Source organism: Ambystoma mexicanum, chromosome 13 (assembly GCF_040938575.1).
Source record: "Ambystoma mexicanum isolate Mex_15411 chromosome 13, UKY_AmexF1_1, whole genome shotgun sequence".
Taxonomy (NCBI): Eukaryota; Metazoa; Chordata; class Amphibia; order Caudata; family Ambystomatidae; genus Ambystoma; species Ambystoma mexicanum.
The window spans coordinates 400,761,506-400,833,594 of record NC_090938.1 but is presented as its reverse complement, the minus strand read 5'-3'; positions in this window follow the sequence as shown (position 1 = coordinate 400,833,594).

Below are 72,089 nucleotides of genomic sequence, written 5' to 3'. Positions count from 1 at the left end.
AGGATTAAGTTCAAAACCCTCTGCATTGTCCACAAGGCCTTCTGGGGCCTGTGGCCTAAATACCTTCAACTCGTTCTTCCTAAATATCTTCCTTCTCGAGCCCTTCGCTCATCCGCCTCCAACTTCCTCAGGGTCAGTCGCCTCTCCAAGCAACACTGGTGGTAGGTCTCTTTCTTCGGCTAGGGCCTCCCTCTGGAACAGCCTCCCTGCCTCTCTGAAACTTGAGGAGGGCCATCTGCAGTTCCAGAAGCACCTCAAGACCTTCCTCTTTGCTTCTGCTTTCTCTCCTCCTCTCCCCTGCTGAACTCCTGGCTGAATCTGAAATTGCGCAGGTCACCTGGCTACCCTCTGTTCTCTGGCCCAGGTCCCCTCCCCGCCAGTTGCACACCTGCACTGCCCCCGTGGAACCACCCTGCACTCGGGGCCTGTTTCTGTATCCCTACAGCCCCCTACCAGCACCTGACACCTAATGTCTGCGCTTACCCATGCACTTGCCACCACTTGGCTGCACTTCTTATTTATTGTATTAATTGGTTTTTATTTATTTTATTGTTATCCTATGTACTACACTGCTCCCTCCCAATTCCCCCTCACACTTTTCCCCCCTACCCCCTCCCCTGCACTTGCGTGGTCTCAATGTAACCTGGCCTAGTAGGATCATTGTCTCTGTCTTCCCTCTGCTCCCCATCCCTTGCCTCGTCATGCCTTGAAACACTTGTGTATAGGTGCGTTACAAATGCCATATCATGTCATATCATATCACTTTGGGCTGCATTCCCAAGCAATCCCGCTCTGAGAAGACCTGATCCAGGCAAGCTGGAGGCTGCTACCGCCCTAACACAGTCCACGTGGTGAGCCTCGATCAGAGGGACTTGGAACCCCTGAGCGATGCTGGGGGCGTCGTCTTCTGTACGCCACATTTCCCGCGCTCAGCACTGGGCTCTTCCCTCTTCACTCGCCATGACTGAGGGAATCCTGGTTAGTTTCTTTTCCTCCGCTTAGTAATATGCTTAAATTCAGCGGGTCGTCACGTTTGATCTGAGGTCGTAGTCGGGGAGTCGAACGTCAGGGCAGCTCATCTCGGGCCTGAGCTTTGTAAATGGTTGCCCGAGCCCCTCGGCACAGCCAAGTCTGTGCTGTCCCGATCTGCAGCTGAAGCCCACTTGGGGGGAGGTATTAGAATGGATTTCTAAACTCTGGCCTGATGGACAGATGTTGAGAATGCCACCCTTGTTACTGAAACGGGCGACACTTCTAGGAAGATAGCCAGACCAATTCACAGTAGCTTGGAGAGCAGTTAAAGCTAAGTCTCAGGAAGAGTGAGGGTGATCAGAGGTCTCTGATGAGCACACACATTGAAACACATAGAATTACCATTAGACAGAAGTACATGAAAATATACAATTTATTAGTCCCAAGAATAAACACGACGAATGGAGCCTTGTGCTCAATGTTCGATGTGTGTGTAAAAACCCTCAGTCGTGTGTAAAAGTCACAAAGTACCTTTCTAGGAAGCTGGCAAAGTTAGGGACAGATTTCTGAAGGGTGAAAAAAGGTTCCAAAAGTCAGGAGAGGATATGCTGCAATGAACAAAGCTATTCCTAACTTTTGGTGGGCTTTAGGAAGCGGAGGCTACCCAAGCCAAAGAGAGGACCACAAGGAATCCTCGGTGCATAAAATGCTATGGATCAACCAAGGGCTACAGTAAGTGGTTTCCGTACTCACCGCCCTTAGCTCGGTTTTTGTCCAAACTTGGCATGTCTGGAAGGGGTCTTCGAAGGTTCGATTTCCTACCCGCGGCTCAGCTTCAAAATGCACAGACACTGCGTGTGCAGATGCAGATCTGGTTAGCAACAGGAGCTGTATCTCTCGATTTGGTTGATGAACAAAGAAAGCACTGATGCATCTGGTCTCAGGACATAAGAAGGAACGCAGGAAAACCACCTTCAGCTACCGTCATTGTCGCACAGTGACGCAGGGGCACCCAACTCTTGGTATCTGACGAAACCTTCTCTCTCACGGCCCAAAGCAGCTGGGAGAACGAAATTCAGCAAAAAGGTACTTTGCCGTACAATTTAGGATTCCCAAAAGTACTAGGCAAAACTTGATGCGGCAACGCTCCTGCACGGGTGCCAAGGTATGAGCTGGATAGTCCAGTGGATGGCCCAGGAACACTCCCGAACATGCTCTTTTGCAGGGCACCCAGGAGGCATCGAGAGTGATTATTCCCACCCCTCCAAAGGTTCGAAGCACCTTTGTGGGTCTTCTGAGATCGAGCGCAAAGCAGGGCTCTAACGGGACAACAGCGGGCTCAGTGTGCCAACCTTCTTCAGCGCGCCTCTGGACAGTGTTTTGTTCTGCTCGGCTCTTCCGGATATTTGGCTCAGTCCACAGGTCGATTTGGATTTGTTGCTGATCTGCTGGTCTATATTCAGGACCCCTCCTCATACCCACAAGTCTGGCAAGTGCTTGCACCCAGCCGGCCAATGAGAAGATCTCCCCCACTCATGCACGCCAGCAGTGGTCGAATCAGGGACCACTGTGGTGCTCACGCTCTAGTGCACACCAGAAATCCTGGCACCAGTAGTGTGGATTGGGACCAGACTGTCCCAGCCCACGTCCTGGGTACCCACGCACGTGACCTGCAGTAGCCCGCGAAAGAAGCTTCTTTTGCATGCAACTGCATGCCCAAATAAGGAAGTACAGGTTCACAAAGTCCAGGGGGAAGGCCAAAGGACAAGATGGCTAAAGGAATAGACAAAGGTCCTCGTGGCACGGCCATAACAGACATTAGCCAAACACGGTAAGCGTGGTATGGCTCGGTAAAAAGTTTTAAAAATACACCAAAAAGCTTCTGCTGCCACTAGTCTAATCCCAGGCACATTGTATAATCAAGTATAAAACAGTTCAACAAAGTAAAGGCTCAACTAAAGTCTAAAAATTCCCTTTTTTAGAGTTAGAAAGCAATTTGTCTTTTGAGGTCTCGGGGTCTCCTTCCCCAAGTTAGGACTCGGGGTGCCCTTCCCCAAGTTCCAAGTCACATAATTCAAACAGCCTTGAAGTGGAATGTTCCTTATTAGAATTCAATGTTCCCTTCCCCAAGCTCCAAGTGCCATAATTCAAAAAGAAACACAAAATGTCCTTGTTTTCCACAATTAAGTTAAATGGTGTTGTCAAATACACAGTTTGAATAATTTTGTAGCTTTCACACAGGTGGAAAAAATGTCACTAAAAAAGAACAGGCTTCAGTATCCTTTCGATGCTTGTTCCTTTCACATCATATTACATTTCAGCGTACTGTGGTTGGTTTAGAATTATATTCATTTTAGCCCTTCAATGTATGATGGTTTGCATGGTTTTAAACTTCCTCTCCTCTTATTGGCTTTCATCTGGTTAGTTGTAAAGTTGAAATTCAATTTGGTATTCAATAATGAAATATTCATTTTAGGGTTCCCTTTCCCTTAATTTTGTGATTCAATAATTGTTTGTTTCACTTTAATTAAATCATTCGATGTTTGGAGACCATTGAAAATGTGTTTCTTGCCACACGCGATCACGCTGATGCAAAATATTCCCCTTTGTTTAATAGTAGACAAATATAAGTGTTTGTCTCACTTTAATTGGTTTGTTCCACGTTCAGAGACTTTCGAAAACGCGTTTCTTTGCCAGACGCGACCACTCCGATACAAAGTATTTTCTTTGGTTAAATCATTGACAAGTATAATTGTTCGTTTCCCTTTAATTGAGCCATTCAATAATCAGAGACCTTCAAAAAACGTGTATCTCTCCACACGTGATCACTCCGATACAAGGTATTTCAGGAAACGTTCAAGTTCACACATGCGCACCGTGTTTCTCCATTACCAGAAACTCACTGGTCGAATTGGAAGTTGATTCTGCAGCGAGGATGACTCTGCCTTCTTTCTTTAGTGTCGAGGCTCCAGTTCCTACCCCTCAGACAATCCTGGGGTGGTCCTCCACCACAGGGGAAAAAGCACGTTGAATTGAAAGGAAAGGGGCAGCCTTCCTTCACCTTCCCCGCTCTGCTCCAGGAAATCTCCACTCCCACGCCACATTGGAGGGTCCTCTGCTTCCTGCTCCGGTCCTCCTCCTGTCGTTCCCCCTCCCCACTGGGTTGGGCTTCATTTATACAACTGCAGTACTTTAGCAGGCTGCAGGTTTTGATGATTGTTCAGCCTTGCCTGACCACAATTAAAGGGACATGCCTGACCTTCACTACTCTTATCAGGCATCTTCCTCGTCTCATAACTAGAGTGGTAAAAGAGCCCAGTCTTCATTGTTCTTGGTTTCCTCTTCTTCGTCCCAGTACTGTCAAGTGTCAATGGTGGAGAAATGAGGGGAGCTGACTTATAATAGCCCAGAAAGGTTGGGGCAGGGTTGAGTTGGTTGTCGATAGGAAAAGGGGGATACCATGTCTCGCCCAAGGGTACCCCACTCTCATTCCCCAAGGACCCTCTACCCAGGTGATCCTCCCTCACTTCTCTGTCCCTAGGGTCGGAATCCAATAGCAATGGTCTTTCCCTGGCAACCCGCAGAGTCGATCCAAGGAGTTGAGGAGTGAGAATACCCTCAGGTTTCTCACATACCAGTTCCCAATGCAAGTTTGACCAGGGTGTTTCACAGGGAAACCCGATAGGGGAAGTTTACCTCATTTTGCTTTTGATCCTCTCGCGGGTCTACTGTGGAACAACCAGGTTGACAGTCCAAGAAACCCAGTATATCCCTTAGGTTAGATCCTCTTTGTTGGGATATTGAGTCTGTTTCTAACAAATTAACATGTTCCTCCTTACAGGAAAGATTTCATTTATGTGCAATTTTCCCTCCATTTATGGACCCCCCAAACATTTTGCTTTTGTGTGGCTATCCTAACCTGACTTTTTCCAGTGGAGCCCAGCCATCAGCTGAACTCCCCTGGGCTTTAGCTCACTTGTTATGGGGAAACTGACACGTCCTTCAGACTGTCAGTACTGGGAAACATTGTTTCCCTTAGTCTTTGACTATGTTGCCATTTCTTGGTAACTTTCTAACAGTGCACAATATACCTTCCAGTGCCGTGTACTGGTGTCCCTTTTTCTTTTATGGCCCTAGACACCCTCAAAGGATTTTTTGATGATTGTACAAATGTACCTGGGATGAGCTGGTGGCAGCAGTTACTTTTAATAATGTGTTACTTCCTTTTACTGAGTTAAACCACTTTTACCACATTTGGCTCAAGACTGTGGCCATGTCCGAAAATGGCATAGACACAAAGTCTTTTGTTCTGTCCCATGGCCATTTTGTCCCTTGCTTTCACCCAGGTCGAGTAACCCAGGTTTTCCTTATTTAGGCATGCAGCTACCTGTGAAAACCGATCTCTTTCGCAGGCTTCCGCCGGTCATGTATGTGTGCCCAGGAAGAGGGCTGGGACTGTCTAGTCCCAATCCACACTGCTGGTGCCACGATATTTGGAGTGCCTGAATGACTGGGACCACTGTGGCCAGTGATTGGTCCATGTCTGGGATGCCTGCAAGAGAGCAGATCCTCTATTGCAAGTCCCCGATTTTTGTGCAAAGCTTATCTTGGATATGAGAAGGGGCTCTGCAGCCATACCAGGTCAATCACATGTGTACTTACTGAACTACAGAAGGAGCCAAGTCTCCTACACGAAGAAACGGACTTGTGAAACCGCCAGAGATGCTTTGAAGGTTTTGGCACCCTTTGCCCTCTGCTGTCCCGTCGGACCCCTGCTTTCTTCTTCGATCAAGAAGGCCTTCCAAGGGGCTTCTCCCCTTTGGAGTAGTGGGAACATCTACTCTCGGCACCCCCTGCTTACTCACTGAATGAGCACCTTTGGAAGTGTTCCTGGGCCATCCAACAAACTGTTCAGCTCTACCTCAGGTTAGCCTGCAGCACCGCTGCCGTCTCGAGTGCAGACGCAAGACTTGGGACATCGCTTGCTTGTGGTCCCGTGCAATCTCCCACCAAATTTTGCAGGCCCAGCTCCTCTGGGTCTCGAATTAGGAGAGTGCATAACGCTGCCCGCATCCATGATTCCCGCATCACTATCTGTTGGTGACAGTCGCTATAGGTCCCCTGCTGTTCTGCTCTCCTGTGCCCTGAAGCCAGATGCACCGGAATTTCTTCATACCTCCTTCGGAAGCTGAGAAAAGGCAACTGTACCATCACGGACACTCATTCTAAACTGCAGCCGCTGAGAGCCGGAGCAACGAAAAACTGCAGGACTCCAACCTACTAGCGACCTCAACTAAACTGGCAAAGTTTGCCCTGTACTGTGCTGAGAGTCGGTGAGTAGTTGCATAACGTACCTGTGCCCCCCTGGCAGAGCCGAGTGTTTTTACGGTATCCCTTAAAGGTACTTGAACTTGGCTGGGTTAGCCTGCGCTGCCTAGCTATACTCACCATTCAAATACTGCTTTGCCACCAAGGGCAGGGCCAACTCGAATAGTGGGAACTTACTCTTCATTGTCTCAGGCCACTTCCTGACTTGCTACAGCCCTACAAAGAAAACCCGCTTTTTGTTTACCTGCGCGATTGTGCGTTTTTACGCATAACTGTACTGTTGAGCACAAGGCTCCCCTCTTCTAGGGTTAGATTCAAGAGTAAGGGAACAAACTCTGAAGGATTACCTATTGCCATTTGTGTACTAATCTTAACCCTTTCTTTGCAGGTTGTGGTTGTAGCATACAACTAAATTGCACTAGGAAATGTAATGTATATATACTGTATAGTTTAAGGATTTGTGTAATATCTGTTTTTCACATTGCTAAAGTTACTTGTGTCTATTTGGTCCGGCCGACAATAAATCTATAGATATTTTTCATATACACTTGTCTAAGAGTAATTTGTGGTTTGTTGCTGTGTTTGCACATTGTGCGCTTCCAATCACTCTCACTCCAGTTGAGACATAGTATTGACCGCCTGCCAAGCTACCAAGATTGGTCTGGCTTGTCCAGAAGGTTCCCCTGTTTCACTAAACTGAGGGTGGCCTCCCAAACTTCTACCCACCAGGTCAGAGTTTAGAAATCCATCTTAACAAATTGGTGTCAGCGGTGGGATAAGATCGTAGGTACCCAGTGTTGTACACAGGTGTAGGACCCAGGTTACACTTACATGAGAGACACAGTGTCCTTAGATTAGAGTTAACTCTAAGTCACCTGCCTTATTTTATAGTATGGAAGCAATTACATATATTGCTTTAAGTGCCTCTAAGACTGAGACAGTAAGGAAGATGTGTACCAAAAGGGGCCTCTCATCCACTGGTACTAAATCCGAAATGATTCAAAGGATCACAGATTGGCAGGAAATTCTAATTCTGGCTTTGCCTTCTTTTGATAGTACAGAAGGTACTGGGGCTATCCCTGGTACCAGTAATGTGTTTACTAGTGCTACCACGGAGAGAGCCCAGGTTGATGATGTTGAATAAGATATGTCCTCTGTTTCACTGACCAGTTCTGAGGCTGAGGCCATGCTGCAATTCAAGAAGCAAGAGCTGCTGTTTAAGCAGAAATAGCTTGAATTTTGCATGTCTAAGCTGGATTTGGAGAGGTCAGAGAAGCAGAAGAATAGGGACCACCAGTTGGAGCTTGCTAGATTGCAGGGCACCGATGGTTCCAATAGAGGTTCTGGTAATGGGTCTGGCCCCTCCTCTCATCCAAGATTGCCAAAAGATCTGCTTAGTGTGTATGATGACAAGAATGACATCATGGACTGGTTGACTGCATTTGAGTGTATGCATGTCAGGTGCAAGAAGTAGTTAATGCTGATAAGATTGCATCGTTGCTCAGTCGACTAGACCATTCTGTTAGCAGTGGTATTATGGATATGTCAAAGGCTGAGAGAAAAGACTTTGCAAAATTGAAGCAAACTCTGGTTTTAAAGTTTGGGAAGTCTGCCCAATACTTGAAATGTTTCAGAGAATACAAAAAGAAAGAAGGTAGTACTTGGGTTTCTTATGTTGCTGATGCTTTTAAAAACTTGACTGGTTGGGTAGAAGGATACAAGGTCACCACCTTGGAGGGTATGATGTATTTAGTCATGTTTGAAAATATGCTTGCTTCGTGTTCCCCTGAGCTTAAGCAGCATTTGCCTGACTCTAAGCAGATAGATCCTAAGAAGTTAGCCATTGCAGCAAATTTATAGGTGTCACATAGAGTGCCCCATAAGGACAAACCAGCTTCTATTAAGCAGAAGGAGGGACAAAAGAACAAGGATAAGGAGGGTGGGAGATCTGAAAAATCTTCTTCCCAAAAGAGCCAGATAATGTTTTAAAAGAGTAAGTCACCTGAGAACAGTCAGAGTAGTGGGAGTAACCCTCCCAGGTATAGCTCAGGTTACAGTAAGCCTCCCTATGTGCACAAACCCAGTGGATCTTGTGTGGCTTGTGGAGCAAGAGACCATGTGAAGGTGGACCCCAGATATAAGGTAAGAACCTTGGGGTCCACTCTGTGAGTCTGGCCTTCCCCTCCTATGAGGAGGAAGACATTATCACAGGGGTATCCTTCTCAGATTTCTCCCCCAGTGGGGTCGAATCTGAGGTAGTCTTAGTTTCCCTGGGTTCCTGTGAGCCAGGAGATTCAGAAGCAATGCTAGGATACCTGACAACACCAAGCAAAACTTTAAAGACAGTGTGCTGATTAATGGAGTAGACACTCCAGCCCTTAGGGACAGTGGAGCCAGCAGACCTGTGCTGTATGCCACTCTGGTCAACCAGGAGGAGCTTGCCAGAGCTCCCCTGATGCCCACCAAGTTAGCGGATGGCCCCCCTCTCAAGTTCCCAGTAATGCCTGTTAATCTGACTATTAATGATACAGTAGTGAGGATTCCTGTGAGTGTACAGAGGCAAGTCCCTGGAAAGGTTCTACTGGTAAATGACCTCAGAGACATAGGTCTTGTGGGGGATACAGCAGAAAGACCATGCACAAGGTCACAAACAAGAGCTGCCCTGACCAAGTCCAAGGCTGAGCCAAAGTCAAAGGGGAAACCCAAGGCTAAGGACGTCAGAAAACGAAAAAGATGGAAAGAAAATATTCCCCCCAAACTCACCTACCACTGAGGTGGAGGCAGTTGGCCAAGCACCTGAACCTGAAGAGGAAGAGTGCTGCCTGAAATACTCAACCCACATGACCATCCTGACCTCCAAAGTTTATTGGTTGAAGGTGGTCCTGATATGGAAGAGTTTAGTAGGTGCCAACATGAGTGCCCATCTTTTTTTTAATTTTTTTTAATTTGATTTATTCAAACCTTTAAAATAACAATACAATCTCCCAGTCTCTCCTTCCAACTCTTAGTTTCCTTCATCAATCTGAAACATCGTCATTTTAATTTCACACATACAACCCATGTACCTCCTCCATAACAGTTCTCTTAATTACATAAACCCAGTTTCCCATTCTCAGTATCTAAATTACTTTTCAGCAGTCGAAGGAAATTTACTAGAACAAATAGAACTACTCTGTTGTTTCCCTCAAACAGTGCCTTCCACCAATCATCTGATTTCATGAATTGATGCTCATTGATCAATTTACCAAAATGTCTTTCTCTTTGTTGCTTAAAAGCCAAACAAACCATGACTAAATGTTTGATGGATTCATTACTCATTTTACAAAATCTGCACACTGGATCGATGTTAGCATACTTCGTCCATGTAGCCAAACGTTCTTTTGTTAGAAACAAATTCATTCTGAAACGCATGTACAGAGCTCTTGAGTATTGATCTGGTAAGCAGGTTAAATATGTATGTCTCTGACCATAAGCTTTTGCTTCTCCCGGTACCTCACACATTAGAATTGAATTTGCTCTTGAGTCGCAGGTCGATATCCAATCAGATCTCCAGATTTTCATTTTAGCCATGTCTGGGTTCTCTATTAGCAGTGAGAGACTGATGTTGTACTCCTCTAATAGAGCCTGACAGAGTACATTCCAGTCGAACAATGTAGTATCGACTCTGTCATTATCAGACTTATGTAATAATTCAAATTGCAGCACCGGAGTTTTAACCATTGTTTTTCTATATATACTTAGTAGGTTCCACGTGACTCTTGCATGTTGTTGATGTACCCTTTGGAAGCTGCAAGACACGGGACCAAAAAATGTTTTCTAGGGAATTCCACAAGACCTCTGCACAACCAAAAGCATTTTCTCCGCCATATATTAGTGCAGGTACCGCTTTTTGCTCAAAAAATAAAATGACAGGTTTTAGCGCTTGACACGCCAGCTGCCGGCACTTGCTTTTTGCAACAGTAGACCACGGCTCATCTCTTCTACTGGCGCTGATTTTCATGCCCAAGTAGGTTGAGCTCTTTACGATTTGTAGGCACTCATTTGCAAGTCGCCAGCAAAACTTTCCTTTTTTGCCTTTATTTCCCTGTAGCTTTTCAAAAATCAGAATTTCACTTTTTTCTTTGTTGATTTTGAGGCCGTTTTCTGTTGTGTAATGCTCAAGACAATTGAGTTTTCGCTGGAGCCCAATAGGCGTCAAGTCCACCAAAATGAGGTCATCAGCATAGACCAGGTATTCTATTGAGGATCCATAAAGTTTTGGAGGAAAGGTAGCTACACCATTGAAGGCTTGCTTTATGTCTGAGATGAAGAGATTGAAAACAATTGCTGCCAACGGGCAGCCTTGTTTCACGCCCTTATATGTGGCAATGTCAGCAGACAACGTACCTTTTTCATCCAAACGAAACTTAATAGAAGTGTCAGTGTGTAACTCGCGGATTGCATCCACTAGACTCGAGGGACAGTTCCACCTTGTGAGTTTTTCCCACAACAGCTCCCTATTTATGCTGTCAAACGCCTGTGACAAGTCTATCAGTGCCGTGTAGATCTTTGTGTTTGACTTCAGTGCATCCATTTTTAGCAGATTTAGCAGTAATAGGTTCAACTCACATCCTACTCCTTTTACAAAACCCGCTTGTCTGGGATCTACGTGGTTAGCAGCTGTAGCCCATTTTAGGAGTTTTTGTTGTAGGAGGCTGGCATAGATCTTCCCCAAGACGTCAAGTAGCGCTATAGGTCTATAATTTCGAGGATTAGTTCGGTCCCCTTTTTTAAAAATAGGTACTACCACCGCGCTTTTCCAAGATTTTGGGGTCGAGCAGTTCTTAATGACTCTTTCAAACAACGTTACACAAAAGTCTGTCCATAATTCTGGATTTTTCTTGAGCGTAAAGTTGGTTAAGCCATCTGGCCCGGGCGCTCTAGAGTCGTGCACATTTTTAATTACATTGAGTATATCAAGACGCTCAAACACCAAGTCCCATTTCTTTAGCGCCGTATATACCCATACTGTGGAAGATGGATCTTTAGCATATAGATTCAAGTAAAATTCGGCCCACTTTTCTTCCGAGACTGCATTAGCTTGTAATGCATGTTGAGGAGCCAAGCTGTTATTTATCAATCTCCAGTACTCAGCCGATTTTTTACCAGACATTTTCTGTAGCATAAGCTCGGAGTCATTTTGCATCAGAATTGCGGCATGTGATTTATGCCAGTTCCGGTATCTTTGTTTGATCATTCGTTTGCACTCCTTCCTGGATATGCTGCTTATATTTTTTAGGGCCCTTAATTCTTGTCGCATGGCTCTTTTTCGTTGCATGACAGCCATATCAAATTTGTGTTTTGCTCGAAACCCCTTATGATTTGTGTTATGTTTTCGTTCTTTGTAGTCGCACAAAAGGTCTTGATATTCAAGTGCTTTTGAGCCGTGTTGGAAATTATGTGTAATAGCAGTAACTTCTGTGTCCAACAAGTTTAGACGAATCCTACTGGAACCAGTAGTCACAGCAAAGCGCCAACCTTCCTTAACGCACGAAGTAGAATGTTCAAATATAAATTGAACCATATCGTTGATACTATGCTTCATTCTGACAACTTCCATTTTTTTTGTCCGTTTGTGGATGTTTTCAGAAACAAATATATAGTCGAGTACTGAGGCCTGATCAAATCTTCTCCATGTAGGACATGCAGGAATGTCTCCAACAGTATGGCCGTTGAGCATTGTTAGACCACGAAGCTCCATTTCTAGGCACCACTGAGCTGCTACTTCTTCGTGTTTATGAGCCTTCTTATCCTTTAGCCCAATTCTGTCTCCCTTTGGGGCACAAACAATGTTTAGATCCCCACACACAATTAGGTCCAATGGCAGCTCCTTAGTTAAGAGATCATCGATCAATGCTGTAATTTGATCAATAAAAAGCGTGTCATCCTTGGCCAGGTGATTCCAATATACATTAATGATATACAGGCATGGTGCCTTACAACCATTTTGGTGGGTAGTGATGGTGACAACCTGGATAAAAGAAGATGGATTGAATTAATTCAAAATCCGAAGGCCGGACGCTTTTTTTATAGCCACAAGCAGGCCAGCCATCGGTCTACCTTTTGCCTGCTTTATGGCTGGATTAAATGCCACTTCAAAGAACTTCCAACAACGGAGTTTGCAAGAGCCAAGTTTCTTGTAAGTATAATATGTCCAATCCACAGGCCCACGATGATTCAAAGAGGTGCGAAAAACCACGTGTATTCCATGAACCCATGGTGCACCCTTTAGGGCCCTCTGGTTCCTGGCATTACTTCTCCAATTGATTGTTTATGGTTGCAGCCAACCATGTCCAATCATCATCTCTGTTGCCTGAAGATTCTTGAGTCTTTGGGTCAACCCCTGTGCGCAAAGGGTTCATCGTTCCATTAATCGTTATTCTTATCGGATCCCTTGTGTGGGGTGCCTCGGTGGAGAGTAAAGCTTGATGCAGACCCAACGCCGACTCGCCAGTTTTGATTTTGCCCTGATTTGTTTCTATTTCTTCAATTGGAGCGTAACTTGTGGCAGCAACTATTGGTAGGTCTGTCTTCTCTTCAAGCAAGCCAAATTGTCGGCCTTCTTCAATTTTTGCTATGTCAAACCCCAGTGATATCAGCACGGGGCCAGCATCCAACAGGGCTTCCACAATGAGTTTAGACTGTAAATGTAAAATCACAGCATCATTTTTCTTCTCATTGAAGAATTCTACGATTTTTAGATCCGCGGATTCAATTGCTCTTAAACTTGGAATTAGATGGCACAACCATAACACATTATGTCAGTTTAGAATTAGTTCATCAGAGGTTTCAATTCGTTCCAAGAGGAGTCAATGTAGCACTTGTGTTGAATGTGCTTGTAACTTCCTCCCTTTCTTGTTGACTTTTGGAGTATGCACGTTTTTGTAACTCTGCCTCACTGTTTGCGTCTTTGGGTCAATTCCTGTATTAAGGCTTGAAGTTTGTCTATTTCTATTTGGTATCGGATGACCATTATTCACAGAGAGGGGCTCCATCTTTTGAGCTTGCGCGTTGTCAGTATCAAGCAACACCTCCTGGTCAACTTGCGGGCTTGACAACAGGCCTTTGATTTGCGACTTGGCAGCAATCATTCTTCGTTTGGCCTCTAATGTCGTAAATATAGGTTCCAAACGATCCTTCGCATTTTGTAGCGAGGGTAACGGTTGGATTAGTTGGCACTTTCTGGATGGAAAAGTCGAGGACGTCGCTGCAGTTAGATCCTGTGTTACAGCCTGTGTCACCGTGTCACATGCATTTATGTCTGCCTGGACCGCCGGCACAATGAGTCCTTCTAGAACAATTACGGGTTGCACCATATTAGGTGCTTCAGGCAAACTCATAGGGTGGACCACGGCTGGCTCCTTCTCTGCAAGTTCTTCATCATTATATGTTGAAAGGTTTATTAGTAGATCAGTGCCATCGCTGCTGCTGATTAAAGATTCCTCTAAAACGATTGGGCCAGCTGGTACTGCATGTAAACCTTCCTTTCTTCCAGCGTTTTCCGCTCCATGGAAGGGTCCGTTAACCGTTACATTGACTGTTTTAAGATGACGCAGGAATTTTCTTGAGTCAGCACTGCTTTTAGCTTTCCTGTGCGGCTGATTTTTACTTTTTTTGATCAAGCCGTTCCTTGGCTGTGCACTACTTGCAGTGGTCTTTTGGGTGTCCAATGGGCCTTTAAAGATGTTGTATAGTTCGGGCGTCGCATCAACCACTCCCTTGGGGGGCGTAGCTGGCGTTTGGGCGCTTGTTACTTCCCTGTTAGCTGGTATTGTTGAAGTCGACGGCACTTGTGGATTTAAAAGAGCCAAATTCGAGGCCACTTGGGACTCCTTAATAATGCTGGCGAATGCACTGCTGACCTTGTTTAGTTCTTTTAGAGGAACGTTCACAGGTTGGCAGTCAACTGCAAGTGTGCTCTTCGCAGCAACCACAGGCAGTGATACACCGCCAGGATTCTTCAGCGTTTGTAGTGAAAACGCCTCATTGCCGACAGGGCTCTGAAGGTTCAATACAGTTTTCATTTGCACGGGTGAGCTTAAAGTAGCATATTGTGCTGGGCTACTAGCGTGCTTTTGAACATTCCGTGTAACATTGGCACATTCTTGCTCAGTGAACCATTCCACATTTGCTGGTTTCGCTGTTTTAGGTGACAGGCAGGTTGCTGGACAAGGGGTCACATCCATTTGTTGGTCGTGCTTCTTTTTCTGTTGTTGAAAAATCCCCAGTGCCTCTTTTGCAACTTCAGCCAACAGTCTTTTGTCCAAATTTGCATTTTTGGCATGGTCAACAAGGGTTTCTAGGGCCCAATCGGTCTTTCGATGTATTTCATGAAGCACTTCTTTACAGAGGAAGTTTTTGTTTTCCATGCTAAGCAACTTGTTTATTGTAGCAACTACTGATGAAAGCTCTTTTACGTTCTCATTAAAATTTTCATACATTTTGATGAATGGAGCGATTGATAGTGTCATGGATGAGATTACGGTTGCTTGTAAATCTTTGGCATGGTAAACAGTGTCCCGCTCTTCTAACACGTTACTGATAGCACGTGGATGTACCCTATCACGATTCACAGGTCTTCTAATCTTCGGGTAGGGGCGTTCCATTATGGATGAATCAGTGGAATCTTCATCTGTTGAAGAAACAGTAGTGGCGGCTAGGAGTTTGGTGGGTTCTAACCGAAGTGTGTTCAGTGTTGAAAGCCGTGACGAAAGTTCCAGTGGAATAGTTGACATTTTCAGTTTTTTATTCTGTGAACAACTAACACTAGGCGACATGCTCCCAATTAGCCTCCTACGTTTCAATAGGGAGCCTGCCTCTCGTGTTTGAATTATAGGCTGTGGTAACGTTGGGGCTTCATCAACACACAGAGCAATATTTTCGCACTCCGACATGGACACTCCACAATTCACAAACATTTTTGTGGCTCTTTCCGCATTAAGGCATGTGAGGGCATTTAAAAGTTTGTTAGCTACCTCCAAAGAGTTCCTTCTTTCCGATCCAAGTCTCAGGTCGTTAAAGGGGGGCAGGGCAATCTTGGATAGGTGGCTCATTATTTTGGTCTTTGCCAGCCACCCTTCCCACCCACAGTGGTGTCACACTCTTCATTAACACAACATCTTCCCCACTTGACTCTGAGCCATTCTTACCCATGGATACCTCTTCGCTGGCATCATCTGCCACATGGTTGGTGTTGCCAATAAAGGCTGCTGTGTCTACAACACTGTAAAACCTAGGCCGTGGGGACATCAGATTTCCATTGGAATTGGGCGATTGATTAGTAGACAAATTCAAGTACAAAGTCACTACATCCATAGATCTCTGATGCTCGTCCTTGCCACCAGCAAGCACACTGTGTTTGCATGGCAGTTCACATGGCAGTTTGCCAACATCATCCATCAGGGCAACTAATGTTGACACCATATTTACTTCAACAGGGGATCCAATCTCCTCCACAAGCCTTACACGGGGCCCTCCGCCCACCACTTCCACGGCGGTAGGCCCCGCTACCCCGGCAACACAATACCCAGGGTCGAATCCCTCTCCATTTACATCCCCAACAAGGGTAACCCCACCACTGCCGCTCATATTATTCATTAAATGCCGCTCCTCAGACAATTGAATTTCCTGTTCCTGTACGTCCACTGATAACTCGGTAGAGGGCAGTGTCAGTGGGCAATTCTCCCAATCTATGACTCGTGCAGGGCAATTAGGTGGTTTCAGCATCGCACTGTGCAAATTCCCACTTCTTTGTTCACTTGGAAATGATCCTCTAGATAATGTAGGTGGTGGAACTATAGTGTTTTGTGCTGGTACGTCAGATGGGTGAATAACAGTGATTATTGACTCTGCAAGCCGCTCCGTGTGTAAGCCTGCTGCACTAGCAGCCTTCTGCTGTTCATTTATATACTGCGCCGGCTCCATGATTGGCGTAGATTCTAGTTTACGCTGGGCTCGAGTTTCTCGCATTGTGCGAGCCCGCTTAAGCTTTCACTGTAATGTTCCTTGGAGGTGAATGTTAACAGTTGCAAGAATAATTTAAAAATTGTCAGTAGAGAATTAGACCACATCCACGACAAAGTCACACACACCGGCTCCCGCTTCCACTTACCAGCATATATATAGAAATGTGTAACCGTGCTGTCCGGGTCCAGGGAGAGCGTGGAGCGTTGCAGCTTATCAGCGCAAACAGCAGGAAGCAGCGAGTCTTCTCAGCCCTTTTCTCCTCTCAGGGTATCAATAGTCACGCAAAGATGAGAAAGCTTACTGGCATCCGGCAGCCGCACACGCCGAACAGCCAAAGAGCACCAGCCCTTCTGCCACCAGGGCTTACGCCGCGAGTGTGGTGAAGAGGTGCCTTTGAAGTGATGCTGGTATCACGTGACACGGTCACGTGTTCCTCTGTAGCTCCACCTCCCTCTAGGCAACAAGAGCCCAGCGCTCGCAGTGCTGCTGGAGGAGGGAGCAGGCAGGCAAATGCGGGCACAATTTTAGAAAGAAGGCAGCACTCCTCATACTGCGTCTGGATTCGCACCAACGTTCTGCATACAAAGATGAGTGCCCATCTTTAGAAGGCCTTAGGAAGATAAGGCCTGCTCACAGCATGAGGGTGAACTTCTTGGGAAGCGTAGGATTTATTGGGAAGGTAGGCTCCTGTACAGTGAGCCCACAGAGTCTACTGAAGGAGACCATAGGAGGTTGGTGGTTCCCCTTCAAGTAAGACCCTTCCTCTTGCAACTGGAACATTAAGCCCCACTTGCTGGTCACCTTGGGATCAAGAGAACCAAGCAAAGTTTATCCATGCAATTCTTCTGGCCCAATATGCAAGTAGAAAGTCATTGCAGGAGTTGTGCCACATGCCAGATTTCTGGAAAAAGTGGCTCAATAATCCAGGCTCCATTGGTGCCACTCCCTGTTATGGGAGTGCCATTTTAGAGGGTAGGGATTGTCATTGTCGGTCCCCTTGACCCTCAGACATCCTCTGGCAATAGGTTTATCTTGGTGCTGGCTGACTATGCTACCAGATATCCTGAAGCCATCCCAATGAAGACAGTGACTGCCAAGTCAGTTGCTAAAGTTTTATTTGGCATATTTACTAGGGTTGGCTTCCCTAAAGAAGTTGTGTTTGACAGACGCAGCAACTTAATGTCCAAGTATATGCAAGCCATGTGGAAGGCGTGTGGGGTCACTTATAAGTTTTCATCAGCTTATTATCCACAAACAATTGGCTTAGTTGAGAAGTTTAATAGAACTCTCAAAAGCATGATTGGGGCTCTGGAAAAACCTCAAAGGAGGAAGTGGTTTCTCCTGTTGCCATGTTTACTCTTTGCCTACAGAGAGGTACCTCAAGAGGGGGTTGGCTTTAGCCCCTTTGAGCTTCTTTTTGGTCATCCTGTAAGGGCACTACTGGCCATAGTAAAGGAAGGATGGGAGCTCCCCACTCCTCCTGTCCCTACCAATGTAAGTGGCAGATTGGTCAAGGTTCAGTGGTCTACCTTGGGCATGAAGTAGGTGGAGGGAGGATTCGGCCTCTACCCAGCAAAGTACAAGCAGTACAAGACTGGCCTACCCCCACTACACAAACCCAAGTGAGAGCCTTCTTAGGACTTGCTGGGTACTACCGAAATTGTATGGCAGGCTATGGCACCATAGCTGCCCCCCTGACTGCACTCAGTACTCCAAAGAAGCTTAAGAAGGTCTCTTGGTCTGAGGAGTGTGAGAAGGCCTTCACCGGCTTAAAAGACTCCCTGTGCCAGGCCTCTGTCCTCAGGGCCCCTGACTACAAACGTGCTTTTATTGTGCAGACAGATGCCTCTGACACTGAGATAGGTGCTGTACTATCTCACTATCCTTCGCTTCCCCGCCCCCAGAGTTGGGATCCAATAGCAATGGCATTTTCCTGGCCACCTGCGTAGAGCATCCAAGGGATTGAGGAGTGAGAATACCCTGGGGTTTCTCACAGAACCCAAAAGGATATCACAGATAAGAGGGTTCTGTTGATGCTCTTTGACTGTGGAGTTCAGGCGAGATCTAGCACTACCTGAAACCAAAGAGACAGAAGAACTGCCTCTGTGTGGTGGTTTCAGAACAGAAGTAACAACACTATTTTCAGTTCCCATATAGGCAGATAATGTACGTTGTACCTGGAGTTCCTTATACAAATGGGAGTCCTTGTCCCTAAGGGGGCAGTCACTCCAAGTGAGGTCCCACTTGCTCAGACCCCTAGGGAGGGTCTTACTTAGTGGCTCACCTCCTCAGCCTCAAAGGGAGTGGCTCCTCTCTGGGAAGAAGGGACGAATTATCCAGATTCATCACAGTGGTCACTCTTATCTTTGCCCCGCCATCTCCCCACCTGCAGACACACAAATACAAATATGTTAAAACAATCAATATGCACATAAAAAGCGAGCTAACGCCTTTAAGGGTAGTCTGGGTATGGAAGGCTCCGGTTAACAAAAGATCCTTTTTATTATGGCTTAGGCAGGATTATTGAAAGCACCCCCAGCATGTAACAGAAAAAATAGGTTTAGTTCAGCACAGGCAGCTTTAGTGCATGGGCAATAGAAGTGAAAGCTTCTCTTGTAGAGAATAGGGACAGAAATTGCAAGCTACAACTACATCTTTCCGTTCTCGCCCTCTCTTTCCCTCTATTCCCGCTGACCTCACTCACCTCACCCCTTATTATAATTATAATATTTTACAACTTTTTTTCCATGCAGCTAGCACCCCCTAGTAGCCCACCTACACCCAAGACTAAGCCTCCAACATGTTTATGTTTAAATTATGCCAGAGTCATTATTTCTTCCAACGTAGACTTTAGATTTGGAGAGGCAGGTTGTAGTTTCCATAGGTTTTTGGGGAACCTGAGCCCGATATTCCCTGTAAGTTAGTCAAGTCCAAAGTTTGAAAGATGCCTTTTTACTTGGGAACCAGTTTAGGGATTGCAGTGCAGGGGTAGCCTGAACAGATGTTTCCAACGAAGGCTGTCTGGCTGCCTTATTTCAGACTAATTAAGCATTTGTCTCTGACATCCGAATGCAATGTGAAGTCAGACGTTTGAATTCTGGCATGTCAACTTGGCCCTCCATCCTTCAGAAGATAATAAACTGAATAGCTTCAAGATCCTCCTCCTCTTTCATACTACCCAATCTATGGAACTCAATGCCCAGGTGACTTCACACAGAGGATGATCACCTAAATTCCAGAACATCTCTCAAAATCTGGCTTTTCCCTAGATTGCAAAATATAAACTAGCACAGCACCCTTTAAAGACTAGACCAAGGAGCAATTAAAACCTCTAGCCACCCGAGGCTGGGACTGCAAGATTTACCAGAACCACTCTGATGAACCAACAGGCTCCTCCAACTGCCAAGGGACGGACTACTCGGATTGTAAAAGCATGATGCCTATCTCAAACCTGGACACAAAATCTAATCAGAGCAACACCCTCACATACATGAAAAATAAAGACTGACCTATTCTGGCCAGCCTCAATGATATGTGCCATACACCTTAGCCCAACACTTAAATCAAGAACACTTTGGAGATCGGAACCCAGTCAGTTCAGTCTCCCCAACCTTTGCTCCCCATCACACATAAGACACTGATGTCACCCCACAATAATTAGAAAATGGAACCCAGAACAGTAACAACAGCTCATTAAGACGGATAACACACAACTTGAATTCTACCATTTAAGTATAACCCAAAAAGTCTAAATCACCTCCCATTACCCCACCTTTACAATATACTAAAATCTTTAAACTGCACATGACTATGTGAGGAGTCAGAAATGAGAGGTGGACACAAAGTGGTCATACTCTCAACATAAGCCACTTTTTTATTTACCAGAAAGGGTTTTGGGTGAAGGCCTAACTTTCCCTATCCCAAGGAGAATGTCTCTTCCTATGAAACTAAAACGGACTGACTGTGTGACCAAACTATATCTGCCCCTAACACTAACATACACAATCAAAAGACGCATGGTAAATGTTTCTAATTTCAATTCAACCAAAATGTGCAAAAGCCTAAACATATAACTCCAACAAAATAATCCTTGTGTCCAGTGGTTGGCTCCCTTCCCCTGAATTGTTTCAGAAAACATTGTTCAGAATGTTCTGTTGCAGCAATAGTCTATTCAAGGCAAGAAAAATGTCTCTTTCTCCTAATACGTTCCCCAGGATGGCAAAACAAATGTTTCTTAAATAACACTGGTTGGAATTTAGCAACAGAAAGTCTTTCCTAGTTTTTCAGGATGGCAAAACAGAATGTCTTTTCCACAACACTGGTTGGAATATGGCAAAGGAAAGTCTTTCCTAATTTCCAGGATGGTTAAACAAATATCTTTTCTCCAATATTGGTTGAGGCATGACAAAAGTCTCTTGTTGAAAAAATAAATGTTCAATTTAAACAACAACTTGATCTGACAAAGTTTCTCTTTAACCCACCAGTTGCAACAATGGTGTTCCTGCTATACTCTCCGGCCAGGAAACCTCTCAATGGAATCTTTAGATATCCTGGTTTACTTCCCTGACAGGAATATCTCCCTTTTGGCTCATGCAGATCCGCTCGTGTACTCTCCTGCAAGGTATCTCTTCCCAAAAAGGTTCACTACCTGATGTGTATCTCTTATCAGGTCTTTCTGTAACATTCACATTCCTTTTAGCTGTAACACAGTTGCACTTCTTCAATGATACAACTTTGTTGACTTCAGGTATTGTTCCAACTTCTCCCATACTGACATCCCTTATATGAGGGTTTGCTCAAGCCCTGTCTGTTAACATTTCTTTCAATATCTCTTGGCAATGCTTGTTCCAGGTTTCCCCAAATTGACATCTCATATTAGGAGAATTGTACAACGTTTGCCCTTTCGTTTCTTCTGTAATGTCTTTTGGCAATGCTGGTTCCAGATTTCCCCAAATTGCGATCTCATATTCTTTCGCCGATGGAACCATTGCCGCTCTACAGGACCGCGTCTCCTCTGGTCTTGCTGCACACGGTTCACCCTCAGCGGTCCCTCTAGGGCATCTGCTGCAACTCCACCAGAGTTCCTCTCCTCTGGTCCTAAATGCCTCCAGACTTTTACCAGGCAAAGGTTTCCCGCTCCCCCCACGGATTGTCTCTGTGAGTCTGTCTCTGCAGGCCTTGCTAATTATAAAAAATGTCACCATACCTACAGGGCTAGTTACTTACTCAACCTCCTCGCCCCAAAAAATGATACTCGCCGATCTTAAAATGTTGGAAAAAAATCCACTTTTTTTGTTAAATGGTGCATTTCACCATTGATAAATATCATAATTGGCACAATGCTGCCACCCATTGGCCAACCACACACTGGCCAACCACACACTGTCACAGTTTATTTGCTATTTACTGCAAAGTACTTTGCTTTGCAGTAAATAGCATATTAAACATTTCTACATCCCTGTACATCCCTGTACTCGTCATGAAAGGCGAGGACAATGTAAATTGTCTTCACCCTTCATAAAATTGTCTATGCGAGTGGGCAAGGAGATTTTGCAAGCCCTGCTTTGGGTTCACTTCCCGCTCTGTGCCCTCTGCAGCGTCTCTCCTCCCCCTTCTGCGATCTGATACTTGCAGGTGATTTCCACATTTAAATGTCCTGCACAGCTGAAACTAATCCCGACAACTAGACTGCATGTTGTTCTTGGTGTCACATTCATCTCGACAGCGACTCCTTGCTTCTCTTCCTCGTCTCAGCACTTGAGACTTTATGGGACTTGGAGTCCAATCAATTTTTAGCAATGAATGGCTGTTGGCGATTAAGTTAGATTTGGGTTTGGGTCAGCAGCCAGTATTACTGGTGAATCTCTATTGAAATCCTGTGAGGGTTACGTTTGAGACAATACAGGAGTGTTTGATTGAGATATCCCAATCTTGGTATATGATGGGATTTGGAAATAGAATAATCTTGGGAGGCGATTTCAATTCCTACTGTCGCTAAGGGCGCTTTATGGAATGATGTAACGGCTACCCCTACTCACTTACAATATAACATCTTTCAGGGCATGCGTTGGGACCTCTTTCTTCTGAAATGGGACATGTGCCTGTTGGACTGCTGCCCATCTGTCCATCTTCCTCGGTATACATGGAAAAGAGGCAATAGAACATCTAGGAACGACCATTTTTACATTTCTAATGGTTTAAGGGCCAACTGTGCCTATTTGAATCACATTAATATCGGCTTGGGTGATCACTTACCTCTATCCTTCTCCCTGACCCGTCCTTTCCCCATTTTTGATGTTAGACCTGATCTGGTCGGGCTTTTGTGACTAAGAAGGGGACTGTATTAAAATGGAATAGAAAGTTGGTTGCGGTATCCAGTTATATTTTCGAATGTAATATTTTTGAAAGTTAATATGTCGAAAATATTATTTCCAAAGAACTTTATGTCGAATAATAAGTTAAAAAAAATTGAAATAATTCGAAGTACAAGGTAAGTGTATGTTAATAGTAATTAAATAATTTATTAAACAGTAATTTAAACAGTAAAGTAAAACATGTTTTAATTTGAACTGCTATCTTTTTTCACCACTAGATGGAACAATTGTATAACAAAATATCTCATAATGTATTTACATAATATTATTAGTTCATTGTGTAACTTTACGTATGCGTTACGTCGACATAAGCGCCATTTTGGAAGTCCGCTCGTTCCGGTCGGGTGTATTCGCTGCTGCTCTCTGGATTTTTCTTTTTATTAGGTTTTTTTTTGGTTTTCATCGCAGTTTTGGGATTGCATCATGGGATTCCTGGAATGGATTATGGTTTTTTCCTTGGATTGTTTTTTTTTTTCACATCCGGATTTCATTTTTTTGCATCGTGGGATTCCTGGAATGGATTATGGTTTTTCTTGGATTGTTTTTTTTTCACATCCGGATTTCACTTTTTAACCATGGAATCGATTATGGATTACTACTTTTTTTGACTGGATTGCACTATGGATTCTTTTTGTGGGATGGTTTTACTGGATTTTTCTGTTTTTTGGATGCTTAGTGGATTACATTTACTTAATATTGGAACTGTTTGGCATCGTTTTTATAGATTTTTGGTTATTTCGGATGTTTCATGGATGAACGTGGATTTTCAAAATGGTGAGTACATTAACATTATAGATTATATGCGATTGCTTCCAAATAGTTGTATGTATTTTGTGTTTCAAATTGGTTTACTATATTGCTAATCCGTTGTTCACAGTCTCTATATTTTTTCTTTTTTAAGTGGGCATTTGTCGTGATACACAAAATGCAAATTTGCCAATCAGGGCTTTAAATGACAGCATTAGCCGCTGAAAGCCAATAGTTTATTCAAAGTATGTGCTAAATGCTGACAGTAATCTGTTGTAGCACCTCCATTATGCAGTAGTGAGCTACAAGGAATATGCAGGCCTAGTAGGGGTGGTAGGTCACATTATGCATTGTAGATAGACAGGCAGGGCGAAGGCCCCAGTTCTGTAGCTAATAGAGACATTATTGGAGTGTTTGGAGCATTATGGCACCTATATAGCGCTTAGATGGCCTATCTTAAGTGCTATGGACACTAAACTATGAGTGCAGGCCTGGTATAGCTTGCTTACATGGGGTTAATTCATCTCGGCTTCTCTTAGAATATTCTGCCTTTCTGTAGCTCTGCATGGCTATGTAAACTAATCCTCTTTCTCTGGGAAGGCACTGATAAGACATTCCTGAGCTTTCGCGCAGATGGGCTCCAAGCAGGGAGGGGCACAGAAAGGAGCACAGTGGAAATTCACAGAGTTGGGTTTTTCCATGAGCAAGCCTATATTTTTTGCACAGGGAAAGTTCTGGAACTGTGCGTCATGGACTGACAGCACGAGATTACAAAAATGCATGCCCACATGACTCAGGTGGGAGATCGATCCGTGGACTTGGTTCGAGCAAGATCGAGTGTCCGGAACCTGATGCTCTGTCGGCACCCTGCAGCGCTGTCCTCTGAGCGGGGCTGGCAACAGCTAGCTTATGAGGGCCAGGGTCTCCCAGTGCTGATTGAAGGGGCGTAAGACTGTGTTTCTCTATGTTTCTCTAAGTTCTATGTTTCTCTATATTTTGTATTTCGCTAAGTTTTGTGTTTTGTAATCTTCTCTAACTTGAATCCCAAGATGCTGCTAAAATTCACTGTTTCTAATAAATGCTAAACATTTTGAAGGTGTCATTTGTCACTAGCATGAGTTCACTGCTCGGCACAATAGAACCTGTATTTTGGGCTGAATTGGGTAATTTTTGCTCTCAAGGGCTGGTCCCGAGGAAGATTTTCCCCATTTCAAGACATTTGGTGGCCGCTTGGGGATTTGTGCAGAGCAGTGCCTTGCTGTGAAATGACAAATTGTGTGAGAGAACACAGTGCAGAGTGAGGAGCAGGCTGTCACATTTCCTTGGTGGTCTCACTGCAGCTCTGAGACATCAAATGGACAGTATTTTTGGTATCGGCTTGCCGCGGCCGATAGCTTGTGTAGTTAAGACTTTCCCCATCAGTAAATCAGTCTTGGCTGACTTACTGCTTGGGAACGGAGCCAGGGAGCACAAGGCGATAAACAAGCGGGAAAATGGCTGTGTTTAAAGCGCTCCGATGAATGGTGAAGAAAGATTTATGTTCAATTAGGAAAGAATTTTATCATGCGATTTCCCCAGTTAAAGTTGCAATTTGAAATGCAAAGTGAGACGGAGTTCTCACTCTATTCTGTCATGAGGGCAGGGAAATAGTTGCGAGGATTTGACATGCAAATTGTGAATAGTGATTTAAACATTGAGATCCAGCCCCAGTGTGCTAGCGAGTGGGGGGCTGTAATGTAAGGAGGCGAAGGTTCGCTTTTTAAATGTATGCTTTTGAAGTGTTGACATTCCTGAAGATAACGTGGGAATGAGCGGGGTTTAGGAGAAAGAGTAACATCTGTGTTGAGAGCCTAAAGGGTTTGTTTTTTGGCAACTGTAAATTCCATGTGCTGGTGGTACATTCTGTTTAAGGAAACACACTAAAATGGCTACATTGCATTTTAGCTGTGCCATGCTTACAATGGGCGAGAGACTCACTTAAAAAAGAAAGTGAGGGAATGGTATTTGGATTTTCGATTTTTGTGTATTGATTTGGAATTGCAGAATCAGTTTGCAATGGTTTGGGGGGGGGGGGAAGACAATTTATATTTTCTAAATTGCCCCTAGAGTATGTGACTGTTCCTACGCTATGCCATGGATTAAAGTACTGTTGCTATTAAGTGATGTATGTTTTGGAAATAGTGACCTGTTGACTGTGATACATGGTGAAAAATGTTGTTGACACATTAACAGCCCACAAGCAATATAGAGTGTGGGTTGCTCTTGCAGAAAACATGCAGGGAGCTGCACTACACATAACATGTTTTAAATGCACTGAAATAATTGGTTTTAATCTGGCAATGGTACAACAGATTGAAAAATCTGTGTGTGATAAGACAGCACAAAGATTTAGTGGGTTGCGGGTTCTTTTTAAAGATGACACAGTGCATTGGATTGAGTTTGTGAAGCCAAACTACAAGGTTACGAGGAAAAAGAAAAATGTATGCCTTTACATGGGACATTGATCAGTTTAAAAAAGGCTAAAAGACGATTTGCAAAATTACATGGAGTTGAATCTGATGACAACAAATAGTGCCTCTTTTGAAAATAAGAGTCTTGCTGTGCAGAGCTTGTGCCTTGAAGATAACTTGCACTGTCTTGGGTGAGGGGCGCGAAAAAAAAAAAAACTGTTGGAGGAAGGCAGGAAAGCAGAATGCCGCGCTCCTGTTCAGTAAAATGGTGTTTACAGAAGCTGGCAGATATGGGAGCTTTTATGAGTGCAGAAAACAGTTAATCTGGGTGAACTGTCTGAAACGAGTGCCTTCCATTGAAGCCGCCCCAGCTTAAGAGTTATAGGCCTAAGAGCAAAGAGACAAGCTTGCTGCGTGTGTATGGCGCTGCCATGTGCACAGGAAAGATAAACAATGACATTCCTGCATTCCATCCCCTATGAGAGATACCATCAGTGTGAGCAAAGAGTGAGTAGGCGGACGCAAAGACAGAATGCTGAAACAAAACTAATCAATAATTGCCATGAGTGAGAAGATGAAAAAGAGCGCAATCTACCTTACACATGCTGACGTACGCATGCTTTCTGACACTGGCATGCAATAACACAGCTGATCAGAAGTAAAGAATTTGCCCAATATCAACACTGGAAGGAAAATAAATGCTGCATGCAGAATGGCAGACTGGGCGCATTGCGCATCTGAACATTTGGGGAAACTGTGCATCTGTGAATGGGCTAAGAAAAGACAGCTGCCCATTTCAAGAGACATTGCCGTGCAAGCTGCATCCCCATGTGCCATGTGATGTGAAGTGAAGAGACATTGCCGTGCAAGCTGCATCCCAGTACTCCATGTGATGTGAACTGAAGTAAAGCGCTGTGCACTGGAGAAGAAACCTCTAGGCGCTTTGAGAAGTGAAAATACACAGCTGGCAAAAATGCAAGCTACCTTGCCAGGGCTGGAGTAACTGACAAAGACATTATGGCGTTCCAGATGGAAGCAAAACTGACAAAGGTAGCCGTTTTGCAAGAAACAACATGCAGAACTGAGTATAACATGAACACTGCACATTAGCCATGATCCAGAAGCCTCACGGATTAGTGCAAGAATGAATGATTTGTTGAAGCAACAAAAGAAACGGACTTAGACTATCGCGCTCAAAGGGGTGGCCCAAGAAATCAGTAAAAACACCCTTTGGGAAAATTACAAGTGGAAATCCAGAGGCTTGAAAGACACTAGCTGTATGGAGAAAAATAAACAAAGCTGCTTGTGCAACTGCAGGCGGTATTGGACTGAAGGACTTTACCTTTGAAAAATAGAGTGATGCCAGCAGGGCAACCTAAATCAAGATCATGAAACACTGGAAGCAAGTTGGCGCCTGGCATTCGTGATCGCTCTGGTGACAAAGAAAAGCATTGATCCATTGAGAAGTGCGACCTGGGTACTTATTATATGGCTTTTGTAAAATCACAGATCAGTCTGAAGTACCATTGACCAACTATGATCGCATTGCACAAATGAGTTTGTGATTAGGCAGTTACACCCCGTATGGTTGAGTGTAAATAATCCGCGAGTAACACAAAGAAGGGTGACCAATAATTGTGGTAGCAATGATAAAGTGTGTACTTACCTGATGAGACTTCTGAAGGTGGGGGTGGTGTTAAGGGAAGGGGTGGATAACGCTGATATTGTAGTTTTGATGACATCCTAACGTGAATAACAATGACATTGTACTTTTGATGAAATCCTAACATTTCTGTTTGTATTTTGCATAGGCAAAAAACCAAGACAGTTGCGTGCCATGATTGGGGTAGATGTGTGCAATTTGCGGGTGACACTGATCAGTCAAGCAGACGCATTCTCAGAGAAAGCGGGTCACTGCGAGATGATATGTGAACTTTGAACCTGTCCTGCACCGCACTCAATGCTGCTAACATGCATGACGTATGAGGACATTTGTTCTGCAACCTGCGAGAAGTGTCCAACAGAGCAATAACTTTTGCTGAACTGGCACGGTGCAGACCTGGCTAGTTATCAAACATTTGATGCTGCACATTCAAATGATTCATTTGCTGGCAATAACCTGGTTGATATGTTTTGCCTTTCTTCTTTAAAGGACTGTGGACAATGGGTTGTGGACTGTGACATCATGCACCACAAACAGCTGTGTGACACAGCACTTGAATGCAAACACATTGAAAAAATTGTTTTTTAAAATGCCCTTTTTGAGATGAATCTGAAAAAACGAAAGGTTTTGCTCTTCCAACTTAATTGCTTTAACCAGAGATGTTTTGCCTTTTCTAAAACTACTACGTTGCACGTAGCCAGGAAAATGATTTATGAATTGTTGGGGCAGCAGGATTATGCAAGCAGGAGCGTAATATATTTTGAGATAAAATAAGTGCGCACACCAAAGTTAGCTGTGCGTAGGTTAAGGTTCTTAATTGGAAGTAATGCTGCCAAGCGTGTGAGCTCTAATTTGAGATGGTAACCTTTGAAACACTGGATACTTTTACAGCCAGCCTTAAGGCGGGTAAAGGAAACCAAGATACGCCATACTTGATTTTATGACACAGTGTGTGACACGGTTTTTGTTAAACCAACAAGTTTCATGTTTCTGTGGGGACGGCTGTCTCTTGCACACTGATGCAAAGAGTCACCTTTTGATTGTAGACATTTAGAATAATTCATTAGAAAAGCGCTACAAATGAGTATCCACATGGAACTGCTAACGTACTGGCCTGGCACATTGTTGGGCATCTTTTGTCACTGACTCATATGACTGGTGCTTATGAAATCCTAGGCCCAAATGTTTCAGTGAATGGATCCAACAATTTGTTTAATATTTTATGTTTTTTCTGACCAAGAACTGCAGCTAGTGTTCTCACCAAGATTTTATGGACTATAATTTGACTAAATGCATTTCACACAATGGTATGATGAAACAGCCACTGCCGGATGGTAGTATGGTGTTTGTAGCTAAAACTAATATTGTATATGGTAGGCATCCCACTTGGAGAAGGGTATTCTCCAAGTCACATAAGGTAGAAACTGTGAACATGCTAGATTTTCCAGTAGTAAGGCAACATTTAAATTGTAGGCTGGTAATGCACACCTCTAGTATTACAGTGATACACTTAGACATAGATTTATCACGAGGCAATGTTTCTTTAGTACTACCAAGCTGCTACAAATGGAGTCAATTTCTATGGCCCCTCACCAGAGTGCGCGTAGCTAGGGAGCTAGATTCATTAATTGCGGGAGCAACGGGGGGTAACAGGAGCTTTAAACGATTTTGACATAGAAACTGTGCACAATAAACTAGCCACTATGGGTTCTGATGCCAGCTCTGCTATAAAACTTCTGGCCTGGTGGGGCCCATTGATAAGCCCAACACTGCTACAAGTATTGGCCACCACTTCAGATGGCAAAACTTTAGCTATGAAGACGTTTTTTCTGCCATAGGGCAGGTCAACAAGACTGCTAAATACACACGATGCATTTTATGGCAAACATTGTTAAATCAGCAGGTGTTGACTTTTCGCTCTGAGTGGGGGCGACCATCCTCAACCCACTGGCACACAGAGCTACAGTTACCAGCAAACATATGGATTAAACCGCTTGCTTTTGATTGCATGAATAACACATGCCATGCTTTGATGCAAATTAGTAGAATTGTTTTTATTTAGATAACCTGGTGCCCATGGGTTCACCTTGCTCATGAAATTAGATGGTTTTTGGTTGGGTTCCACATACATGGGGGAAGTGTCTAATCACACAGCCCATAGTCACGTTTGAATGCCCTGGGATCAAGGGGAGAGGAGGCCCTTAGAGTGAAAGGCTGCCAGGTTTAGAATTGGTAGCCATACATAAATGCAATAGTGCATTGTAGATTACACTACACCGGATTGCCTTGATATTCTAACTGCATGCTGCTTTTTAACTGACAATCAGTTATATGATAACTATTTAGGTATTTTTGTGTAGGCCAGGTTTTGACAAGGGTATATGTCACTGTTCACTTTGTGTACATTTTTTGTTTAGGTAGTGTTTTTATTAACCTTGCAGGCCACGCTGACTAACCGCTAGAAGATAGTTTGCTTAAACCTCGTGCAAAGCCCCAAGGTCTTTCACCACCTCATTTATCACTGCACTACATACTATGTTGATGGGTATTAGCCAGCATTGTCGCCCACACTTTGAATAGGGGTCGAATGTCGTGATACACAAAATGCAAATTTGCCAATCAGGGCTTTAGATGACAGCATTAGCCGCTGAAAGCCAATAGTTTATTCAAAGTATGTGCTAAATGCTGACAGTAATCTGTTGTAGCACCTCCATTATGCAGTAGTGAGCTACAAGGAATATGCAGGCCTAGTAGGGGTGGTAGGTCACATTATGCATTGTAGATAGACAGGCCGGGTGAAGGCCCCAGTTCTGTAGCTAATAGAGACATTATTGGAGTGTTTGGAGCATTATGGCACCTATATAGCGCTTAGATAGCCTATCTTAAGCGCTATGGACACTAAAATATGAGTGCAGGCCTGGTATAGCTTGCTTACATGGGGTTAATTCATCTCGGCTTCTCTTAGAATATTCTGCCTTTCTGTAGCTCTGCATGGCTATGTAAACTAATCCTCTTTCTCTGGGAAGGCACTGATAAGACATTCCTGAGCTTTCGCGCAGATGGGCTCCAAGCAGGGAGGGGCACAGAAAGGAGCACAGTGGAAATTCACAGAGTTGGGTTTTTCCATGAGCAAGCCTATATTTTTTGCACAGGGAAAGTTCTGGAACTGTGCATCATGGACTGACAGCACGAGATTACAAAAATGCATGCCCACATGACTCAGGTGGGAGATCGATCCGTGGACTTGGTTCGAGCAAGATCGAGTATCCGGAACCTGATGCTCTGTCGACACCCTGCAGCGCTGTCCTCTGAGCGGGGCTGGCAAAAGCTAGCTTATGAGGGCCAGGGTCTCCCAGTGCTGATTTAAGGGGCTTAAGACTGTGTTTCTCTATGTTTCTATAAGTTCTATGTTTCTCTATATTTTGTATTTCTCTAAGTTTTGTGTTTTGTAATCTTCTCTAACTTGAATCCCAAGATGCTGCTAAAATTCACTGTTTCTAATAAATGCTAAACATTTTGAAGGTGTCATTTGTCACTAGCATGAGTTCACTGCTCGGCACAATAGAACCTGTATTTTGGGCTGAATTGGGTAATTTTTGCTCTCAAGGGCTGGTCCCGAGGAAGATTTTCCCCATTTCAAGACAGCATTTTCAAGGGAAATTGTTTGGGATAATTTAAATTCTTGTGCTGATTGTTCTCCTATTAAGTCTCAGAAGAAATGCCATAATGTCGGGTTGTTGATAATTTAAGTTTCTGTTTACTCTGTTGTGCCATCCTTCTAGCATATTGTTGGTTTCAGCTCTTCCTTCAATTACTGCATTATAACAGTTCCACCATGATATTTGATATTTCGGTCTCCTTCTTGTTCCATTCCTCCTTAATTGCCCCAACCATGTGCTTTCCATGTAATCCATTAAATCTGTTGTGTGCTCCTCATTGTTTTTGTAGTATTCTGTGTCTATTAAATGTTCATAAAATGTAATTACTTTATCTTCTTTCACAAACGCTAAAGCGAACAGTTTTTTTTATATTATGCTGAAAATCGCTATCTTCTATGTACTTTGTGTGTAGGCCTGGTTTTTGAAGTTTTCTCCCTATTGCTTGGGTAAAGTGGAAAAAACATCCTTGTATACCGGTTTCCTTGTATATTCCATTGAATGCCTTTATCTGTGCTAGTTTGTAGTCCATTACGATGGTGGTAGGCATTTTTTCAGGTACGGCCTCTTTAATTTTTTCAAATACTATTTTGTACATTTCCTCTGTTTTTTGGCATTAAAATGAAGATAGTGGAATAAGGTCGTTGTTAATTGACCCATGTACACTGTAAAATTGTTGGAATGGTTGTGGACAAGATATGAATGTGACGTCGCTTTGCCAAATGTCAAATTTACCAAGCTGTCTTAAATGAGTGTTTGTTGTGAAAATGAAATTTTTTTCCTCTTTTGTTTGTGTTGTCATGTAGTGAAAATCTTCACCTTTGTCTGTTTTTTTAAATATTTCCGGAATGCATATTTCTTTGTATCCTCTTGGTGCTATCGGTAGATTTTCCTTTTGTTGTTTTTTTCTGTTTAATGAACGCTGTATATGTTTTTCAGCTGGCATTTGTGCTGCTACGTGCAATGGTATTTTGGTGCAGGTGCGAGCTATCACAGACCCGCTGGCCTCACTCGGGTTTTCCATAGCCTTTCTTTTCAGTTCATTCATTGTTTTTTTTACCAGTATGGTGATTCTGTCCGGTAACTGGTTGTGTTCACCCTTTCTTTTTATCACTGTATTTTCTGTTATCACTCTCCCTGCACACTTTGTTTTTGGATATTCTGTGCACTTCCAATACATTTTGTTGTTTCTTATTAATTCTCTGTTGTATACGTAGCCCTCATGAATGAACTGTTCTCCTCCTCTGTGTGACTTCACATATTCGACTTTGTCACTCATTTTATAGCTACAATAACGAAAAGAACGTTTCACTTTTTTTGCTATGTACTTCTTACAGATCAATCCTATTACACATTTCAATCATGTCTATATTTTTATTAATTTTTATTTTTTTTATTTTATTTTGGTTGCTTAAAATAAATTAACCTTTCAAAACAAATTTTTTACATAAATGATTCATTAAAATACATAGTTTCCATTCTCAATCATCATTAATTAAAATATGCACATAAAAATTTCAATATTTTCGAAATTCTCAGAAGGAAGAGACAAAATTACATAAATGCAAATCACATTATTTACATAACTCAAGGAAAGAACCCGAGTTACATTCATCAATGATTACCTTCATAGAAATAGTGATTAACTAACTCAGACTTCAAAAACCACACACCAAAAAAATCAGTTTTGAATAACACTAATCTCACTATTACGATGAATCAACATAAAAGACTGATTGAAGAGTTACCTGTGTGCAATATTGATTTTAGAAACTGCATAGAAGCTATTCTTATTGAAATTTTAGGTGTGCCAAACAATTCATACCATAATTCGTTATCAGAGCGAGATATGTAATGTAATTGAGTTTGTTTGTGGAGAGTTGTTTCTCTTTGCATTTTTAGAGCAACACATACAATCAGTATGTGTTTAAGAGTCTCTTCCATTCCAGCAAGTTTACAAAATCGACATTGTGCGACTTCTGCTTTGATTAAACCTCTTCTCAATAAAATTTGATTTGTTGGCCATAAATTCAAGCGGAATCTTAGAATTTGATTTCTCAATGTGGCTGAAGGACATTTCAATAAATAATCAGCTGTCTGTCGGATTTTTTTATGACCAAACAGTGCTCTATCAAAATCTTTTAGTTCTTTAGTACCTTATTAAATATTACCTGTATATACGTCACTTAGCTGCAGTGTACTTTTGTTCGTTTGCTCTGACCTCAGATTCTGTCAGGTAATGACAGGTTCCCGCAACCGTCATCTGTTCATCAGCGGTCATTTAAGGTTCTTTACTCTTTTATTCACTCGTTTAACTCTTTGTAATCATAATTTATGTGCTTTTCGTCATTCACAATGCCTATTATTTGAGTGATTGTCGCGGAGGGTGTGAGGGTTCCGTGTGTAGTAGGGGACCCCCCCATGACAACAGTATTTTTCTGGACAAGTTAATACTGATATTTTGCCATTGGGTTATCGAATATTTTTTCAAATTTTTTTTCCGAATAAATGACCATGGCCATTATAAGTATGTAATGTCGACATATATACATTCGACATATTTTTTTCGGTAAGATGTTTTTGACAATATCACTATAAACCGTTGGTTGCCAAAGTGAACCATCTCTTGGCTGTTTCCTTGGCCAATCTGAGCTCTTCTCCCTTTTATCATAGTATGAGTGGAGGTTATTCTAACTCTTACTACAACACTATCTTGGCTTGTGTCTACAAAGTCACTCGAGAATGTCCCTCTGTTAACCGTGAGACAACTAGCTATCTGGGTGATGATAGAATCTTGAATTCGAAGATTCTTAAATGTAGGAAATTGGCTGTTCTAAAAAAGCAGTCCCTTGATGCTTCTGACTATCTGGCTGCTAATTCTAAAATCTGCCAATCCCATAAGAACTTGGTAAAATCGCTGAGGATGAAATCTTACCTACGGACCCATTAGACTACGCTGGAATACTTATTTAAGGTCAAGGATGCAAAATTTTGGTCTATCATCAATCGAACTTTGTGTTTAAAAGATAGGGGCACGGACTGCCCGATACAGGCACAAACCTGGGTTGAATACTATGTTAAGAAATATTTTCTGCCTGACAACTTTAGCGAAACTGGTGGTGCCGAGTTGGGGCCTGTTGTTGAGGGTACTTGCCCCTGGGACACAGAAGACCTCTCCTAGTCCATTAGTAAACTTAAGCCATCTCGTGCCCCGCGACCAGACGGCATTCTGCCTTTTGTTCTGAAAGAGGTGCCGCAAATATGGTCTGAACTATTGAAACCTATGTTTGACCAAATTTTCTTGACACGTGTAATTCCTGCTTCCTATGCTCAATTTATTATCATACCCTTCCTTAAAAAGGGGGACGTACTTTATCCTAACAACTATAGGCTGATCATCCTGATAGACCCTAGTAGCAACGTTTTTGCTATTCTTCCTTTGAGGGATCTAAACCGAGTAGTCCAAAAATATAACCTTTTGAGTCAACTCCAGGTTGGGTTTAGGCAGGATTTGGGAACCTCCCTCAATGCTACCATCATGGCCCTTTTAAGATATCACGTGCAACACACGTTAGGGAGGTATTTATAGCATCCCTAGATATGTCAAGTGCATTCGATGGAGTGATTCGATCTAGGCTCTGGCACAAACTACTCGGAATGAATGTTCCAAGAAAGTTGGTCCAGCTCCTCGCGCCTCCTCACACGAATACCACCATACATCTACGCTTGACTAAGGAAGGGTCATTGTTGTGAGACATAAGCTCACTTGTAGGGGTGAAACAAAGATATACTCTGGCCCCTATACTTTTCAACTTGTATGTGTGCGGCGTGGAGGGACTGTGGCAGGATCCATCTATTGCGCCAGCTAGGCTGGGAAACACAAAGCTTGAATGGATGGCCTTCACTGACAATTTTATATTGTTCGATTTAACCCCCAGAGGCCTGATATGTAAAATGAATGTATTCTTTCACTATGCCTTGGTTAATAATCTCCTTCCGATTGCCTCTAAAGCTAAGGTTTGCATGTTTTCTAGGGAGACTAAAGTAAAAAATAAGATCCTGGGCCTTGGGACTTGAAAGAGTAGAGCAATTCCTGGCGGTGACATACCTGGGCTATAATCTCACTAACAAGGCCACTATGGGATCATGGAGAATCAGCCTTCATGTGCACATTTTCTATGCTACCTCTACAGCATTACTATCTAGCCAAGTTTGAACCTGTGATCTTATAGGGCCTTGATTTGTCCCTTCACAACTTGGGCAACTTGCTTGATTCCATTCAAGGGTAGTTGTGGAAGGAGGTCCTAGGACTATCCTTGGAAATCCCCAACACTGTCATCAGACATGAACTCTGCCTCATTTAATTGAAGGCTCAGCACACGTGGAAACAGCTTTCTACCTTCAGGAAAATCCTTGGTCCTCCAGTAAACTCATTAAATGAGGTTCTAAATACAGCTATGTATACCGAATCTGTTTCGTCCATTAAATTGTATAAGTTGAGGATGCAAGGTGTACTGGATTCTATTGGGGCTTCTGAGTTGGATCAATGCGGCGTCCGGGAGTTGTCAAGATGTGTCTATTCAGGGCCGATTGGGTTGAGACAACAGACAGCATTGCATCATATGCTATTTATGTTGACTACCCACATTTCATACACTCAAGAGAATGCATCCCTCTGTACTTACAACGTTTTCCCTGTAAAATAATAGGCGTGACCTACATGCGCTTCAGGCTAAATCAGCTCCATACCAGTGAGAGGACCAATCATTGGAAAGATCATTCATTGTACCCACAACCCACTTCTATCTGTAGATTTTGTAGTATAGTGGACACAACTGAAACCTTAAGACATCTGGTTATTATGTGTCCATACTTTGCTAATACCCAGTTTTATGAATTAAGGATATAAGTGGTAATAGCACTGAGGTGTCAATGAACCTGTTATGGTGTCGGCTTATGTGGGGTACTAAAGTTTCTCTTATTTTAGCATTGAATATTTTTTTTTACTTTCTTAAAACTGAACTGGATAAAAAAAACAAATCAAGGTATGATTTTTAGTAATTATGAAGGGTATCAGAAGGTTTTGCAGTTTCTGTGTTTCTTGTCTGTATGGTCTTATACCTTCATTGTGATTTCTGTTAATGTCTACATTTTAAATGTGATTTTGCGTTTATGTTGTGTAAGGGTTCTTGTAAACCATGAATGCAACAATATAAAATAAAAAAGTACAAGGAAATTTCAGATTGATTTAAGTTACATTGCTGGACAGTTTCATTTAAACAACAATCATCATAAACATTAGATGTTAAATGACAACATGGCATCAAGACCAAGGAATTAGGGTTTCTTCCTCAGAGAAAAGGGAGAACACCATGTATCTTCCATCTGTGTCATCACTCCCCCCCCCCCAGTATTCATCTCCTCCCCCACGATCCTCCCTTCTGACACCACCCCCACGGTCCGCATCAGGTAGCGGTCGCCTTGAGAGGTCCAACCAGACCGAAACACGTGTCTGAGGTTTCTGTTGGTACTCTTGTTCAGAGGAGAATTGCCTAGCATTTCGGTGCTGGACTGCCCCAGGGCACAACAAAGACTGATATGTTTTGGATATTTCTCCTCTGTGAAAGATAGTGAGCTAAAGAATCTGGGTAAGGCTTTCATAACCGGGACTTATGCCTGGCAGAGGTACTCCCAGGACCCCCCTTGTTTTTTACATACCACATAGAACTATACCAGCACTCAGGAGTCTGGTAATTCTGGCCCACACTCATCAACACCACAGGTTTAGTCCCTGCCTCCACCTTATAACACCCCGCACCCCATCTTTTTTGGGCAAAACCACATGCCACAAAGCCACCAGAAATTTCATAGATGCACTACAAAGGACCACTATACTTTATATTACATACATTACCATTAATTTGGGCAATAATAAAACTAAACTTATTACAGCACTAGGATGAGGGAGGTAACCGACATGAATCATTAGCTAAACGTGATATTATTCTTGCTAAACTGCAAATAATGGACTAGGGTGAGATGAGCATTGTTAAAGACTAGCAGTGAGGGGGCACTTTAAGGAAGGCAGTTGAACTGTCATGTTAGAGTTGTAGTATGTACGTTTGTTTGGGGTTACTTACAGGGTGCTTTTGGTTAGACATTGAATGTACCTGATGAAAGGGAACAGTGGAGTGATTTCAGACAGTTATTTTCTTTTGTTATGTAATATTTCATTAATTATTTTAAAGCTAGCGCAACCAATGATGATAAAATGTGTTCAATGAAAAACACACAGTAAAAAACGCTTAGGGCTAAATGCCTTTGGCATTTTATTGAGGGCCTTTTTGCAACGGCTAAACATGAGTTCACTTTTTAGGATCAATATTAATTGATTCAAAACCTCTTTCTCAAAACTACTTTGAACTTATTTATTTAGTTCATTGTTTTTTTATAATGCTCCTAAGGGGCCCGGGATTCAAAACTCTGTTGCTTTGCATGGTCTTGCTTCCAAGACCAGCGCATTGCCCATATCCCAATATGTCACCTTTTTAAACAGCATGGTGAAATATATGTTTACTTAAGCCAGTTTGGCCTATTGGCCCTTATTTGTTTGTGCCTTGAAGAGATGAGGTATCCAGCAGAATACTCTAAACTGTGCAGTACGATGACTAATCCCCCACACTAACGTGAGATGGGGGTTTAGATTCTATTAAAGACAAGGAGGCGATTATTATGCATTAGAATCTTTACTCTGAAACCACAGAAGCAAAGAAAAAACTTTTACAAACAAAAAAGTTGTAAAGAACAGAACTAAATAGAGTTCAATGGCAATGTATGGGAGCTCCCCAATCCATCATGGAGGACAGGTCATGCCCTGCAGGCGACCAATGAGCAGGGACCCTTCCCCATATAAGTCCATTACTCCAATCCCAACCCCTCTTTCTGTAGCTGTCTTGAACCAGACGTCCACTGCACAGATCAGACGATAAACGATGAAGGCCAATCCAGTGAAGCTCTCGTACCACGCACTCCATAACTTGTAACTGCGAGCCACACTCCTGATCAGGACCTTAAACCATAGCTGTAAAAAAACAACAAGCAAGAAGGGTGGGTGGTTGGGCACAAAAACAAACCAAAGAATGTTTTCACTTGAACCACCTATGTACATGCATATCACAATTGACATCATATCATATCCAGGGTGGGAGGGTGGGATAATAATCGCCTCCTTGTCTTTAATAGAATCTAAACCCCCATCTCACGTTAGTGTGGGGGATTAGTCATTCTATGACAAGACAGGAGGCTCATATTATGCAAGTTCAAAGCCCTTGCATCTCATTAGTACAACATGATCCATAATAGAGCCAATATAATGAATAATAAAATAATAGGAAAGGAAACCTTAAATGTGTTCATTAAATAATCAGCTGACCGCAAGAGAATTGCCCAAGACTAGGATGCCCGAAAAACTGTCTTATAAGGCATAGACAAATCCACTGCAAGAAAACAAGAAAATATGTCAATTCCTGTGTTCCTTACCAGCCACCAAAACCAACTGGTTAAAAGAGGGGAAAACATTGAACAAAGTTCTCCTATACTAATAGGTTAGGACAAAACTCATCTGAAATAAACACCTCTGTTGTCCAATCAAACATTTAAAACACTTAAATTCATACCCTTTTTGGGAACCTAGAAAGCAAACCAAAGAAAATAAGCACCTAGCTCTCCTGGAGATAAAGAAAAGAAAAGTACCCCATAGGGGTGAAAGTCTTGTAGGCTCCATCCCATGCATTAAAGGAAGATATTGCATTAGAAATAGGGCATGTCGCAGAACTACACTGGGAACCAAGAGGGAAAGACAAATCTTCAAAAGGTAAAATGGGAGTACATTTTGTAATAGGACAACCCATCCTGAGCCGAGCGGAAAAGCAATAGAATTAACCCACAATTGTCTTCAGACATATATGTATACTAAGGAGGGATGTCTTCTGGAGGCAGAAACAGAATGGAAGAGAGGAGCCCCACCTGAGAAGCTAAACCCATCAAACCGCCAACACGGAGACCTTCAGACCTCCCTAACTCTTGCAGAAGGACTCTACTACATGACAAAAGGCAGATATTAAAAAACCTGATCCTTAAGAGGGCAAACTTGTCAAGGAGAAAAAATGTATCTGACATCCAATCGCCACCATTATAGTCATATGTAAACCCCCTTGTAGATATGCTCGGTGTTTGAACCTTGATCCCTCCTCCCTGGAGATAAACCCCCTAGAGGATCAAAACTAACCGAAGGAGGACACCAAAATTCCAAAGTCTTACTCTAAACTGCAAAGAACGAATCACTAAACAGTTAAACTGAAGTTGCACACCAGAATAGGTCCAGCAAATATTTGAGCCAACTTGCAGATTCTTGAAGCTCACAGCACCTTGAGCTGGCACCTTACTGTAAAAACGAACTCTTGTGAAAGAACCCAAAGGACCACCTGCCATGCAGGCGACTATGAGAACCACGTCAGTAACTAAATATAAATATCCCAGCCCTCTGGGAATCGTAGCGGCAGACACCTTCTGATAGTGCATGTATAGACGCTAGAACACACCAATAGAGGGTCATGAGAACGTGGATGGGGAATTAGTATCACTCCCAGACCTCTCTATCCCACCAAAGGATATTGAGTCCTCCCAAAAGAGGAGAAACCTCCCCCACTTATCCAAGGGAAACCTTGCAACCCAGAAGAAAGCTACCCTGAGGACCCCATTAAAGCACCGCTTTACACCCTTAAGAGAAATAAATACACTATAGCACCTCTAACCAACCCCTGACCGTGGACAGGATCAGCTTAACTTCTTGAAATACCAGATATTAGCAGAAAGGAAAGTAACTGACGGGAGGGAAATGCTCAGTGCGAGTCTGCACTGGTCACGCGTCAGAACTCCTGTAAAAAAGGAAAACGGAAAACCATCGGGTGTTACCCCCAGAGGTGTAATAATATGATGCAATCTCCCCCAAGGATGGCGGGAAGGGAAAGGACTCTGGATAATTATCAATGCCCCGTAAATGTAAGGTTGAGAAAGAAACTGGGACCACTGTCCCCTCAAACCCTGAGGACTGAATCACTGTATTCATGTGAGGCTGACTGGCCACTAAAGGAATCGGGGAATGAAAAACTAAGCACATTGTCCATAGCAAACCAGTACTTATACAGTACGACGAACCCTCAGGTATACGAGAGGTGCTTACTTATCGATCTCAGCAGGATAAAAGACAGATTTAGACCTTTCCAAATGTAGGAACCTGCATCAGTAGGGTCAGCACAGATATGAAAACAGCACTCTATTTGGTGCACTATAGAAAAATATATATGTATAAAGAGGTTAAGCAACGCTCATGAGGGTACAGAAGCCTACTTGTACTCCTCGAGCAGAGGAGAAGTTGCAATATACTATTAGAACAGCAAGCTGAACCATAGGCCAAGCTTTGGGAGGAAAACCATCGGGCAGGCGCCATAAAGTTATTACTTGGCAACTCATCTATCAGATACCATCAAGTGTTTCCATCAAGTGTTTCCAAACATTCCATCCAAGTAAAACATGGTTGCTCAACTTGTCATGCAACAAAAACTGAACAGTTACCCTCGAGCTGACCCTGTCTCCACCAAAATCCAATAGAATAATGAATGTCCAATGGAACAAAAGTAGGGGAGAAAAACATGTCCCCACTAAAGAGCCTTAAGCCCTGCAGACCTCACTAGAGACACTCTTTTTTTCTCCTCATGTTGAGAGAAAATACTGTAGCTTAATCAGCACGGGTATTGGGTGGAGCAACTGAGGTCGGGGAAGCAAACCTAAGGAAAGGACTGAGTTGTCCTGAACTAACTAAGGTAAAGGGCGACAGAATTTTTAACTAAAAGACGAAGGATAATACCTGTCATGATGCCTACCCCCGGAGCACCAGGCCAGGCCCAGCACCCCCGGAAGCAGGCATCATGCCCTCGGGTAAAAGCCCAGCGGCCCCTTATAGGGGCTCTTTGGACTCAGTCCTGGCGCCTTTGGCGCCAGGCTCATGTTGGACATCAGTCCTGGCGCCATAGACACCAGGCTCATAAAGGGAGGTGTTTTGTGCACTTACCTGATGCAGACCATGCTGCACGCTTCAGGCCTCCCTGAGACCTGAAAGGGACTATTTTTTCATAGGGACTATTTTTTCACTCGGGCGTGGCCAGGGAAGGATACATACCTAGTTGGGGAAGGATACATACCTGGGACTTCTTTGGAGGCTATTTAAGCCACGCCCAGACAGCAGCTCATGCTTCGCGTTGTTCTGCTTCCTGCAGCTTAACGCTCACCGTGTCTGCTCCTGCTCCTGGACTCCAGCCACGCCCGCCTCGAACCTGGAAGACCTGCAAGGAAGGAAGAGAAGGGAAAGGTGAAAACCAAGGACTATTTCAAACTTCTTACCTGCAACCGGAATCTTCTCGCCAGCATCCCTGAAGAAAGACTTCCATTTAAAAGCATTGCGTTGCTCACTGCAGCGCCACGCTTCACTCACCTGTCCTCGAGACATCTCCCGGCTCCATCGCGGCTGTCAGCATCGGACGCCACATCTCTGCACCTAGGGGAGAGAGGAAGAAACAAAAGGTGAGCAGAAGGAACACAGAAGGAAAGCCTGATTAACAGCCATAATACTTACCGGCTTTTCTTCCACATTTCGGGTCGGCGCCGCCCCGTTGGCAGGTACCGTACCCCGGCCCCTATGGGGAAAGGACAAGAGACATTTCTGGGGAATGATAAGGACATTTAGAGGGATCGCCCTCATCACTACTCACCTCGGCAGTTTAACCCCTCGACGCATCGCCTTCATTCTGCACCTGAAATAAAGGACAGATCACAGGTTAGAAAGACAACATAAAGGGGGCCTCACTTGAACTTTGAACTTTCATACTTACGGCGCATCGCTCAGGAAAGTCAAGTGGATTTTGCCAGCGCCATTCTGAAAACCAGTGAAGTAACTGGACGAACACGCGCCCCTGCACCAGAAGCAGGATGGAGAGTTCATCCTTCCAAACCATAAGGTGAGCTTAAACCGGGGTTTGGAGGGAGTTAGAGAGGAACAAAGGGGGAAGGGGGAAAGGGGGGAGCTAGCACACTATTCTGCAGACTGTTAATCCCCTTTCTCATCTGCAGAAGGATATTCCTACGGGCCAGGCAAGCACGATTTGGAGGTCCTGTCCAATCGGTGTTCCGGGTCCTGCGCATCACGCTAGAAGAGGCCACAGCAATCCAAACTAGACCAGTGCCCCCGTGGGAACCAGGTGAGCGTTACAGAACGCGAAGCCTTCCTACAAATTCCCACCCAGGCGCTATGGAAACTTCCGAAACTGACCAGTTGGCCCAATTACTGGGGGAATTACGGGCCGAAGTACACGCCGCTCATCAAGAGACTAGTGCCCTCAGGAGGGAAGTGATTGTAATAAAGGATAGAGCTGATGACCTGGCTAGACAGCTTTTGCAAGGTCAAGCTGGACAAACTCCTTTACCCGGTTCCGGGGGGAACCCCGCTCCTGTGGTTTCCAGTAACCCGGTGCAGATTAATCTACCTGGAAACATGCCGCCTGCCCCACCTGAACGCTTTGCTGGGGACCCCAAACGATTCGCCGTATTCATGAATCAGTGTCGTTTGCACTTCCTATGCAGACCCGGGGCCTTCCCTAATGATCAGACCAAGGTAGCCTTTGTGTTGTCATATCTCAGAGGCTGTGCTGCCGATTGGTCAGTCCCACTGGTAACTCAAGATGACCCGATTCTTCGTGATTTTCAAGGATTTCAAACAAGCATGGAAAGGTTATTTGCTCAACACTCCCAGGGACAGGCTCTGGATGACGAACTTCTATCTCTGCGACAGGGCAATCAAAACCTTCTATCCTACATTGCAACCTTCAATAGACTAATTGTGGAAACTGGTTGGCCAGAGGATAAAAGAATCACGTTATTCTATCGAGGTCTATGCGGAGAACTTAAAGATGTCCTGGCACAAGTTGTAAATCCGCCCCAAGAATGCACTGAATATATAGACTTAGTGGTCCAATTGGATCACAGGCTGCAAAACAGAAAAGCAGATCGGTCCAAGTTTGAAACCCGGGTGTTGGCCAAGACCCACGCTAACCCCAAGGGGGCTGATGCCTCGGAGCCTATGCAAATCGGAGATGTTAAAGGACACCTAACTCAAAAAGAACGGGAAAGAAGACGACAGATGCAATTATGCCTTTATTGTGGGTCCTCTGGACACTTTCTACGAGATTGCCCGGTTAAGCCGCCCAAGAAGGTGGTAGGAGCCGCTGATAAAATCCATGGAAACTCTGTATCGGGAAACGACCACGCCCGGCAAGCGTAGGGGTCAGCTTGCCGAGCTTGAAAACTAACTCTCAGACCTCGCATTTCATTGTGCCAATGGTCCTCGTAGATCCGGAACAGCCTAAATGGTTGCATGCTATAAAGGCATACATCGATAGCGGGGCTATAGGAAACTATGTGGATCGAGAATTGGTCTCTAGGATAAACCTCCCTCTGCGTCCTAAAACCAACAAAGATGTCATCACCACAGTAGATGGAACCGAAATTGCCTCTGGACTGGTAACACATTCCACAGCTGAGGTGACACTTGTAGGTCCGGATGGCCATCGGGAGGCAGTTGTGTTTGATGTAATCAAGGCTCCACAGTTTCAGCTTATTCTCGGAATCCCTTGGTTAGAGACACATAATCCTCGAATTGATTGGCGAGCGAAGAGAATAACCTTCCCGGATTGTGCACAAACCTGCTACCCAGAAAATACAAAGATTAATCTAGTATCAGTAACCTCTGTCCCCGTGCAACTACCTCCAGAGTACCAAGACTTTCAGGACGTCTTCCAAAAGGAACAGGCCAACACGTTACCTCCCCACAGATCGTACGATTGCCAAATCGATCTGGTGCCCGGTGCACAACCCCCTTGTAGCAGGATTTACGCCCTTACTGAACCAGAGAATCTGCATTTGAGACAATATTTAGATCAATACCTCGCCAATGGTTTCATTCGCCCGTCAAAGTCCCCGGCATCCTCAGCTTTGTTCTTCGTTCCTAAAAAAGAAGGCGACCTTAGAACTTTTATCGATTACTGCGCATTGAACCAGATAACTGTTAAAAATCGTTACCCTCCTCTGCCTCTGATCCCTGAACTCCTTGACCAGGTGAAGGACGCTTGCGTATACACCAAGTTAGATCTCCGGGGGGCTTATCATCTGGTACGAGTAAAAGAAGGCGACGAATGGAAAACGGCCTTCCGTACAAAATATGGACTATTCGAATACCAGGTGATGCCTTTCGGGTTGTGCAACGCGCTTGCAGCCTTCCAATTCTTCATGAACGATGTCCTTCGGGAACTCATCGATGTCTGTGTTGTCGTGTATATCGATGACATTCTTGTGTACTCCTCTTCGGAATCTGATCACAGAAAGCATGTCAGGGCCGTCCTAGAGAAACTGCGCCAGCACAAACTGTTTGCCAAGCTGGAAAAATGTGTTTTCCATACCACCGAGGTTGAGTTTCTTGGATTCATCCTGACACCTAAAGGGGTCCGAATGGATTCACGGAAAGTGGATGCCATCCTCAAATGGCCATCACCTAGTTTGGTGAAAGGTGTCCAAAGCATGCTTGGTTTTGCCAACTTTTATCGCAGGTTTATCCCAGAGTTTTCACGTGTGGTGCAACCCATCACTGCACTCTTGCGAAAAAATAAACGTTTTGAATGGACCGAGGAAGCCAAACAGGCCTTTCAGGAGTTGAAAGCTAAGTTCACGTCCGCACCTATTTTGAAGCACCCGTGTCCCGATCTCCCATATATAGTCGAAACCGACGCGTCCAGCTTAGCCATGGGAGCTGTCCTGTCTCAGAGAGACCCTGAAACCAACCAACTGCACCCCGTAGCATTTTGGTCCAGAAAGTTCTCGCCGCCGGAGATAAATTATGCGATCACCGATAAGGAACTATTAGCCATTAAGTCCGCCTTTAAGGCTTGGCGGCATTATCTCCTCGGCGCCCGGCATACCATCACCGTGATCACTGATCACCGAAATTTACAATATTTAAAAACTGCCAAGGCTCAATCGTCTCGACAGCTCCGATGGGCTTTGTTCTTTGCTGAGTTCGATTTTGTAATCACCTACCGCCCCGGCTATAAAAATGGTAAGGCGGACGCTCTATCCCGAATTGGAATGGAAGAAATAGACACAAACTCAGAACCTGTGCCGATAATTCCCGAACAAAGAATTTTGGGGATAACCACTTTACAAACCCTTGAAGACATTCAAGCATGAGTGAAACAATTCCTGGACTCTTCAGCCTTGCAGGATTGGATCAAAAGGGGGTCTAACTTTTCAGTCAAGGATGGCATACCTTACTTCCAAGGACGCTTATTTTTGCCAGAAAAGGAATTGCAAGAACTGGTTATTTCCCGTCATCATGATACCCTGATGGAAGGACATCCTGGCATTGCCAAAACAGAGGAAAAGGTTAAACGACAATTCTGGTGGCCTTCCTGGCGAAAGGATATTAAATCTTTCGTGATGTCCTGTGGAGTTTGTGCCCAAAACAAAGGTCAAAAGACAAGACCCGCCGGTCTTCTTCAGCCCTTAGACATTCCACCAGCACCTTGGCACACCCTGCCACTAGATTTTATCACGGACCTGCCCTCTTGTAATGGTTACAATACTATTCTGGTCGTGGTGGATTTATTTACCAAAATGGCCCACTTTATTCCGTTGAAAGGATTACCTTCAGCCTTTGTTCTTGCCAAAGAATTCCTCGAAAATATCATCCGTTTGCATGGATTCCCGTCCATACTAGTCTCCGATCGGGGAAGCCAGTTTATTTCTCATTTTTGGAAAAAGTGTTGTCAACTGGCACAAGTCGACGTAAGACTCTCGACCAGCCACCACCCACAGACCGATGGTCAGACGGAGAGAACGAACCAGACCCTTGAACAATATCTACGATGTATGTTGCACCAATCGGAGGGTAATTGGAAGGACATTTTATGGGTGGCAGAATATGCATACAATAACTCGATACACTCTGGAACTGGTCAGAGCCCCTTTTATACCCTATATGGACATCACCCTTGTACTTCAGACTTGGACTCACCTCTGAGCCTTGAAATGCCCGCAGTGGACCAATTGCATTCTACGATTACTCAAGCCTTCAAGGATGCAACTGCACATTTGCAACATGCGAAAGGGAAATACAAAAAGAATGCGGATCTGCATCGAAGAGAGGCGCCTCCATACCAAATAGGGGATCAAGTATGGTTGGCTACCAAACACCTATCACTCAAGGGGCCTCGAACTTTTAATCCAAGGTATTTAGGACCTTACTCGATCAAAGCTATAATCAACCCAGTGGCAGTCAAGCTCGATCTACCAGCTAACATGCGGATTCACCCCATTTTTCATGTGTCACTTTTGAAATCAGTGCACCCAGGAACCAGATTAACAAAGCCACCAGAACCGATTCAGATAGATGGGGAGCCTGAATTCGAGGTGAAGAACATTTTGGATTCTAAGATCTCAAAATCAAAACTGTTCTATCTAATTGATTGGAAAGGGTACGGGCCTCAGGAAAGGTCTTGGGAACCCAGTGATCACGTACATGCACCTCGGCTGGTAAAAAGGTTCCATCGGAATTTCCCAAACAAACCGAAACCTCCAGAAGGAACGACCTTGGGAGGGACCTTGGGGGGGGGAGTGCTGTCATGATGCCTACCCCCGGAGCACCAGGCCAGGCCCAGCACCCCCGGAAGCAGGCATCATGCCCTCGGGTAAAAGCCCAGCGGCCCCTTATAGGGGCTCTTTGGACTCAGTCCTGGCGCCTTTGGCGCCAGGCTCATGTTGGACATCAGTCCTGGCGCCATAGGCACCAGGCTCATAAAGGGAGGTGTTTTGTGCACTTACCTGATGCAGACCATGCTGCACGCTTCAGGCCTCCCTGAGACCTGAAAGGGACTATTTTTTCATAGGGACTATTTTTTCACTCGGGCGTGGCCAGGGAAGGATACATACCTAGTTGGGGAAGGATACATATCTGGGACTTCTTTGGAGGCTATTTAAGCCACGCCCAGACAGCAGCTCATGCTTCGCGTTGTTCTGCTTCCTGCAGCTTAACGCTCACCGTGTCTGCTCCTGCTCCTGGACTCCAGCCATGCCCGCCTCGAACCTGGAAGACCTGCAAGGAAGGAAGAGAAGGGAAAGGTGAAAACCAAGGACTATTTCAAACTTCTTACCTGCAACCGGAATCTTCTCGCCAGCATCCCTGAAGAAAGACTTCCATTTAAAAGCATTGCGTTGCTCGCTGCAGCGCCACGCTTCACTCACCTGTCCTCGAGACATCTCCCGGCTCCATCGCAGCTGTCAGCATCGGACGCCACATCTCTGCACCTAGGGGAGAGAGGAAGAAACAAAAGGTGAGCAGAAGGAACACAGAAGGAAAGCCTGATTAACAGCCATAATACTTACCGGCTTTTCTTCCACATTTCGGGTCGGCGCCGCCCCGTTGGCAGGTACCGTACCCCGGCCCCTATGGGGAAAGGACAAGAGACATTTCTGGGGAATGATAAGGACATTTAGAGGGATCGCCCTCATCACTACTCACCTCAGCAGTTTAACCCCTCAACGCATCGCCTTCATTCTGCACCTGAAATAAAGGACAGATCACAGGTTAGAAAGACAACATAAAGGGGGCCTCACTTGAACTTTGAACTTTCATACTTACGGCGCATCGCTCAGGAAAGTCAAGTGGATTTTGCCAGCGCCATTCTGAAAACCAGTGAAGTAACTGGACGAACACGCGCCCCTGCACCAGAAGCAGGATGGAGAGTTCATCCTTCCAAACCATAATGTGAGCTTAAACCAGGGTTTGGAGGAAGTTAGAGAGGAACAAAGGGGGAAGGGGGAAAGGGGGGTGCTAGCACACTATTCTGCAGACTGTTAATCCCCTTTCTCATCTGCAGAAGGATATTCCTACGGGCCAGGCAAGCACGATTTGGAGGTCCTATCCAATCAGTGATCCGGGTCCGGCGCATCACGCTAGAAGAGGCCACAGCAATCCAGACTAGACCAGCGCCCCCGTGGGAACCAGGTGAGCGTTAAAATACCAGAGAGATGGTTAGAGAGGAAGGTACAACCCCTCCATATGGGTCTGTTTACAACCACTTCCACACTCTCTTTTCTTCAAAGTACTTAATAAATAAATAATATATAATATATAAAATATATAATATATCCAACGAAGAGGGGCTACACCCTCACAGGGGTCCGAACCCCAGGCCCTTATATAAGCTGATACTCACTGAGCTATCCGGGCCACTGACAATTCTGAAAAACGAAAATGTGCTCCAGTCAACACTTAAACATATTGTTTATCAAAAGCGTACACTGAGCAAGTGCACCTCAACTGCTCACCCCAGGAGGGTGTGGCAACTAATAGTACACGAGGGAGCACCTCGCAGTATAAACCAGGCAAAGCCTGAAACCGACGGTTACTGCACGCCTACCAGAACAAACAATGGCGTCAGCCATATGCAGCACTTAAACAAAGCTGCCGACCTTAAGGGAGTAATACACTGAGCAAGTGCATCTCCAACTGCTCGCCCGAGCAGGGCGTGATAATCAGCAGTATACGAGGGGGTAACCTCATATTAGAACTCAGGCAGAGCCTGAAACCGAGCAGGTCATGGTGCATGCCAGTTAAGGTAATTACCCAAGTTGCCGACTTTAAGGGAGGAAACACTGAGCAAGTGTACCTCAAACTGCTCACCCTAGCAGGGCGTGGACCCAGCAGTATACGAGGGGACCCCTCGCAGAAAACACAGGCAACCTTGCCACCGAGCAGGTGACTGCCCCTTTCCAGGGAAGATAATGACATCTGCCACCAGCAGCCCCCAAACAAAAGAAAACTGTCAAGTTTAAGGTAGGAAACACTGAGCAAGTGCACCTCCAACTGCTCGCCCGAGCAGGGCGTGATAATCTGCAGTACACAAGGGGGTAACCTCGCAATAGAATTCAGGCTGAACCTGAAACCAAACAGATGGCACCTCAGTGAAGGCAAATCACCTAACTTAAGAAATAAGTAAATAAATAAACAATAAAATAAAAACTGCAGAATTGGCAGTGTATGAGGCTCTGCAGTAGGCGAACCAGTGTTAATATAAGTTGAAACATCAATATAAACACAAAATAAAATATCAATTTTTAAATATATATATATATACATAAACATTCATATTCAAAAGTAATTAAAATTACATATAATCTTGTTAAAGTGGAAAAATGCGGACTGGGCTCTCTCAAGTGGTCTTGCATAACTAGGGTGAACAGGCAACCCGGATTTCATTTGAGAAACCCCTCTGGGATTTGCATGGTTGGGCGGCATGGAAAATAAAATTGTAATTATTTACCCCAACACGTTCCGAATTTAAAAGTTGGAGGATTGGTTCGAACCTGGAACCTTCCAGGTACCAGTGACAACGCCTACTGCCTGCGCTACAGAGACTGGTTTCAAAATAATAGAAAAGAAGGAAACATAGGAAATATATAGGACCAAGCACGCCCGCAGCACCTGGCAGTCCCAGGTGTAATTCAAAGAAAAAAAGAAGCGCAAATGAACCATACATACATTTTTTAAAATATCCATGATGTTCCGGACATTGTATTAGAACCCTGGCACCCAGTCTCCCAACACCAAGCACTTAGCTGTTGAGCCACTGGAGGCTATGTTATCCAAAGGAACACTGCAGCCCACCAAAGGGCTTTGTACACAGGTGGCCAGCAGTGCAGGCCCTGAATAAGGTAATGTAACAAACACAGAGGGCTTAAACAAACAAAAGAGAGGCTTGCGTGCGCTGGCCTTGAAGCTTATCAGCTTCAGTCCGGCCGTAAACCATAAATAAACACAAGAATGCTCGCGCACGCACACCTGCACAAAGCATTAGCTTCTGTTAGCCAATAAATCTTTACATAAAGAAAGCTTCCATTCAGACCAGTGCGCACGGGATAAAGAAAACAGTACACACTTAAACATAATGCCCAGAGGCAAACCAGCGCAGCGAGCGTTGGAAAGTTAAACAAACAGTACTTTAAAATATAAAGGACTAATATATATCTTAAATGTATCACAAAGAAATGCTACAAGCATACAATATTTTTCCCATAATATAACCAATTAAGGTTTAACTTCTACTGACAACATGTAAGACACAAACTGAAAGGAGTGTACTTAACTGTGGTGTCAGCAGCAAAGAAAGAGGGGTTGGGATTGGAGTAATGGACTTATATGGGGAAGGGTCCCTGCTCATTGGTCGCCTGCAGGGCATGACCTGTCTTCCATGATGGATTGGGGAGCTCCCATACATTGCCATTGAACTCTATTTAGTTCTGTTCTTTACAACTCTTTTGTTTGTAAAAGTGTTTTCTTTGCTGCTGTGGTTTCAGAGTAAAGATTGTAATGCATAATATGAGCCTCCTGTCTTGTCGTAGAATTAGAGCTGGGGATTCCAAGTATAGAAACTCAAGTAAAATGGAGGTTTGCTTCCTATTTACTGAAGATTTATTTAGGTCACACAGAAAAAAACAATATGACTACGTTTTGGTGGAAACAATAGGGTCACCTAAAACAACTAATATGTTTGGTATAGGGAAGGGAGCAACCTTTTAGCAAGTTGGAATTTTGTAAATTAAGATAGGCTCAATCACTTTTTGTATAGCAGTTTGAATGGCACCTTTAAGCACGAGGCACAGTATGCACCCTCTCCACCTTGAAATTGTATGCCGATTTTCGCATGAACTCGCCTGAACATGCTCCTGTTAAACGATTGTAAGACATTAGTTAAGAGCTGCATGGAAAAGAGATGTTTCTGTACAATAAGAGTCCTTAAAGAGTTCGGCCATTGCAACTATTATTCTGATTCACGTAACAAATATCTAAAGCCCTACTTTTTGTTACAAAATATTAGGCTTTATTCGGATGCAATGTTTTCTTTATAATGAACGGTAATGAAATAAGTTGAATTACCTCTATGTCCACTCTTCCTCCTCCCAGAACTTATCAATGAGGTGTCCCACCTCCATACAGGAACCCTCTTTCTATTTCTAAAATCTTCAGCCCCCCACCTCCCCACCTCCCCACCTCTCGCCTACAGGCATAACAGTGCGCCTTCCCCAAGACCCAACAGTGCGTTTTTTCCTGCCTGTGGGCAGGGACTCTGTTTTCTTCTGACCCCCCACTCCTCGGCATTGCCACGGGGGAGGATTCGTTGGTGTTTTCCCGCCACGTCGAGGGTCCTTTGCAGGGCAGGGACCGGCTCGAGTTGGCGGATATCTCTCCGGGGTGGGGGAGTCCCTGCAGAGCAGGGCCCCATGTTGAGTGCGGGCAGGGTCCCCGGTCCCTCCTACTGCCTCCGGCATAGCCGGCGGTGGTGGTCGAGTCGAGGTTGCCCGCCCCTGTAGGGGGGGGGCGGGGCTTCATGAAGCGGCTCGCCCTCCGGAGCTGCTTAGCCCAGGGTGTTTTTCACCCGGGCAGAGGTAAGCAGGAGCGGGGTGAGGCGTGCTCTGTGATTGTATGCACCTGGCCTCCTGGGCTGGGTTGCGTTGGATAGCCACCAGGATTTTAAGTGTGCAGGGGGCCCCCGAGGAGGTTTTCTCTGTTTTCTCCTCCGTGGATGCTCCTATCTGCTGGTGGCCTAAGCTTCTGTGTTTTTGTACTGGCACATGGGGAAGCGCTCCTCTAAATCTTGCCACATAGAGCCCTGCTCTCCTTCACCTTCATATTCTTCTTCTTACTGCTCCCCTCCCCCTCCTAAGAGGCATGGGGATTGTAGGGTTCCTGAGGAATGGCTCCTGCATGTTTTACGGCAAGCCCTGCAGGATGAAGATATTCAGCCTCATCGTTGAAGGGGGGTGTCCCCATCCTCCTCCTCATGTTCGGATGGCTCTTCCTACAGCCTGGGGGATTCCCTGAGGTCAGCGGAATTCAAGGGCAAGTACCTAGACAAGGAAGCCACGGCGGATGTTCTGCTTCAGGTGTCCCATTATATGGGGTTTCCGGACTCTAAGCCCCGTCTGCTCTGTCTGTGGGGTTCGGCCCCCAGCGCCTCAGTTTAAACACACTCTCAAGAAGGGTCTTCCGCTTCGATCTGAAATGAATACTGAGATTTTAAGGAAGTGGGTTGATCCGGACAAGTCAGCGGTTCCCAGGTTCCTTGCCAAGCTGTATCCCTTGCAGGGGGAGGAGGTGGCCCTGCCACAGGTGGTTTTGGTGGATGACATCATTCCCAGTCTGGTGGGGAGGTCATCCTTGGCCTCGGATGATTCTCTGCGGGACCCCATGGATCGTAAAGTGGATGTCTCCTTGAAGAAGGCTTATGGTGGGGCTCATCTGGCTTTAAGGGCTGCCACGTATGCCTCGTACACGGCGAAGCCTGTCTTGGGAGTTTGAAATCCGCCCTGAAAGCGGATAGTGAGGGCTCGGATCCTGCGCCCCTTCTGAAGGCCGTCAAGTCTCAGGTGGAGTTTAGTCAGACTTGGCGTATGATGGTGTGAAGGCGGCCGCCATGTCTATGGGTTCCAGTGTGGGGGGCGTCGACACGTTCTTATCAGGGATTGGAAGACAGACGCCAGCCAGAAGTCTACTGCCATGATGTTAGGCAGAAACCTTTGCAGTTCCCTCTGGGACCACTGCAAAAGATTTAGGACTACAGGTGTTTGGCAGTAAACCCACTTGGTAGCAGTCTGTACCACACAGATTCACTTGGTAGCTGTGGCTGAGCAGTCAGACTTCCCTCAAGAAGAGTTAGGCAGTATACAGAGTATTCACAATAGGTCAAGAGAACACAGTAGAACAAGTAAACACTGATCAGGGCTTGGTGTAAAAGAGATATAATTATTTATTTAAAACCACATCTAGAAAAACACACAGGCACTAATAGTAAGCAATTCAAAAACACGGTCACTAAAAGATATACACTCCCTTAAAATAATATTAGACAAGTCTTAAGTAAAGCCCCACTTATTTTCAGACAGCGGTGAGCGCTTAACGTAGATGGCACTCTAATAATTCGTTTTAAAAAGGGAGAGAAGAGCAGAGAACAAGTTGAAACAGATCCCAACACTTTTACCAGAACATAACAAGAGAGGAAGGCAGAGTAAAACCGTAAAGTGAGAGTTCAAGAGGTCGGATCCACCTTCAGAGGATCCAAACAAAATGTGTCCAAGATCACACGGTTGCAGTGCACAAGTCTTGTAAAGGTTCAAAAAGGAGTTGGACCAAAGAAAGGGACCAGTTAGAGGGTCAAGGCGGCCAGCCCAGTCCAGAAGGTTAAGGAGTTATTATTACCTTGTTGCAATTTTTAGAAAGGGAGGCCTGGTGGACACGGTACCTTAAAGTGGTGAGAACGCTCCAGCGGGGGAAGTTGTTCCTGGCAGCGGATGCAAGTTGGTGCTTCGTCCGGGGGAAGAGAGGATCTCGTCGTGGAGGAAGACAGGAGTCCGTTGCACTGCCAGGGAAGAAACCAGCCGCGGAGTTTCTCAGGTACAAGGAGCGGTCCGGTGATTCGCGGTTCAGTGGTGAGTGGCTATCCGGCTGCCGGGGTGCTTGGCACGGGCAGTTCGACCACAAACCGGGCTGGGGTGCGAAGAAAGAAAGGAAAACTGGTTGTGCCCACCAGTCAGGGGAAGAAGCCTCTCCAGCCGGGAGATCTTCTCTGTCGTCGGAACTGGTGAGTCGGTTCTGCAGGGCTCCACCGGTGGTGTCGTCGTGGTAGGTCAGCTCAGCTTTTCCCTCGTCCGATTCTCAGGTCCTGTGGCGACTTCTGAAGTTCCAGTCCCCAAAGCCCTGCTTTTATGCAGCATACCGGCTCACCACTTGGGCCAATCACACAAGAGTGCAGCTTGAGTTACCAAGGTAACTCAGTCCAGGGTGCCTAAACCCCCTCCCACAACCCCTATGGTACCCAGACAGAGTGGCACCACTTTTGGAGGCTTCTGTGGAGAAGCCCGCCAAAAAATGGAACAAAGGGATCGACTTGGGTTGGAGTCACAGAAGAGAACACAAACGCCATTTTAGAATCGAGTCTTGGCAAAAAATACCAACCGGAGAATTAATATTAATTAAATAAACCGGCGGTATGTTCGAGGCTATGAGAATTAAATAATTAAAGTTGGTAGCCTCGAACAATGGGAAAATCCCATAGGAAAATATTTGCGGTCGAATATAAAAAGTACTTTCCACTGCCACCAGCCAAAACTCGATCAGGGGGGACGGAGACGTGCCCCCTCGACTAACAGACCCTGGGGCAATTGAATTGCCCCAACCAGTACGTCCACAATATGATGGTTTGTACTGGTTTCTGTTAATAATTTGGGACTAGTAAAGCCAATGGTGACTTTACATGCCCTGGGAGACAGTAGTCAGTCCCAGGGTATGGAGTCTATGGTGGGGTGTCACTATGACACCCCTGTGTTACTGCACGGAGGGTGCTGTGTAACACACATATGAAAAAACACATGAGACCCTATGGAGTAAAGGACCCCATAGCCCATAAAACACATTACCAATCACAGGAATACCATGAATCATGTCCAAGAGTGCGAGAAAAAGAGTCACACTCTTGGCAGGAGGAAAAAAACAAACTCCAGAAATCCAGCAAAGCTGCTGGGGGACTTACTAGGTTAGGAAATTAAGCCTAAAGAGAGAATTCTCCCTAATACTCGTCCCCCCCCCCCCAGACTAAGGGACAGGAGGATTTAATCCACTCCTGGATGAACCTCTTACCTCCAGTCGATGACATACATCCTAGAGAGTCCATCAGCATTTTGATGGTGACACCCTGACTTGTGCTCAATGGTGAAATCAAACCCTTGAAGGCAGATTGACCATCTCAATAGTTTTGGATTTTCCCCTTTCATTTGCCTTAACCATCTCAAGGGTTGGTGGTCAGCCTGAATGACAAAAGTAGATCCATAAAAGTATGGTCTAAACTTCTTCAGTGCCCAAGCAATAGCAAAGCATTCTCTTTCAATTGTTGCCCACCTTGTCTCAGGATCCTTCAGCTTTCTGCTGATGAAGCAAATGGGGTGCTCCCTACCTTTCCCATCCAGTTGACTGAGGACTGCACCTATTCCTACATTTGAAGCATCTGTTTGCACAATGAAAGTTTGGTGATAGTCAGGAGCTCTGAGTACTGGGGCTTGGCAAAAAGCCTTTTTCAGAGTTTCAAAGACCTGATTGCATTCCTCATTCCATCTAACCCTTTTAGGGAATTTAGGAGAGGAGATGACATTCAGTGGAGAAGCTATGGACCCATAGTTCTCAATAAAATTCCTGTAATACCCAGTGAGACCTAAGAAGGCTCTCACCTGGGTCTGAGTAGTAGGTGTTGTCCAATTTTGCACAGCTTCAATCTTACTGGGCAAATGCCTTATTTCTCCACCTCCTACCTCATGTCCAAGGTAGACCACTTTACTCTGTCCAATCTGGCATTTACTTGCCTTGATGGTCAGATTGGCCTTTCCAAGAGCCTGCAAAACATATCTCAGGTGGTCCACATGTTCCTCCCAGGAATCGCTGAACACTGCTATATCATCCAAGTATGCCATGCAGAAGTCCTCCATCCCATTCAGAACCTGGTTTACCATCCTTTGAAACGTAGCAGGTGCATTTTTCAATCCGAAAGGCATAACCTTAAACTGGTATAAGCCAACTGGGGTAGAAAATGCAGTTTTCTCCTTGGCATGGTCTGTCAGGGCTATTTGCCAATAGCCTGACGTCAAGTCAAATGTGCTGAGGAACTTGGCTGCACCAAGTCTATCCACCAACTCATTTGTCCTTGGCAAAGGGTGGGCATCAGTTTTAGTGACTGCATTAAGAGCTCTGTAATCCACACAGAATCTAAGTTCTTTAGATCCTGCCTTTGGTACTAACACAACTGGGCTAGACCATGGACTAGTAGAGGGCTCTATTACCCCGAGATCAAGCATCTTGTTGACCTCACCTTTGATGTGGGTTCTTACATTTTCTGACATTCGATATTCTCTGCTTTTGACTGGCAGACAGTCACCAGTGAGTATGTCATGCTGTCCCCAAGGGGTCAAGCATGGTGAAAGTGAGAACGAGAACAGGGATGTGAACTGATTCAACATAGATTTGCACTCTTCCTGTTGCTCAGGTGTCAGATTCGAAGAGAGATTTACTCCTTCAATCTTTTCGTCTAAAGGTAAGCCTCTGAGGAGATCAGGAAGAGCTTCACTCTCTTCTTCTTCTTCTTCCTCCGATGATGCTAGAAGCAAAGCTCCTACATCAGGTCGGGAGACATACGCTTTTAGTCTGTTGGTGTGGAAGACTGTTGGAGCCTCCTTGGGGTTGCCCAAGTCCACCAGATAGTTGACCTCTCCAAGTTTACCCACAACTTTGAAGGGTCCCATCCATTTGTCTTGCAAGGCCCTCTGCCTTGTGGGAATCGTAACGAGAACTAGCTGGTCTTGAGTAAACTCAACCATGTTAGCCTTTTGGTCATGCCAGTGCTTGACCAATGCTTGTCCAGCTTTCAAGTTATCACTTGCTTCTGTCATCGTTTGTGACATTCTCCTTCGGAGACCTATCACATAGTCAGTCACTCTGACTGGCTTGGGGGAAGGAGCACTCTCCAACCCCTCCTTGATCAGGGCCAATGGACCTCTGACCGGATGACCATAAAGAAGTTCAAAGGGAGAATAACCTACTCCCTCCTGAGGGACTTCTCTATAAGCAAAGAGAAGGCATGGCAGTAGAAGGTCCCACTTTCTTTTAAGGAGATCTTCTAAAGCACCTATCATGCTCTTCATGGTTCTGTTGAACCTTTCAACCAGTCCATTTGTTTGAGGGTGGTATGCGGTTGAGAACTTGTAAGTAACTCCGCAGGTTTTCCACATGGCTTTCATGTAGTGGGACATAAAGTTTGACCCCCTGTCAGAGATTACTTCCTTAGGAAACCCAACCCTGGTAAAAATACCAAGGAGGGCCTTAGCCACAGCCGGAGCTGTAACAGTCCTCATAGGAATTGCCTCAGGGTACCTAGTAGCATGGTCTACTACAACAAGTATAAACCTGTTGCCTGAGGAAGTTGGAGGATCAAGGGGACCAACAATGTCAATCCCTACTCTCTCAAATGGAACTCCCACAACTGGGAGGGGCACTAAAGGTGCCACAATTTGGAGCCAACCTTACCAGAAGTTTGGCAGGTGTGGCAGCTCCTGCAGTATTTATCTACTTCGGCCCCCATTTTTGGCCAATAGAGGTAGAGTGAGAGCCTTTCCTTAGTCTTCTTGAAACTCAAGTGACCAGCCAAAGGAATCTCATGGGCTAACTGCAAGAACTGTGGTCTGTTCTCTTGGGGTACTACAAGTCGTTTGTTGTCCCCAGGTGCAGACTCGGTTGGTTCACTGTAGAAGAGGCCATCTTCCCAGTGTAACCTATATTTCCCAGGCTCTTGCCCTTCAGCCTGAGCCTCTGCCTGGTGGCAAAGACCTTTCTTTCAGAGTTGGACATTCTCTCTGTCCCTTACTGAAGTCTGCCCTATTGGGTCCACCTTCTGCCAGTAAAGACTGCAGCTCAGGATGGTCAACAGGATCCAGATCTCCAATGAGTTCCTGGCCTTCCACTAGCTCTTCTTCAGAGTCTAGTTCAACCACACAGGGTTGTACCTCCCTCTCAGCCTCAGCTGGAGGGGGAGTTACGGGTGTAACTTTGGACAACCTAGGGGAAGTCCTTGTTGGCTGCACTGGAGTGCTCACTGCTGGTTTCTGGTTAGAAGTCTTAGGTTTCCCCTTTGCTTCTGGTTTCTTAGAGACAGCAGCTGACATCTCTAGTGGAGCAGGAGTGATCTCTTTCTTCATCATCTCCTTGGGAATACCTCTCATGGTTCTCTCCCTTGCAGGTCTGGTGAGCTCCTGTAACCTTTTACTAGGAGGTCTGGGGGTATGTGACACTACTCCAAGAGTTTTCAAGTCATTACCCAGCAGAACCCTTCCTGGCACCTCACTTTGTATGCTGACAGGTATCTTCACAGTCATGTCATTACACTGGATGAGAACTGGTAATTGGAGAAGCATCTGCACAGGCCCTCCAGCTAACTTGGTGAGGCGTTTGGGTGCCTTAGCAACATTCTCAGCCTGAAAAAACGATTTGTCCACCACAGTTATGCTGGCCCCAGTGTCCCTAATGGCAGGAGTCTCCTGACCATTAACCTGGACACTGTCCTTATAATACTCTTTAGTATTATCTGGTATAGAATTATAGACATCTAAGTTCTGTTGTTCCCACAGACCCAGAGACACTAAAGAAACACTAGCTGAGACCAGGGGCGTCGCTAGGGGGGGGCTAAAGGGGCTATAGCCCCGGATCCTTTGCTTGTAGCCCCGGATGAAGATCACGGGGCTACAAGCAAAGGCTAGCCCCGAACATTATGATGCAGGCTAGGAGGCAGCAGCAACGTTCGCGATTAGCTAGAATAAAAGCACACTGTGACACGAACATTGCTGCCTCCTGGGCTGCTACTCGTGCTGCTGCTGCTGCTGCTAACTGTCGTGGCTGCGCAGTCTGCACTTGAGCATAGGGAGCAGGGCCCAAACGCACGTGCCCTAGGTCTGCATGCGCACTTGCGAAGTAGGCAGTAGGTGTGAGAGACGCTTGTAGACACTGGTGCTTTCTGCGAGGAACTCGAGTTGCCATGCCACCACCTGCTGGTGTGACCCCCCAGCTGTCACCTACCCATCCCGGTCACCGGTGACCCCCGCCCCCTTGAAGAATTTACTAGCTGCCGGCCTGGGCGCCTTGCCATGTGCACCCATCCTAGGTAGGTAATGTATGCACACGCTATAGGCCTACGATTGGAATTGGAAGCGAATCGACATTATTTTAGACAGTTGAGTGAACTGTCTAAAATAACATCGGTTCGGAGTTGAGTTGTACGCACTGACCTCCTGCCCCCAATCAAAAAGAGCCCCCACAAGCTGTGACACATCTTCAGCCTGCCCCTGTTTGTGCTCTGTGGCGTGCTGTTTCTGTTCAGGGTTTCACAGCTGTGCCTGTGTTCTTTGTGTGCGTGGGTCGGATCTGTGACAGGATTCAGTGTAGGTTTCCCTTGGCATTTCTTTTTCAGGACTTCAGTGATGGACCTCAGTGTGACTTCATATATGTTTTCCTTAAATATACTGGCGGGGCACACCATGCCCGCACTGGTTTTAGGAAGAAGCCCTCCCCTGCATGGGCTGTGGATTTCTGCCCGCCACACACACCCACAGAAGTGGGACTTCGGGACTCCCAGGATGCTGCCCCATCTTTGCTTATTTTGCTGTATTGGTTTCTGAATGGATTTTCCTGGAAGGTGCTGCGCTGTTTCCTCAGGTGGAGATAATTTCTAGTTTGGGCCCTGGTGAGTATAATATATCTCCTCTCAAAAGTTTGGTCTTTTCCCAATTTTTGGTTTTCAATGGAATAGTGCCTCGTGGCCGGGAGTGGGTGTGTACAATAGTTCAACGTGGATGGGCACACCAGAGAATGTTGAATCTTAAAATGCAGTCAGGGCTGGGAAAGGGAGTCGTATCAGGCGGTGCAACTGACTTGCCCTATACCTGCCAGCCGTGCAGTGTGCAGCGTTTTCACGTTTTGTCGTTTCCCCCCTCTGTCTATAGGGCTATAGGGATTTTTTGCTTGGCGCGAGGCTCTTGGATTCGTGTACGTTGATTTGCTTACCATGTGTGCACTAGTGTGCTCCCGCAGCGAGCACAGTCCACTCCTGGCCGTTTCAAAATGTTCTCGCTGGAAGTGGAGTGTGATATGCTTCTGTTATTTGATGACTTCAAAGGCCCTTATTCGTGGCCCCTGTTCCTTGTACTGTATTTCTGCCGCAACCAAGCACTGGCAAAGCCAACAGTTCTGGCTCTTGTATAGGCATTTACCAGGAACTGCAATACTATTTATTTGTATAGCGCATAACGCAAGCCCAGAGGCATAGTGGCGCTTATACAGGACAAACAACAGGCAACAAAACATGTCGAATCAACACGAAGGTAAGAATGCCCAGGTATTACCATTTGCCAACTGTTGCTATCCTCTGGCCAGATAAAACCCGGAAAATGCCAATCCATGTGCCCACAAACAAGCCAAAACGTTGCTGTGCTTTTTGGTTTTTCATGTGACATACTGTATCAAGGTATACATATATTTTTTGGGTTGTGTGGAATGCGGTTCTCTGATTCGAATGACTGCAATATATTATAAGGCACACAGGTATTGAGGGCTTTTTTTAGCCGAATGTTGAGTGAGGGGGGCTTTACTGGGATTGGTTAATCTTTATATGAGATAAGCAAATCGGGTACTCTACGCTATGCTAACTTAGCTTGAGGCTCCTAAATAAGGAATATTTTCGTTTGTTTTGCCTCACTTGTTTGTGCCACCACCGTTTACCAGATGTTGACCGGTCCACCGTAGAGGGTTATGCATTCTACTGCACAAAGCACTGTGTCCTAACCGTTCCATGCTGTGTGCATCCTGTCCCATCAAAAGTAGTCCTTAGCAATGCCTGGAGTATCCTCTTGCAGAGTGTGCAGATGTGGGGTACAGGGTATGCTCTTTTAGCATAAATGTGCATGCACTGCAGATAAACAAACTGATTTTTTCATTACTCAGTTTACGTGGTTAGTCTCCTTCAGAACATTCCCCACCTTGATACTGGCAGAGAAAGTTGGGTGTTACTCTGCTTACAAGGGGAAGAGGTTTGTAGGGCTGGATTGAATGCAATTGTCCTACCTCCCTCATTGTACACTTGTTGATTTAGATCTAGCAATTCCACCATTTTCCCATGCATGCCTCTACATAGATGCCAAGTTGCCCTTTGTCATGCGTGACACCTCAATCCAGTCCATGTTTTTCCCATTCTATGCTGCGACTTGTAGACCTTTAACCTCAATGGTAAAAACAAAACCACAAATCCCAGCATGCAGTTTGCCCTTATTTGTTCTATGCCCTGCCAGGCTTCCTATTGGCTGTGCTTAGTACCATTGGGGATTGTTTATTTAGTGCTGTGCGGGTCAGTGTGGCAGCAAGATGTGGGTTCATGTTATGGCCTGCACACACCCGCCCCCCTCAATCCTACTGAAATAGCTACAAAGAGGAGCATTTATTTACGAAATTCTAGCATGTGTGTTTAAAGTACAGGTGTGAAAGGGCACAATGGGGAATGTAGCACATGAAAGCAAAGGTTCTGACTGTGGCTACCACCTGCTGGAACTCTGCCGGTGGTTTTCTTGCGCACATGGAAACCCACAGTGGTAAACGTAATAAACGGTTAGCAGCACTAGATCTGAGTAAATTAGTTTTAACACTGGTAGCTTCTGAAAACCGTATTTAGTGTCCACTCTAACATTTCAGTGGAACCTTCCTACCTAGGACAAGGCGCCCGAAAACTAATCAGCACCCGCATTCTTATGCTGGGCACTTTACAAAATAAGATGCGCTTTAAAAACAATCTACTTACAAATGTAGGGGCGTATGGTTAAACTAAGCTTTAAACAACATGGCCATGAGCCCCCCCGCCATCCGATTTCACATTTGGGGTTCCCCATCGGCCTTGTACAATTCATGAATATTATCCCATGTAAGTTTGGAAGAGGTGTGAAGGCAGTGTAGCAAAGTTAGATCTCCATGCAGCACCTCCACCCCAAAGGCCATGCACCTCCTTTATTCCGCCTCCCCTGTCCCGGCTTGGAAAAGAACCATGAAACATCTTTCAATGTGTGTGTGTGTGTTTGTTCATTTTATTCATTTTTAAATTCATATACATAAATTAGTAATTGAGGCAGAAAGTAAAAGCATATTTAAACCAAACCGAGTTTTTGTTGGGTAATGTTAACACAACTGTGTAAGAAGACAGACATATTTGTAAAAACTGCTCTCCCACTTGACCATGTTGTGTGAACGTGGGCAATACTTTCCTGCACTTGCTTTAGTTCCCAAATCTTCAAAAACTGGAATCTCTTAAAAACAGCCAACAGCTAGCATTGAACCCCTTTATTGAAACTATATATTTGCATAATTAGTTCCGTAAACTGCTTTTGCCCCAAAAAATGGTTTCTATTTGTCCTAGCCACAGTAATACATATTTGGCAGACTCAACCAGTTAAAGCAGACTTGTAGAACTAAATCCTTTGACGTTTTCTTTACTTTGATTGTGTACTAATTAGCTGTCTATCCAATAAGATGATTGCGATTCTGGTGAAAGCAATGCTTATTATGGCCGCCTCCATATGCTTGCACAGTATTCTGCTTTGGCAGCACAGCTTCTTGAAGGTTTTTTGGGATTCATCAGGTTTGGTTGGACATGTGTTACTACTGAAGGGAATAGTTTCTTACCTGTAACTCCATTTCTCCAGCATTGGTATCTTTCATGGATTCACATGCTTTGAATATTCCCCGTCGTCAGGCTGGGAATCCCCGGTACATTATATAGACCCTTTCCCGTAGGAAAACTTTTTCGACGCTTATGCGTCCTATCCACCTCGTTTTGTATCATGCGTGCCCGTACCGTCAGGACGTCATGATATAAATACAGGCCCCGCCCCCGCGCTCCCTCAGATTTCGGCCCCCAAAGTAGTGGGGGAAACCGGTTTGCATGATCAGGGGAGGCAGGTGGGCGCATGTGAATCCATGAAAGATACCAATGCTGGAGAAATGGAGTTACAGGTAAGAAACTATTCCCTTCTCCAGCATTGGATCTTTCATGGATTCACATGCTTTGAATAGATTACATAGCAGTACTACCCCCAAGAGGAGGCGTGCATGCAAACCCATATACTTTCTTCGCAAAGGCCGTTCCCTATGATCATGTATACATCAGTAATAGTTAACATAGGAAAAAACGAACCACATACAGTCATAAATTCCACAGGATGCAACCCCGCAGCCGGGGCTTACCTTATTGGAATAGGTGTCGAAGCACCGCCTGTCCCATCCGGGTGTCTTCGGCATGTTGCTGCGACAGGCAGTAATGGCGGGTAAAGGTGTGTGTAGCCGCCCAGGTAGCCGCCATGCAGATGTCCCCTAGAGGGACTCCGGCCCACAGTGCTGTCGACGATGCCGCTGCTCTAGTTGAATGAGCTCTTGGCCGTCGTAGAAGAGGCTTTCCTGCCCTGGAATGGCAGTACGAAATGGTAGATGACACCCATCTTGATAGTCCTTGCTTTGAAATGGCTTTTCCTCTAGCACCCAAACCATAGGCCACGAACAGCTGTCTCGTTTCTCTGAACGGTTGCGTACGATGAAGATAAAACTTGAGAGCCCTTTTTACATCTAATGTGTGTAGCATGCGCTCCGCTCCCGAGCATGGCTCCGGAAAAAACGTAGGTAACACAATAGAGGAGTGTTTATGGAACACCGAAGGAGCCTTTGGTATGAACTGTGGGTTAGTGGCTAGGACTACCTTGGTCTTGAAAAATCGTAAGTATGGTGGGTCTACCATTAGAGCCTGAACTTCTGAAATACGTCGGGCTGAAGTGATGGCCACCAGGAAGGCCAATTTCCACGACAGAAACTTTAGAGACGATGATGACATTGGCTCAAAAGGAGGCTTCATAAGAGACGTTAAGACCAGATTGAGGCTCCACTCCGGTGGAAATTTCTTCTCTGGAGGGAAACTCTGAAAGAGGCCTTTAAGGAAATGCTTAATCAGGCGGTCGCTGAACAATGGTGCCGAGTGCCGTCGACGAGTAAACCTGGAAATGGCTGCTAGGTGTACCTTTATTGATGAGACCGACAGGCCCTTTTGAGCTAAGAACAGCAAGTATGGAAGGAGCTGTTCCGGCTTAATCGATTGCGGGGTCAAACCTGGTTGATCCTCACACCATTGACAGAAACTTTTCCATTTGTACGCGTATGAGGCGTTTGTGGAAGGTGCTCTTGCCGCTTTCAGGATACGCCGACAGTCCTCCGGAATCGTTAGCTGACCAAATTCGGCAAAGTCAGGAGCCAGGCCGTCAACTGGAGGCTGTCCGGGTCGTGATGCCAAACGACACCCTCCTGTCGAGACAGAAGGTCGGGGGTCTTCTGGAATCTCATTGGTTCCGCCGCCGCTAAGTGTAGTAGGTCTGAAAACCACACCTGTCTGGCCCAGTATGGGGCCACCAGAATTACCCGACATGGGTACCTGAGGATCCATTGCAACGTCCTCCGGACAAGGGGAAATGGAGGGAATGCGTACAGGAATTTGTTCGTCCATGGGAATGAGAACGCATCCCCCAGTGAGCCCTGCTGCGGCCATCTGCTTGCGTACTGATGGCATTTTTTGTTGTTCTTCGTTGCAAACAGGTCTATGGAAGGGTGTCCCCATTCCTTGAATACTTGTTGAAGTTGTTGGTCGTTCAGCACCCATTCGTGAACTTCGTTCATTTCTCTGCTGAGGGCATCGGCTTCCACGTTTCTCACTCCTGGTAAGTGGAACGCTAAGATTTGCATGTTGTGTTGCAGGGCCCAATGCCAGATTTTCTGTGCCTCCGTCGATAGGGACCTGGAACGTGTCCCTCCTTGTTTCCTCAAGTAGAACATCGTAGTGGTGTTGTCCGTCATGACACGCACCACCGAGTCCTTCAGTTGAGGAAGAAAAGACTTCAGAGCCCATCGCACTGCTCTCAGTTCCAGCAGGTTGATATGCAGGGAGGACTCCTGCAAAGACCACTGGCCTTGTACCTGTAACGTATCCAGATGAGCTCCCCATCCGCTCAGCGATGCATCCGTCACCACCGTCTTTTGGAACTCTGGTTCCAGTAGAGGCATTCCTTTCGTTAGATGAGTAGACACTTTCCACCAGCCGAGTGCTTGAACTAGTTGTTCGTCGACGACCAGTCTGTCGGACCAGTGACCTCTGCTCTGCGCCCAACGGTCCGCCAGAAATTCCTGGCAAGGCCTCATAAACAGACGGCAGTTGTTTATCAACGGAATGCAGGACGACATGGTCCCTAGCAGGGACATGTACTTTCGCACTGAGACCTTGGAACCGTCTCTCCATTCCGACGCCTTGTTTTGAAGTTTCTGAATTCTTTCGCTGGATGGTTTCACCAGGCTTGTGTGTGTATGAAACTCCGCTCCTAGAAAGACCAAGGTCCTCGAAGGCTCTACGGAGGACTTGTTGAAGTTTATTGCGAAGCCCAGTTCCTGTAAGATGGACATTGTGGCTCGTAGACTGTCTCGTGTTTGTTCCTTGGATGATTCTCTGACCAGCCAGTCGTCTAGATATGGATAGACATGATGACCATCCTTCCTTAAATGGGCCGCTATAGGGGCCAAGCACTTGGTGAACGTCCTGGGGGAGGACTTGAGCCCGAACGGGAGGACCTTGAACTGAAAATGCTTTCTCCCGACGACGAATCTTAAATATCTCCTGTGTCGTGGGCGTATTGGGATGTGAAAATAAGCATCTTGAAGGTCTAGTGATGATAGATAATCCATGGGTTGCACCGACCTGATAACCTCTTGGAGCTTTAGCATTTTGAATTTTAGGCTCTTTAGCCACTTGTTGAGTGCCCTCAGGTCGAGAATGGGCCTCCATTTGCCGTTTGGCTTTTTCACAACAAAGAACCTGGAATAAACTCCTTGTCCTTCCTGTGCCACAGGAACTCTTTCTACCGCCCCTTTTCGCAACATAAGCGCCGCCTCTTGTCGTAGGATTCAGAGGTGGGGCTGTGTCGAGAATAAAGGGGGGTGACGCGGAGGCTTGTCTTTGAATTGCAGCGCATGACCCATGCGAATCGTGTCTAGGACCCATCGATCTGTGGTGATGCCTTTCCATCGGTCGAAGTGATGAGAGACTCGACCCCCCAGGACGTTCCGAAGGCCGTCATTGGTTGCTGGTTTGCTTGTTCTTCGTCGACGACGGACCTGAGCCTCGCCGCCTGGAGGTTTGATAGTCCCTGCTTCTACGTGCCGACTGGGACGCTCGTCTAAACCCTTGTGAAGAGTACGAGGGCCTGTTAAATCCACGGTCCCTCGAGGCTCCAAAGCGGGAGTTTCCAGAAGCACCCCTGAAGGGGCAAAAAGAACGAAAATTTCTACCCGTTTGAAGGGCGCCGAGGGACCTAGCAGTATCCGTGTCTTCTTTCATCCCTTTGAGCGCTTCATCAACCTTTTCGCCAAACAGGTGTTCCCCTTCGCATGGCATGTCCAGGACTTTGTACTGTACTTCAGGACGGAAAGTAGTACATTTGAGCCACGCTTGTCGACGAAGCACTACTCCATGGTTGATTTGTTTAAAACCAGACTCTGCTAGGTCAACTGCGATATTAATAGCGTGGTTCGAGGCCTCTTCGCCATCCCGCACCAGTAACATAGCTGCTTTCCGGTGTTCGTCTGGCAGGTGTTCTAGGATAGGGGCTAGTTTGTGCCACATTTCCCTATCATATCGTGACACGATCGCTAAGGAATTGGCTGCTCTTACTGTCGTCGCTCCGACCGAGAGCACCTTTTTTCCAAAGGCGTCCTGCCTTCTAGCCTCGCTTTCAGGTGGCGTTGAACATTTTTGCTGGACCCTGGCCTTCCTAGCCGCTGCCGCCGACACCACCGAGTCAGACAGAGGCTGTGATGTTAGACATTTCGGAGTGGACTCCGGAGCTTTAAACTTTTTCTCGATCCGTCCCTTTATGGCTGGCTCCGAGAACGGATGGCGCATCGTCTTGAGACCTTCTTGCCACACGTGGTCAAGGATTGGGATGGCAAATACCGATTTTCTCCTTTGACCCATATGGTCAAAAAGGAAACAGTCTTTCTTCTGCTCCTCAGGAATCAAGCCGAATTCGGAACAAGCTTTCCCCATCATTGCATGGAAGGCTCCCACATCATCAGGGGGAGATGGCTGTGTCTGGCTCCTCGTAGACTCCAACTCTACATCCGAATTCCATGTTGGGTCCCTCGACGGTGACATGGAGATGTCTGACCCGGAGTCATCCAGTATAGAGTCGGGCTCCGACAACTCACCCTCCTCCTGAGCTCGAGGACGATCTTTTACCGCCTGGGGAGCCGATGGGTGTTTCGTCGTCGAGCGAGCCGTACAAGTTTGCTCGTCGACGGAAGGTACAGACAAAAGTGACAATGACGTCCCAGGTTGAGGGAACTGCGTATCCAGCCGCTGCAGGAGCTTCTGGAGAGTATTAAGCACATCCAGAGACAAAACCGTCTGGGGGGTCAGTAACGTGGATGATATAGGTACCATACCCCCGCTCGTACTCGTCGTCGTCGACGTGGAAGGCCGTAAGCCTAAATCCGATGGCTGCAGAACCATGTCACCTTCCCCTTCCGCCAAGCAGGCCGTGTCTGGCTGCAGTAAGACCTCAGGGGGGATCGGGTCATAGACCTCAGGCAGCCAGGCCATAGACTGAGTCTCCGTCGACGAAGGATCCCAACCGCTGCTGCTTGAGCGGTAATAGGCATCGTCAATGACACCGAGGTCGACGAGCCGGTCGTCGTCGTCGAGCCCTTAGACTTCGTCGTCGATTTCGATGCCGACTTCCCGGCTGAAGCTTCTCGACTCATGGAAGACCTGGGACGGTCCCCTGAGGAGGATTTTGACAGCGCTAGCCTCTCCGTCTTAGATGATGAGGAGGAGGAGGGCTTTTTATGTGATGAGGAGGATCCAGCATGTTTCCCCTTATGCTTGTCCTCAGCGCAAATTTCTGCTGGCCGTACCTTCTTCGATGGAGGCTCCGACTTGCTCCTGGAGGCCGAGGAGCCAACTTCCGAAGCCGGGTAGGCACCCGCTCCGTCATTAAGCCAGTCGACCAGCCTTCTTTTACGGTCCTTAAGGGTTTTTTGGGAGAAACCCTGGCATATCTCACATGTATCCGCAGTGTGGTGCGGGTGGAGACAGTAGATACAGTCCATGTGGCCGTCTCCTTCATAAACCTTTTTTAGGCCACAGGTTGCACACGGGCGAAACAACGCCTTTCCAGACATAATTCTCCAGAATTTGAACTTCGCCGAAGCGAAACAGACAAAACAACCTAGTTTTCACTAGTAGTAAAACACGAGGATCCCACTACTTTGAAAGACGGTTGAAATCTGAAGGAGCGCGGGGGCGGGGCCTGTATTTATATCATGACGTCCTGACGGTACGGGCACGCATGATACAAAACGAGGTGGATAGGACGCCTAAGCGTCGAAAAAGTTTTTCTACGGGAAAGGGTCTATATAATGTACCGGGGATTCCCAGCCTGACGACGGGGAATATTCAAAGCATGTGAATCCATGAAAGATCCAATGCTGGAGAAATTGTATTTGCTTTCCCCTCTTGCTTCTCCACTCTTTTTGACTGCTTACTCTCTCTGTAGTCTCCTCCTTTCCCTTTCTTCATTTTCCTATCTCCTCCCTTCCCCCCCTTACTTTCTTCTATGCACTTCTCTATCAGAATTTTTCCTGGACCTAGTATGATAGCAACCTCGTCTTTCTCCTCCCCCTTTTCTTACTTGTCCCCCCCCACTATCTGAAATGTCATCAGGCCTAGTATGATATTTGCTTGTTTTGTTCCTCCCCTCCCTTTCTGCTCCCTCTCCATCACCCTTTGTTTTTTTTCGGCTCTACTAGAAATGTCGTCAGGCCTAGTATGGTAGTCGCCTGCCTGTTTCCATTTCCTATCCACTCTCCCCCTCCCGTCCCCCCACCCCGTACCACCCTGTTCAAGTTGAGGCTCGCTCGCTCCATAATTACATTTGTTATGTCCCACCACTTCGTAAGCCCACTAGCTACCCCCTGTCAGTCCAACAACCAGCAGTAAGTGACTGTATGGTTAAGGTAGCAAACAGATATTTCTCCAGTTGCTGCTTAAATACAATTTTTCAATCCACGGCAAGTCTTTGACTGTCCTGTCCAAAGGCTTTTCTTTGATTTATATAACCTCATAAAGTATTACATAGCACTACTGGATGAATGTTCAGGTTTTGGAGTGGCAAATCTTTCAAATGAGAATGAGCACTTTGAGCATTATAGTTTGCAATATTAACGCATGAAATCGCAATGCGGCGCATTCGTTCATATCATGTAGTTATGTGACGTCCAAGCTTACAATGGGCTCTAGCCCCGGATCTTTTACAAACCTAGCAACGCCCCTGGCTGAGACTCCAATGGGTTCATCAGCCAGTAATAGAAAGTTTCCACTTGCCATTTGGACTTCCTCCTCTGGAGCGAAGGCTAAGGAGACAAGCTGGACCCCTGAAGGTTTACCCTTACATCTGGGATCTCCTTTCACATGGTCAGTAGAGCCACAAACAAAGCATTTACCAAATGCTTTCTGGAATGGTGGCTTGTTCTGACCTCCTTCTGGTTTGGCACCAGGAGGTACACTAGCCTGATTTGGTTTCCCTGGTGGCTTACCCTTTTGGTTCTGTTTGGGGCCCTCTTTGGAATTGGAATTATTAGAATTCTCTTTGGTGTCCTTTTTCGGCTGTTTCCCCTCATCCTTTTTCTGAGTAGCCCCAGAATCCTTGTGAGTGGCCCGGTTGGCAACCCACAAGTCAGCAGCCTTAGCTAACTTCCTGGAATCTAATTCCTTTGAATCAGCCAAGTGCTGTCTGAGCTCAGGAGAGCAGGCATCATAAATTGACTCCAACATTACAAGATTCTTCATTCCTTCATAAGTGTTAACTCTGTAACCCTTAATCCATCCCTCTAAGTTTTTCAAACTGTCACTCACCCAGGTAGCCCAAGGGGTACCATAATGCTTTTTGAGGGTCCTAAACCTCTTAAGGTACTGGGAAGGGGTCTTCCCAAATCTAGCTATCAAAGCTAGCTTCACACATTCATAATCCTTCTTATCCACCTCCCCCAACTCCATTACCACATCAGTTGCAACAGGGGGAAGCCTAGAGAACAACCAGGGAAGTAACTAATTCCCTGTGATGTCCTGGAACCCATGATTATACTCAAACATTTTCAACCAATCCAATACATCCAATCTAGGTTCATACATACCCACTAATTCCTTAGGCATCCGGGGTCTTTTGGGACTGGAACTCCTAGAAGAACCAGAGGAGAGAGAAGCATTTTCCACAGACAACTTTTTCATTTCTAACTCATGATTAAGCTCTATTTCTCTGAGTCTTAACTCAGCTTGCTTCTGCTCAGCCTGGACATTCATTCTTCTGAACTCTAGCTCTTGGTTTCTTTCAGATTGAGCTAAAAAATGTTTGTACTCTAATTCAAGGTTCATTTTTTCAAGTTCAAAATAAGCAGGGTTACATGTAGGACCTGATATGGGCCCTGTAGGTACAGAAGGTAAGGCAGACAGAGGCTCAGAGTGGCTAACTTCATTAGGTTCACTTTCCTCTTCTGACTCATTCTCAAGACTTTGATTCAGATCAATACCATCACTGTTTTCTACATTTGCTGGGGGGGTAGATTCCTCTGTACCACCCAGACTTTGGTTTTCTTTTTTTTTTTTTACTTTTATTTTTGTTGACAGAGGCAAAAGGCATACACACACATCCGAGCAATAACCACAAATTTGTTGCATATACAGGTGAATACAGAGCATATAGGCAAAATTATGGTAACAGTGATAGAATAATGACATATCACAGAGCACCAAGAAGCCGAACAGCAATAGGGACGTCAGGGGGATTCATCCACAGAGGAAGTGTCATTTAAGCTAATCAAGTAGCTGTTGAATGCAGTCCATATGTTTCGAGGACGAGAGCGTACTGGGAGCATACCCAGAAACTCCTCCTCACAGTTTCGGGACCAGGTGAGTAAATTTAACCATTTCTGGAATGCGGGGGGGCTGGGGCTCTTCCAGCTTAGTAGGACACACTTTTTGGCTATGATACAGCTCACATTTAAGAATTTAATAATGTCTCCCGCTCCCCCAGCCTGCCACACTCCAAACAAAACCCCCAATGGGTCAGGGTCTACCTCATTGTCAGTGATCTCAGACAGTGTCTCTATGACTTTACTCCAGAATGTGGCCAGCTCCGGGCAGCTCCAAAACATATGCAAGTGGTCGGCGCCCTCCGCGCCACAGCGAGGGCACAGCCGAGGATCGGAGCCAGCAAACCTAGACACTCTACCTGGAGTGTAATACAGCCTATTAAGCAGTTTATATTGTATGGTGCGATAGCGGAAGTTTAGGGACACTTTGCTAGTATGGGAACACATCCTCTCCCACTGTTGGTCAGTAAGTATCAGTTCCAACTCGGAGGCCCAGTCGTCACGGGCCCTGGACGGAGATGGAGAGGGCGAGGACAAGAGGAGCTTATATAATGAGGAGACCACCCCGCGGGCGCCACCCGAGTTGGCGATGTAAGCAATCGCAGGAGAGTCCAGAGGTTCGATGGGGAAGATAGACCATAGATTTTGGAAGGCAGCGCGGAGTCTGTAGAACTGCAGGAGCTCCAGAACAGAACCCGAGTGCCCCGGCTTCCACGTCTGCGGTGTTATAAACTGTCCCTCTGGATAGAAATCGGTGAGGGCGCGGTATCCCAGGGCCTCCCAATGGCACGCCAGGGCGGTGTCATGCGTGGGTTCCAGCCCGGGAAACCTCCAGGCGGGGAGCCATTTGTAGTACGGACATTGCTCGTCGCAAGTTTTGAATATCTGGCCCCAAGCTTGTACCGTGGTCCGGACCGGATCAATGGGAGAGTCCGGCACATACTGCCGGTTGAGAATCAAGGACATGACATCAGTGCCTGCCGCTGCCAGAACCTCAAGTTTGACGTGGGGACGAGGTGGGGGCCCAGGGTACCAGTAAGATGCGAACTGCGCCTGTGAAGCAGTCCAATATCGCAGCAAGTCTGGGGCTGTGAAACCCCC